The 56,919-nt window shown below is 39.6% G+C and overlaps 1 protein-coding gene across 2 annotated transcripts; it reads left to right on the top strand.

Annotated features, from left to right (window-relative positions):
• Positions 1-7,186: 7,186 nt before the first annotated feature.
• SCAMP1 (secretory carrier membrane protein 1) lies at positions 7,187-52,708 on the top strand. 2 transcript variants are annotated; one of them, XM_086480525.1, is made up of 9 exons: positions 7,187-7,264; positions 21,092-21,169; positions 34,141-34,239; positions 34,512-34,623; positions 37,983-38,111; positions 43,901-44,060; positions 45,741-45,842; positions 47,779-47,896; positions 49,708-52,708. In XM_086480525.1, exons 1-9 carry the CDS (start codon positions 7,208-7,210, stop codon positions 49,870-49,872), a joined length of 1,020 nt encoding a protein of 339 aa, XP_086336651.1. In that variant the 5' UTR covers positions 7,187-7,207; the 3' UTR covers positions 49,873-52,708. The 2 variants fall into 2 exon arrangements, with proteins under 2 accessions (XP_086336651.1, XP_086336652.1); XM_086480526.1 differs by lacking the exon at positions 21,092-21,169.
• The last annotated feature ends 4,211 nt before the right edge of the window (positions 52,709-56,919 follow it).

Genomic DNA, 56,919 nt, shown 5'->3' on the forward strand with positions numbered 1-56,919 from the left:
TGATTTTCTGGGGATTTTTTTTGTTCACAAAAGGAAGGTTTGCAGAGATTCCTGAATGCTGATGTTCCTGTGGATTATTTTACTAAGGGATGCCATAGAATAGAACATATACACTCTGCTTTAGGTCATGTGCCTACTACATGGGATAGACCACTGTTTCTAGTTCTGTCATTGGTCTAAAAAAATTCTTGGTAATAAAGTTTGAGCAGAGAAAAACAGGAAAAGTCCTGCATGCCACTAAAAAAAAAGATAGTCCTACTGAAACTGAAATATATAGAGACATGAATCCTTCTGTCAGGTTCACTACCTGCCTGCTATTGCAGCCTTCAGAATATCTCCAACACATCATATCTCCCCAGTGTGGTAATCTGCAAGACTAATTTCACCGCTGATCCTTAGATTTAATCTTGGAATCACCTTTTCCTATATCTGGGTCTTAGCTTCAGGCTGCAGGTGACTGCTTAAATTTCCCTTGTTGTCCAAAGCTGTCACTCCATCCTTGTAGTCGTGCATTGTCATATTAGCTTGAGGTACAGCTTTTAGTCATTTCAGACACAAGGGCACTTTTCCAGCACTGCTGTTCACTTAGCAAAAGCTAATGGTACAGGTTTTTGGATGGTGAGAAGCCTGACATGCTGACTGCTGCACGTGCAGCTGTTCACTTCTCCATTCTGTTTCCCTGTGAGGCTCCCTGTGGACTGGCCTCTTTGGAAGAGCTAGCCTTCTGTTTATAATACAAGACTTCCCCAACCTTGCTAGTAAGAAACAACTGTCCTTAAAGCACTGCTTTCACTGCCAGGACACCATTCAGTGCTGCAAAACCAATACATAATTTTTGCTTTCGACTGAGCAGTGACTGCAGCAGCAGATGCATGGATTCTTGCCTGATGACAGCTGTATGTGTCCTGATGTAGCTGTATTGAGATGCTCTGTGCCCAGCATGAGCCTTCTTGTCCACTAATGGTCACATAGAGGGAGAATAGGTACATGTACAGATGGAATGACCACAGGCCAGGCTTCCTCAAGCCTAAAAATTCTCATTATATTGTTGGGCTTTGTGTGAAGATTAGTAACTACTTGCACCTATGCATCAGAATCAGGAGAGTTAAAATTTGAAGGATGCTCTCGGAGGTATTTTATGCAAAATCCCACATCTGTTCTGCAAAACTGTGTGTTGAATTGAAACCAAGAAACCATCATTCCCCACACCTTTTGTTTTCAATGTTTTTTCCTCATTTTATTTGTTGCAGAACAGAAGTCCTGACAATTGAGGACCACAGTTTTGAATCACTCGCTTGTTACATATACACAGATTCCTCCTGAATTGTTTTCCAGATCTCAGAATTGCAGTTCAATCACTTTCTAATTGCAATCTAATTGCTTAATAATTACAACTTAATAATCACTCAATGAAGAAAATAAGAGTGATTAAAAAGCAATGCAAAACAAAATAATCAGAATGCTGACAACTATTTACATTCAACCATTCACATACAGTTTTAAATTAGAAAGGATGAGAGACACACTGGAAAGTTATTTGCCAGAATCATTCGGCTGGAAGGGATTATAGCACAAGTCCTGCTACTGTCTAGAAAACTCCCACTGGAGTCCACCAGTGTACCTCTTCTTGAGGGGCACGGTTACGAGAAGAGGTTGGGAAGGTGCCAAGAAAAAGGCTGCAGAAGCCAAGCATATGCAGTACAATACAGCAAGAGATAATACAGTGGGAGGAGCATACAGGTGAGACTGAGCTCTGCTCACTGCCTGAACTAGCTCATTTATCACCTGCCTTAGCTTTTGCTCTTTTATCCCACTCTTGAGTCAGTCCAGGAGCAGATGCAGGCAGCACAGACTGCTAGTGCCACTTGGCTTTGCTCCACAGCCGTCTGAAATACTCTCCCCACTCCCAAACAGTATGTGTTCGCTTTGCCCTATCTTCCCTCATGACTGCAGCTTGCTATTCACTGCACCCACACGCTGGCTTCCACATTAAGTTAGCCATCCTCTTAAAGACAGCATTTGTGGCAGTGTGTGGCTTTATCCACAGGTGTCATGACTCTTTAGACAAGAGGGGGAAAATTGCTACTGATCTGTCCCCAGCTAGATGGACACATAAGTCTTCTTCGAGCAGGAATAACTCTTCTTACATGATTATATCCCACTGTCTTCGCCAGTGTTAATGATTGCCAGGCTCTGTAAGCATGCTTATGCTTACCTTTGCTGCCTGTTGGGTGGGAAACAGTCTGGGAGAAAAATGAAAACACCTTGCTGGTGATAACTACGCTGTGCCTGTACGTTCCTAAAATACAGGCATCCCCTGCCATGGGGAAGGGCTCTACTCCTTGGACAAAGACCAGCAACTGGCCCACAGGGAAAAGAAGCAGAAGGAAGGATGGTTCGCGGATGATCTACTTGTAGAGTCCCACAACAGATGGAGCAGAATAGGACTAAGGAGAATATGAACAGCAGAGACTAATGGCTCTACCTGGGACAGCTTTTACTTTTTGAAGTAAAGTAAAAAACCCGAAGCCTTCATTTTGAATGACATGACATTGAGCAATGTCATTCTAGGTCAGCAGAAATTATTCTTTCCTCAAGCCAAGAATGACCCAATTTGTTATTACACAGCATGCCCATAGAGCACCTGGACGTTAGCAAAATCCACTACTCCAAGCAGCAAATATGAGATATTCATTCTCTGCTTTGAACTAAAGTTCAGTCCTGGTTCCCCTGAGGGGCACGAGGAACAGTGTCTGGATGCACACGTGCTTATGTCACTGTGGATCTAGGGTAGAGCATACAGGACACGGTCAGTCACAGTAAGAGAGTGGGGCAGAGCATGGGCGCGCATGGCACGAGAGCACTGGCAGTACTAGGGTGACTTTCGGCAAAATGACCACAACCTGGCTGTGCATCCGTTACCCGTTCCCTGCTGCAATTCAGCTATTGCCCTGGGAATCCTTCTCCTGCCTCTGAAGAGGTTAGCTGTCCACAGAGAAGAATTTCAAATATCCTGCTACAGTTCTGGGACACAATAGGAAAATCTCAGTGTGGGCCTTCAGAGAGTAGTCAGGGTTCTCATTAAAAGTGCAAGACACTCACCAGCCTGTGAATATTCACCGTTGCACTCGTTAGGACCCCAGAGGTTTGGCTTGGTCACGCGCCACCCCCTGTAAGCTGGCTAAACTGGTTCTACTCAGAAAAGGGTGCAAGTGTATCTTCTGACAGTAGAACTGGCAAAGCTGCCTCACTCCCAGAAAAAGACTAAAGCTACCTTTTCAGACTATGTAAAACAAGTTTATGCTAGCTCAACACTTTGCATGACGGAAATACAGATATTTGGATTCAATGATCAGCACGCCAGAACTGGTTTTATTATCCTGTGGAATCAGGGCTTCACCGATTTTAAGAGAGGTTAAATGGGAGTCTGCATGTAGCAGATTTTTGGAGTTCTGAATGCTGCTCAGATTCCTGCCCTTTCTCCTATCTTCTCCACACATTTTTCTTTTAAATTGTGGCAAAAGGTTTTGGGGGATATTGCAGCTCATGACCTTCAAGTATGATACTGAAATGCCTGTCTATCACACTTCCCTCTCTCCTAATTTAAAATCTTTCCAACACCTTGCAAGTCAATTTCTCTGCTGTAAAACCTAGAAAAACATTCTTGCAATTTCAAATTGTTCCAAGAGCTGCTATTGAATAACTCTTCAGTTAAAAGTTTTACCTAACAGACCAGGTGTCTTCCGCCTAAACTGTCAGCGAGACTTTAAAATTGGTACCTGCACATGATCTAATTCGAAGCTGTAACTTGTACTTGCACTACCATAGAGTTCTCTTGCTTGTTTCTGCTATATGAGTTTCTAGCAGTCATTCAGTCTTCCATGTCAGTCACTTTGCTCAACTTCTGTAGCAGAGCCTTAGCTATGAGTTCATGTGGCACGTTGACATTCTCCATCCATGCTTTCCTCTAAACAATCATGCTTGCATTTGGTGCTGCATAGACTGCTCCATTTTATGAAAGGAAACACTTATTTACAAGGTTTGCTAGGGCTTATTTGTTACAGCTTGGTTTTATTTTTCATCAAACTGTGATCTACTTTATTGGGACAGAGAGCTGATCAAGACAGATCACTTGGTTGTCTACTCAGCATTCAAACATTTTGGACTGAAAAAAAACAATGACGGATTTTCCTCTCAGCTGATCTGAGCACTCCTCACCACCATCTGAGGTTGGCATAAACATTGTAAATTCCACAAGTGATAGAAAATTGAGAGAACCAAGCCTTGAAGGAACAGTATCCAGCCAGTTCCTTACACAAGATTTCTTAAACACAGTATACAAGTACAGTACTCACACAAACAGTTCAAATCTACTGCTCATTGAAGTTTAAACCGTTTTGAGAAAACGGCCAATTCAGATTAAGATAATTTTGTTTGCTAAGAAGGCAACTATTTCAGATTTTTTGAAAAATACTGTATGAAACCACTTCCAGGAGGCTGGGAAATTTTTAGTTGAGAGATATTTTTATCTAAATAATGTCACCCATTCTCTACTAGAACTTATTTTTCAACGAATTTACTAGAATATTAAAAACCAGATTGAGGTATTTATGAGTTTGCACCAGAATTAGAAACAGTTAATTGCAAGTAGGTAATTCTTACCAAAAAATTAAATTCTACTATTTGGAAAGCACAGTGTAGAGAGGACTTGTTGAGGGGGGAAATACTGGGCTAATCATGTCTCTTTTCTAATTCTGAAACTCCTTTGGAAGATGAGGAAAATAATTGACAATATCAACCATCAGCAACAAAAGATGACCATTTATATTGCCCATGTTGTTTACATAAAAACTACTCAGTTAGTTGGAAGTACAAATTAATTCTCATTTTCTATTTGCTGGCAGTCAGTTGGTATCTCCCAAAGACAGCACTTTTAGCAGCAAGCCAAGATGCACTATCAAAGTTCTATTGTTTAATTGTAACATACTTATAATCCTTTCCAAAAATGTCCTAATGCAGTTTCATTGTTGCCTTGAAACTCACATGATTATTCCCCTTTAACCGTGCACAAATTATTATCAGAGAAATGTCGCAATATCCATTATTTGAAGCACAGGCAACCACAAAGGAAAAGACATTCTTTTCAACCAAACCTTCATTCATTCATGCACACATTCATTCATTTCTGTTCAGTTGAAAGATGAGGAAAAGTACACTTGCCAATGCACACAGCTTTTGAACTATCAACATATATTATTGAGCTATGATATATTGAGCCATGGGTGAATATTGGAAAACAACATGATTTAATTTGCCATCACCATAAGTGAGCTATATGAATGTGACTAATACTGTAACATACTTTTGTTGACTGTACAACAGCTGCGTTTGTGTTTTTTGAAGTATGAACTATTTTACACTTCATAGCAACTAAAAAGTTGAAAGTGTTTTGTTGTTTAGAAGCTATGCTTTTATGACTTGTTCCATTTGCATACCAGCTTATATCTGACAGTCCTTCACAAATAATTGAGACGCTTCTGCATAAATTAGAGCAAGCCTTGAAGCAATTACTGCTTTCTTTACTGATCCATGCAAAAATCAATTCTCGTATACACATAGGATTTTTCTTGACTTGTGACAGAACATCACCATTGTAATGACTGCCAGTGTCAGGATCAGAGTAATGATATATGTAGAACCACTAAAATACATAAAAGTGATAACATTCTGAGTCAGCCTTCGAAAAACCCTGGATAGTGTGCCCCACAGTTAGTCTATGATTATTATGTGGGGAAAAAAATCACATCTGAATACCAAAAAGTTAAAAGGCCAGTTTTACTCTCATAGCAATTTATTTTCACTTGACCTGCCTCAAACTTTTTTTTTTTTTTTTTAATTTAAATGACAGTTTAAACAATTTCTTTAGAAAGCATGTAAAGAAATTTGGGATTCAGTGGTTTTAAAAGTGTTGCATCAATGTAGACTAATATCAAGTATATGGGATTTCAGACTTCAACCATACCTCTGAACCGAAGGTTCTCAAGGTTCTTCAGACAGCAGTGTCAGTATTTCTAAGGAAGTATTTGAAAAGTCTTTCAAACCCTTCGAAATGGTTGAACACTTCCAAGAAGCCCTTTCAGTGTGTCCGCCCATGGCAGCGTGACTTCGTGACCGCGGTTCAGAGCCATACCCTACCTACGGCCCCTGCTGAATCTTTGTGCCAGGCATCCGAGAAGCCCGTACGCTCGGCAAGCTGCTCGCCACGCCAACAGGAGAAGGGAGCAAGAGAGTTAATTTGTGTTTTACCAAATCTGAAGGCTTGCATGTTACCTTCGCACGTTCATGTCACTTTCCACAGGAAACGGGCTGTCCTGACCCGCTCTGAGAGGGGGGAGCACGGACGGAGGACAGCAGAGACCTCTCCTCCTCCCTCTGGGTACCGTCCGCGCGGTACCGAGCCGCCCCGAGACACGGTTACTGAACGCGGGCGACCGTGGCCGAGCCGGCGTCTCGGAGCTTTCCGGCCGAGCGCCGCTCTCTGAGGGGAGGCACCTCGCTGCCGCCATGGCCCTTGGCAACGCCCGCACGCCCCTTCCAGCTGCAACGCCGGGCCTGACATGGGCGGGAAGCCCCGGGCCTCCTTCCCGCGCGGCTCCCGGCTGGTGCTGACAAGCGAAGGCGACGGGACAGAGCCCTCCATCAACCCCGGTGGAGCGGCGAGCGCGACAGCCACCCAGTAACCCTCATCAGAGCAGCTCCCCAACCCCCAACCGCCCCTGGAAGGGACTCTTCTAGCCACCGCCCCCCTCCCCCTCCCCCTCCCCCTCCCCCTCCCCTCCTCCCCTCCCCTCCCCTCCCCTCCCCTCCCCTCCCCTCCCCTCCCCTCCCGCCCCGCCCCGCCGCGCCCCGCCCCGCCCCGCCCCAGGAACGGGCTCTCCCAGGCCCTGCTCCCGCGCGGCCCCCTGCGCGCCCCGGGAATGGGCACTCCCCCTCCCTTCCAGGGCCGTCCCCCCCCGTAACCTCACTTCCGGGGCGGCCATTTTGGGGGGTCGGCGCTCCGTGGCTGGTCGGTGGCGGAGGGGGCGGGCTCGGGCCCGGGCCGCAGCGGCTGGTGACAGCGGTGGCGGGGGGGGTGGGGGGCGAGCGTCGGGGGCGCCGCAGGGGAAGAGCCGCCACCCGGTGATCGCAGCGCCCGCCTGCCCCCACCATGTCAGACTTCGACAGCAACCCCTTCGCCGACCCGGACCTCAACAACCCCTTCAAGGTGAGGCTGGGGGCGGGGGGGGGGGGGGGCGGCGGGCGGCAGTGAGCCTTCCTCGGGGTTGCGGCGGTGGGGCGGCGGGCAGCGCCGAGCCGCGGGCAACCCGGGCGAGGGAGGGGCGGGCAGGCGGGCGGGCCCCAGTCCCGGCGCTGGCTCTTCTCCCGCTGCGTGCGGGGGGGCCCGCTGCCCGCCGCGGGAGGCGGGGATGGCCGGCGCTGCGGGGTAGCGCTGGGCTCGGGGGGGCTGGCGGGCCGGGGAGCGCCGGGGGGGGGGGGGGTGTCTGCTCTCCGCGAGGCTTGGGGCACGGCAGCGCGGAGGGGGCTCGTAGGGTAAGCAGCGTTTTTGGAAGCCCTAGAAACCGGCGCAGCCGTTTCACAGGTTCAGATTTCCGTGTTTTCCTTCTGTTGTTAAAATAACACAAATCGCGTTTCAGGAGTGTGTTTTGAAGAAAATAAAAACCCACGTCTCTATATTTTGGCGGTAACTTTCTGTGTGTATAATACTACTACTGTCTTTTTTTCTTCTGTTTGACTGACCCAAATAGTTAAGCTTGGTGAATTTTCCCCCTTCCTCCTCTCTAGCCTCCTCCCAGCCCCCATCAAGCTTACTTGCTTTTGCTTCTTTACGTTATTTCAGAAGCATGCAGGGTATACTGATGGCTAAGTGTAAGTTCTACCCTGCATCTCAAAATGCTATATTGTAATGTATTCTAAAGCCTTTAGTTTTTACACTGTTGGTTTATTATACAGCTGAGAATTGTTTCTTCACCCACTGTTCTGGCCTCAGCTGTCAAAATGAGCTGACTTCCTTGGATGCTTCCCCTCCGTATGTTTTCCTTCTTTTTGAATTCAGTTCAACCAATTTCTTGAGCTGCTTACTTTAATGATCTTACCGAACTTTTTTTTTGCCACATTTTATTTCATGCTGACACTTTAAAGCACACACATAGTATATGACAGTGAATTTAGGATGTCAGCTAGAATAATTAAGCCTTTTAAAAATTGAGCTGTTACATTTCAAGCATACTTCGGTGCAGGTAGCTGCTGGAAGCATAGTGTTACTGGCATTTACTCACTGCAGTTCTGTCTGAATCATTAGTTTAGTTTTATGGTCATAAAATTTAGTCGATGATATTCGTTAGGCCAGTTACTGTGTTTTTGCTTGATGTTGTACACAGTGCAGTGACCTTCCAGGTGAACAGCAGCCCTGGCGCTGAAGTTACTGCCAACAGTAGTTTGGCCTAACACCAATGGCGGTGAGCACTGTTCTTCTAAATACCTTTTGGCACCAAGCACTGGAAAGGTGTCATTGTTCTAGAATGTGTCTTCAGCAACAAAAATACCTGACGCTTTTCCTCATTTTTGGTAATAGTTATGAAAATAACATCTAGCAGAATTTATTATGTGTGGTTACTCGGAGCAGTTAGGGGTGTTGGAAGCAGTATATGAGCATTTGCTGCATTGCTTATCAGCCCAGGTAACCTGTCTTGTGTAGTGTTTCTGAGACCTAAGCTAGGGACTTACCTCAACCATACTTCCACTTTGAAGATATTGCTTAAATTGCAATAGTTTATTCTAGTTTTTCTTCAGGGAAAGGCTTCTGTGGTAGCTGTCAGGCAGAATCCACGCTCTACTTCTCGTCTGCAATGCATCGCGATAAAAGGACTCTATAACAACTTCTCTGTAACTTGATGCTCACTGTTAAACTGCGTTTCTTTTGTTTGCAGAAGTTGGTATAGGAAAGCTGTATGCCTTTCCTTTTTTAGAGGCTTTTTTCACTTCCTTCAGTCTTTGCTAACTTCTGTCACATTCCGCTGCCCACAAAAGGTAATCTTGCATACCTTTACTCATCCACATATTAAACTTGAAGGGGCAGAAGGCCTCATATATAAGCCAAACCTTGATGGCCATCTCGTTGGCGTAACAGCTTTGAAATTAATGGGTATACAGGCATGTCTGCATTGTAAGTTTTGTCTGACTATGTGTTTTAAAATACTTTACACATAGAACCAGCATTTCCGGATGGACCCTGACAACCTAAGTCATGTTGTCTGAACACCTTATTCAAATGTACTCGTATTTTTATTTGCCTTTGCTTGATAATTTTATGTATGATGTCATTAGTGGTTTTGCTTACTTTTGAAGCCACTTCCTGTGCCAGTGTAAAATCACAAAGTAGTATGGCAGAAAAAGGGAGGGGGCATCACATGGAAGAGTTTTTCCAAGGTCTAAAGGTAGATCCTTCTTTTTCTTAAATATTTTGGGTTTACTAATTGTAATTGATCCGTTTGTGAGGTTTCCTGTGACTATTCTTATTCCTTTCAATAAAAAGCTTTCAGCAGAGATTCTTGCTTGATAAGTATGTTCTCTGGGAAGATAAAGGTAAAGCAGAAACATCTAGTTTGCTCAGTATTTTGAGTAGTTAATTCTTTTGGAAACCTAAAATTAATTATGTTTCTGTTTTGGTATCTACTGGAAATAATGAAATTTTTAGTTTGTGGAATAATTTTGTGTTTCACTATAAGCTTACTTGGATTGATCATAAAATGTTGTTGATTTTGAGACAGTGGCTACTTAATCTCTGCTTTTTTTTTTATTCTTTAAAAAAACCCAACAAACCATCAACTTCAACTGAACCCAAAGGCTGCTATGCTTTTGAAGTCATAGTATTCCTCTGTAAATAGCTGTCCTCTTGATGCTGTACCAACAAAACCAAGAGTTGTTTTGGTTTGAAAGACAAGAGGTAATGAAACAAGCAGACAAGTAACATTCTAATATTAAAAAACTTTCAGTCACATTAAAGTTGTGCAGAAGAAAATACATCCATGTACCATACAAGTGAAGGCTATAATTTCATGTAGCATCATTGTGAAGAAATACACATTTGGTGTGACCTCAAGTATAAATGAAAACAGACTAATAATGAAAGCTGTTTCATTTCTTTCACTGAGAAGCACTTTTCATAGCTTATGAGTATGAATTCGCACAAGTTCTCACTGACAAAACGATGCAGTCCCACAGTACCCAAACAGGGTGAGCAGAGCATATTGAGTGATGGTAAATGTATTCAGCCAAGAGTCTAGAGTCCTACACAAGTCCGTAGAGAGGAGACAGATCTGAGCCCAAGTTAGAAAGTCAAGTCAGAGTTGGGATCAGGTCCAGTGGAAGTAATCAGTGTCAGCCAACAGCCTCACGATGACCAGGCAGGTCCTTAGTGATGTGGGTCTGATCATCTAGGAGGGGTGTGGGCATCCTCAAGGTCCTGACAGTTTATTCTTGAATAGACTAAGCCAGCATGAAATAAATTTTCTATGACAAAACAAAGGCAAATTTCTAATTTAGCTGTCTCCTTGTGGTGGTTGTTTTTTTTTTTTAAATGCCATAAGATAGGGGATAGTTGTAGTAGTCTGTCTTGGGAGGTGATAGAGATAACAGGTTCTGAAGCAGCAGTCTTCTGAAATCCAATGTAAGTTTCATTTACTCTGAAACAATTCAGCAATTTGTCTACAATAAAAAATTATGATTCTGTGTTGGTGTTTTGTTTTTTGGTTTTTTTTTTTTTTTACCCTCTAAGTGAATGATACCACTACTAAGAGAAGAAATTTTTTTTAAATCGAGCTATGAATTTCACAGGCCTTTGTGGCTTGGCTGACAGACTGTAAAAGGTTTGAGGGCTGGCTCTTACAGTTATAGAAACATATGAAACGGTTACTTATGAGTGACTGGAATCAGGACATTAAAAACTGAGTTCTGTGATTAATTCTTTTGGATCAGTTCATCTGATGTGTTTAGAGCTCTGAGCAGGTGCGGGTATTTGATACTACAGAGTTCATGGTAGGACTGAAAACTAAGATATATTTCTCTTTAAATGTAAGTGGTGACTTTCAGGTTAAAGCCAAACTACTGTGTGATATGGATGAAGATTTAAATGGAATGGCCTATGTCTTGTTCAATTTTAGTGTGGAAGGACACAATCAAGGAAACTCTCAAATGTATGTAAAGTTAATTACGTGAGTAGTTTCTTTGGGTGGGATTAGGAATCCAAACTGTGGTTAGCTTTCAGTTGTTGCTCCAAAAAGACACAGGTCTTTCATAGTTCTGTCAGGACTGCCATTCTTGTGTGGATGGCTGAGATATCTAAAAATGGCATTAGGCACCTGAGTTGCTCCCACTGAAGTCACAGGATTACTTGAGTCACTAGAGCTAAGTATATGTTAGAGCTTAAATTTACTACAGAGGTAATTCCAGTTATAAGTTGGATATGACAATCTGACTCACACGAGCACAAATTAATCTTCTGTCTGGTTTGGCAGGAAATACAAGATGGAGGTTTGATGCTGAAGCTAATAGTGCAGATGACTGCTACCTTGTGTGGCAGCAGAATCTATACACATGACACCTTGATTGCTCAGGTGAAGCTGAAGTGATAGAAACTTACAGGAAGAAAGAGAAGTCTTAATTATTTTAGAAGGATTCAGGATTATAATTACTGTAAGTGTTTCTGCAGTATTTGTGCTTTAGAATTCAAAAGTTTTGTTGTGTGCCTATATGCATAACTGAGTTTTAATTCTTCTATGTGACTATAAAATACGCCCAATTAAGTTGACTGTTTTTAAATTAGTAAAGGACATAAAATCCGAATATTTTTCTGACTTTATTACCTGGTTTCCCTTCATGACTTCAAAATTTATAAATTCCCCTAAATCTTGCATAATTTAATGCTGAGTATCATGGTGTTGGAAGTGTCCTTTAGCTGTCCTACATGGTAGTTAGTTTTCAAGAGTACACTTCATCAGTGCTGTAACTGCACTGGAATCTATTAAAATCATGGAGTGTTTTAATAGATACTCAGTATCAGTTATAGCTGAATTTTTTTCTCATATTTTCAGTAAAGTGTTAGCATATGTTGCATTAGTATTATTATTGCACTACATACCGAGAATTAACATTACAAAGAGGAACATAACACACATTTCAGAGCTGAGGAAGGAGAAAGATTTGAGAATAGCTATGACAGGTAGATGATGCTTTGTTAGGCACCCAGTACTCCTTTGCAAGATGGGGCTGGTGCAAGTTTTAGGGCAAACGTGGCCTTGTGAGCCTCTAAAGTGCTTTTTGGTTTCGAAGGTGGTGAATTTGCCTTGCTCAGTAGCTCAGAACTGTTCATAGCTCTGCTTCCATGAGATAATGTGTTGTATAATGGGCACTGCTTGAGAGCCAAGAAACCCCAGTTGGCTACTTTCGCATTGTCCTATTTAATAATTATGTTCTGGCAGTGCTAGAGTGCAAACCTTTTGAATATCATTTTGTGAGGGGGGTGGGAAATGAGGTGTTAAAATTGGAATTGTGAAAGAACTGTTGTGGTTACTCAGATTTTTTTGTTAAATTATTATTAGAAGTAGAGAAATAGTTTTTATTTTGCCTTTATGTCATTAATTCCTCCGGATGTTACATGTGTAACCTTTGAGGACAATTCATTCTTGTAGTGAGTGGTTTTTAATCATAGGTTAAAGTACGTTATTGTAGGTGCAATACCTTAAGGCTTTCTTTATACTGTTAAGTTGTAAACTGTTTATACTGTTAATGTACTATTAGGATAGTGAAACATGACTTCTCAATTTAGTTGCTGTTTGTGAAGCTTCTGTACCATTATTCATTCTTGAGTCTGGGATGATGAAGAAATAAAGCATGAAGAAGCAGTAATGTTTGACCCTGCACCATAACATGAGTAGCTTCTTGAAACTTAACTTTTCTATGTGCAGCTTGTTGTAGCACAAACAGGGAGGAAGTCTTTGGGGGAAGTTTAGCTGTTTGATTTATTACCAAATGTTTTCTGAACGTGTGCAAATTGCAGTTTCAGAGGCTTAATCTGGCTGAATGTAGTCATGATAACAAGTGGAGAGCTTATCTTTAAATGAAAAGAGCTTGTGTTTTTCATGTAGTAAAGCAAAGCCTTTCAGTAGGAGTGGTAGGAAGAAGAAATCCTAGTTGGTCAAGATTGACTTGGCTAGATTTGTGGATCTAATCTCATGATTTCCCCAGCGTGGATTCACCAGTCTGGATTCAGTCCTGGTAGACCTCTGGCATCTCCTTCTATTCTGTATACAGTCACAGGTTTTTGAAGGAATGACACCTTTGCTGAGCATGTTGAGTGGTTTGGAGGGTAAGATTGGGGTTATGCCTCTTTTGCTTCCTGGGAACTTCCAAGCACAAAAAGCAACAGTGCAAATGTATAGCTAGGTAAATGTTGTTATGGAACAGTAAATGCCAAAGAAGTTGGCTAGGTAAAGGCAGGTTGGTGTCAGGGACTAGTAAAGCAGTTAGGTTGGTTAAACTTATTTGTGAGGATCTTGAAGTAAAAGAAAAATTGTGTGGTGGCAGAGCTGAAGGGTAGCCGGTAGCTGACACGGGAGGTGATAGGACTGATAGAGTGAATTATTGGTGACATAAACAAACTTCATCATTTAAGAGTTTTTGTGATGAGGACTGTTTTCTCTGCTCGGATTGCAACTGCTCCAGTCATTAAGTGATCATTCTTAGCTCTTGAATTTAACGTAGAACTAAGGTCAAAAATGAAGATTTCTACAGTCGTCTTCAGTAGCCTATTCTTCCCTTGGCAATACCGAAGGAGCTATATAACTGATAAGGTGTTTTCCATGATTCTTTTTCTGGTTTCATTCGCTAAAAATAATTAATCCTCTGCTTTTAAACCCCATTTTTGTGCTGGTAGTATATTGCTTTTCTATAGGTTTCTTTTTTCCCTAGGACTAAACAGATGTACTTCTGTCATTTTACTCAGATATTTGGTGCTATCCTATGGATTCCATGTAAATTTAAAAAATAAAAGAAGGTGGGGGGGTGGGAATTCTATCACTTCTAAGTGCAGCGTTTCAGTTTTTTGCTTTTTCCAAACAATGTGATTATTGTATTCTTTTGATGTACAATACTCCTGGTATCCAAGTCTTGGAAGATACTTAATTGTCGTGCTTACTTGCCCTTGTTGGTCAGTGTTAGAAATTTACCTTATTACCCATTTCCTTAGTAGTTATCTTTATTCCCCCTGTTCTTTTCTTTGTAAAATTATCTTATGCGTTTTTTTCGTGTTCCACTTTCCCACAATTTTTTGTTCTACTTATGTGATTTTTATTTGAAATTCTTTTCAATTGCTGATGTGTTGTAAAACCATTGTAATCTCTGTCGAAATCAGTGTTTAGAATGTGTGTTTATAAACTGTGTTTCTTGACCTCTGCAATAAGATGTTGCTTTTACTTCCCTGCTAGTCCTTACGAGCAAACCGATAAATGCTGAAGTAAATTAAATGTTCTGTGCAGAGCACTTATGTCACTTACTTAGTTCCACTTAGGGAAAAACAAATGACACAAGCACATATTATCGTTGTTGTATTTTTAGCCTGTTTTTTCCCTCTTTCATTCCATGTTTAATTAATTGTGCATAAGATTGGCCTTTTTGGTGGAAGAATGGGTGTACCTTAAAAATGAGAACTTTTTTTAACAACCTTAAGGACAATTTGGAGGGGACAATTCCTAGTTCACTACTTTATCTTCACTGAAAGAAATCAAAATCACAATGTAAACAATGTAAACTTAGCAGGTGGAGTTTTTCAGAATATTGTTGGTTTATGTATGCTATCAAAGCATCTTACCGTTGGTGGAACAGTGTGGGACCCATTCTCCGTGAACAGTAATACAAAGAACCATTATGATGTATCTACTTCTTCGGTCTTTACTGTGCTGATCTCTTCTGTATTAGTGAAACCTGGGAACTGATGACTAGTTTTGGTCTCCTAGACAACAGAGGTCTCTTTAATTTGTTTTTTAAAAAGCCACAAAAACTTGCATGGTATAGATTATTCTGATCCATTTTAAATATTCTCACTTAATTATATTGGTTTTGTACACTATCTGTGATAACGGGGTATTCAGTTAATTTTATCTATATCTGGATGGTGTGAGCATAATTTGTTCAGGAGACGTTTTTAATAGTTCTGTAGGTGCTTTGGCCAATGAGCTGAGTTTTCTGTTTTTTGTTTTGTTTGTGTGTGTTTGGTTTTGTTTTTTTTTCTGACTGACTTCCATTCTTAATGTAAATGCTGGGGTGCTTCTTGTACCTGGCTCCTGGTGGTTCAAAGAGCATAGTGCTAATCTTTGCTTTTGAGATTGATATTATAGGAGGGAGACTGCAAGTGGCAGATAAAAGGTTAGATGGAAAACAGTTAATGAAGTTGTGCTGGTTTCTTAAAACTCCAGTCTCCTGAACCAATTTAGATTTTGAAAAGGCCATCTGAAATGAGTGTGTATGACTTAAATGCACCAATAGCTACAGTAGCTGGGTATGAAAAATAGCATGTTCTTAAATTCTGTCCTGTGATTAGTATCACTAGTAGTTAAATAAAAAGATCAGAAACTTGGGGAGCTGAACTGTCAGGAGTTTGGGTGAGATAAGCCTGGAGAGGGAAGTGTGAATTGGAAGGAGTGAACAAGGAGTTGGACAAGATGAGAATTACAGGGGTCAGCACTCAAAAGAACAGAGACTGGGACTGGCTGTGTGGCTGAGGAAAATCAGGTTGTGGCAAGGAGTTAATGCAAGGGGAGGTCCAGTTCAGGCAGAAGCACTGGTCCACCAGGACATAGCTTTCTCAGTCTGAGATTGGACCAGGCATTTTACAGTTGCTGCATTTCATGGCTGACATCAGATATTTCAAGTCTGTCCCAGAAATTAGCAATCTTCTGTGTTTGCAGAGGGTAGCCCAATTTTTAATCACTTAAATCATGCAGAAAGTTGAGGTCTCTGGATATTTGGTGGTTCCTGCCATGCTGCTCCTTTGTGTTGGTGTCTGTATAATTATCACCTATTGAACTTGTCTTTGTGGCTTTTTTCTGCTTCTTAATATTGAAACCCCAAAATAACTAAAAATTAATGCATTTTAACTATTATCTGGGTAGAATATCAAATATGGAAAAATAAGTTATGCCAGCCTATATTTACTTATTCCTGTAGAATATTGAAGTTTTCATTGTTTTTAACCACTAGAATATGTGTGTCATGCAACATAGAAAATCGATAACATTCGTTTAAATGCCACGTTTTCTTTGAGTATATGATCCTGAACAGCATTTATTGTTCGTGTTCATTATTCAAGCACCAATTAACTTCTGAATTTAATGTTTTATTATTCTGCAGCAGTGAGTATGAGTACTTAACAGTTTTTCTCTGTCGTCTAGAGTTGGCATTTGCTCCATTTTCAAAATGAGATGCAATGAAAGTAAGGTAAATGGTTCAAAGTAATTCTTTGTGTTACTTGTGATGTCAGTTCTAATCTCTTCAGAAGTGCTGTAAATAGTGTTTTGAAATAAGAAGTACAGCTCCTCTTGTCATCAGTTGTTCAATGCACTGTAGGTATTCAGAACAATTTGAAGTCTAGCAGCTACACCTGGGCACTCAGACTATGAAGTGCTTGTTTCTTTCCATGCTGGGGATAGTTCTAGCATTAGAGAAGATCACAGTGAACAGTGTAGGAGAGATAGCGGTCTCCAGGCTAGTACTTGCCTGCTTCAACCGTGAGGTTACTCGTTTTTTCCTGTGATCTCTGGTTTACTTCTCCTTGAGTCTTTCTGCTTGTGGAAGAGAGCAGGGTATGAACTTCTGTTGAAGTCCAGACTGTGTAGCTGGGGTTTTCTGAGAGCAGAATTTGAATGCTGCTTGTCGTGCTGCAGTTCAATTTGTATATTTCAATACAATTATATATTTTTTTTGACTAGGTAATGAAACTTTTATTAAATAGAGCTGACATTGAACATCCTCAAGTCATTCAGGTTTTGTCAGAGCTGCTGCTGCTTTTGCAAACAGTAGCAATATTTGGCAGACGTATAGCAATTGTTAATTCAAGACAAGAATGGACTTCTGATGGAGGGCTTCTTGCTCTGCTCACCCTGTGTATTTAAGTGTACAACTTATTTCTAGTACTAAGACTTCTGATGTATTAAGCTTGTTTGGCTCAGCATACGTTTCCTGTCGTTTGTCAGTGTTAGAATGTCACAATAGCTGTGTGAAGAGATCTGAGAAATGTTTTTGCCTCTGTCTTCTCTAAAACACTTGGGGAAAAAAGGCTTTCTTTCATCAGATATTTATTATTGTCTGCATATTGTATTTCTAAATATAGATTGCTCTTCTGAATTAGTCTTCACTACTCTTTCCAGCTTTTTGGAAATCTGCTATTCAGTGGCTGTCTCATGAGTCTGATATTCTAGTTACTCAAGTAATTGCATTTATTGTCCTCAGGCACAGTTGGGCTGAGTTACTTGGTTAGTAGTGTACTCTTCAAACACAGATAGTTGAAAATGGACTTCTAAAGCAGCTGATTTAACTTGGAAGTACTAACTGCTATTTGAGTTTTAATAATGTAGACATACTCTTTCACTATGTGGCTGTGACTCACTAGTTTCACATGTGTCTATGCTTGAACATTTTTATGTGTGGAAGAGGGAATGACATGAGAGCATTTGTGGAAAGGGGACCATACTGAACGAGTAGAGTATTTTATGCTCAGCTAATTCACACCAACATGTGAAGGCTAGAATAAGTGTGCTGGGTCTGACTAGGATGCAATCATAGCAATCACTATGGTGCTGTGTTTCACATTTGTGACCAAAAAAGTGCTTTATCACTGGGGCACCAATGTTTCAACTGTTACTGGCCTTCTCTGTTTCACACTTTGCTTCCCCCTGGGAGTAGGCTGGGGTTGGGCAGGAGGTTGGAAGAGGACACAGGCAGGAGAGCTGACCCCAGCTGACCAAAGAGATATTCCACACCGTATAGCATCGTGCTTGGTGATAATGTTGGTGGTGCTGGTGGTGGGTTGGGGATGTTCCAAGGTAGCCATTGCTCAGAGGCTGGCTGGGCATCTGTCAGCTGGTGGGAGGTGGTGAGTGATTGTCTTTGCATCGCTTATGGGTTTTTGTTGCCTTTTTTCTTTTCTCTTCTACCTCTCCTCCCCCCTTATTAAACTGTCTTTTTCTTGACACCTGCAAGTCTTAGTTGCTTTTGCCCTTCTGATTGTCTTCCGCCATCCCTGGGGGAAGCAGTGTACCTGGGGAGAGCAGTGAGGAAGTGACTAGGTGGGGGCTTAGCTGCTGGCTAGGGTGGACCCACAACAGTAAGTTAAAAGTTCTCAACTGTATACAACTTTCTGCCATCCTGTATATTGGATTATGAAATTGTCTTATTTGTATTAACTTGAAGTTCATCTTTTCTGATCTTGTGCTGACAAGTCTACTAACTAATGCCTAATTCAAATGTCAGATTTAATTCTTCCTTTATTTTTTATGATCTTTTTATTCAATTTTTCAAATTATTTGTAGTTGAATTTTGACAACATTCTCTCTATACACAACTTTTCCTTGATTTTGTTGTTCACCTGCATGATATTTTGTCAGTCATTTAATGAAAGAAAATGTTACAGTGAATTAGTCCATCAATTTATGCAAGACTTGGTGAGATTTTACTTGGAACAGTGCATTCAGGTCTAGGATGGTAACTAAAAATATGGTAGACTTCTGAGGGAGACAGTCACCAGGGTGTCTTTATTGAAGTCACTAAGTAAGGTATAAGTCAAGTGTAGGGAAGCTGATTTTGAATTGCATGTAACATTGTTTTGTATACATTTATAGAAAGGACAATTCTTGTTCAGTCACCATTAAAATACTGCTTTGCAGCTATGTGTATACTTTAGCCAAAAGTGGAGGCATTTTATGTGACAAGAAGAGTAGTTTTTATGTATGCTTATGCACATGAATTTGATTAAAATATGCAACATAAATTTTTTTAATTTTTGAAGCAATTATTTTCCTGTCTTAAACTTTTTTAATGGTAATTTTTTTTAATTGCCTCTTATTTATATTTATAAAAATTTAATTTTTAATGTTAATAAATTTGTGACTATAGTTAATGGAAGATTTGTGACTATAGCTAATGGAAAATTTGTGACTATAGCTAATGGAAAAAATGGACGTTCTCATTTTCTGTATCCCTCAGATTTTAGGATTGATAAGATATTCTGCCCTGTTTTTTTGTTGTAGCTGTAAATAAGTTGACTACAGTCATTAACTGTTCCTCCATCTGTAGATTAAGTTACTGCTGTCAAGACTAAGCTAATACTGTAATAGATGCTGATTCTAAGAGTCTAGATTTTATTTTTCAGTAGCCTAAGAGTTTGTATATTTGCTTAAATGCAGATTAAGTCACTGTATTTTTTTTTAAAAATGGGCAAATATTTCATGTAGAAGTTTTAAATGTAGCTGTCTTTAAAGCAAATATGAAAGTAAATATGTATCAATATAAATACTTATCTTCTTCCCAGTCTTTACCAACTCCGGTTTGTTTACTAATATTGAACTAGACTGTTGAAATTAAAAAAATATTTATATCTATAGATAACAGTTATAAAGAACTAAATAGTATATTTCCAGCTATTTTGTGTATTTGATGTACGTATAAAATATTGTATTCTTGTTTTGTGCATTTATGTAAATGTAAATCACAGAATCACAGAATGGCAGGGGTTGGAAGACCATCTAGTCCTACACCGCTGCTAAAACAGGTTAGCCTAGAGAAGGTTGCACAGGACCGTGTCCAGACGGGTTTTGAATATCTCCAGAGGAGACTCCACAGCCTCCCTGGGCAGCCTGTTCCAGTGCTCTGTCACCCTCAGAGTAAAGAGGTTCCTCCTCATGTTCAGGCGGAGCTTCCTGTGCTCCAGTTTGTGCCCGTTGCTCCTTGTCCTGTCGCTGGGCACTGCTGAGAAGAGCCTGGCCCCATCCTCTGGATACCCGCCCTTTAGACATTTGTAAGTGTTGATAAGGGCCCCTCTCAGTCTTCTCTTCTTCAGGCTAAAGACTCCCAGGTCTCTCAGCCTTTCCTCGTAGGAGAGATGCTTCAGTCCCCTAATCATCTTCATAGCCCTCCACTGGACTCTCTCCAGTAGCTCCCTGTCTCTCTTGCACTGTATGTAACTAAACCTACTGAGTAAGTGGATTTATTAATTTTCAAGAAAACATTCCTTTCATTCTTATGTTCTGAAGTTGCAAAAACCTTAAATTAAGGCATGGAAACAATATACGACCAGGCATCACATGGAATAAGTACAATTTTTTGCCATACGAAGTTAGCATGATCTATGGTAGTGGTCACTTCTGCTCTTCTGCAGAACCAAGCCTGCCTGTCTCTAGCACAGTTTCATTCCTGAAATCACGTTCTCAAGCTAAACTTCAAGCAGCCTTTCTTCCCACATAGTTCATTGGAGGAAAAAAATAACGTTTTTCTAAATTTTACCAGTTCAGGTAGAAGCTGAACCACAGGTGCTTTTGGCATTACAGGACACTGTTTCCTCAGCTTCCTGTTTTCTGAAATGCTTTTCATGTTCTGAAGGAGTTGGCAGTACTTCTGGGTAAGGAAACCCAAGAGTTACAGAAAGCTCTTTTCTTCTGTTGTGCTTTTTGGGTGTATAGTTGTGGAGTCCAGTGGTCAGCATAGCAGGATACAGTTTTCTTCCCCTCTCTAAGAGCTTTTTTTTCCTTACAAATCAAACATGTCACAGGTGGAGTTTCTTTTAGGCTGTTAGTCTAGGTTTAGAAGCAGCCCGGAATGGAATGATGTGATTTTGGAGACAGAGAAAGGGGTGGATGTTTACAGGCTTTTTTTAGTGAAAACAACCTTTTTTAGATTGAAACAAAAGCTGAGTTTTATGTGATATATAAATGTTGACTTGTTGCTTATATACATGTACATACATTTACAGAACTGTTTTCTCTTCTAGGATCCTTCTGTTACACAAGTGACAAGAAATGTTCCTCCAGGGCTAGATGAGTACAATCCTTTCTCCGATTCAAGAACAGTAAGCACATTTATTCTTAACGTTGTTAGTTAACATGTTTTTAATCTTTTTAGGAAAGATTTGTGAGGCATTGTTTTCAGAGTTTGGGACTGATATTGTAGAACATGTGACGGGCTAACTAGAGGTAATAGAAGATGTGTAAGGATAGATAGTCTCATAAAGTATTTGGAGGGTTCAGTGGGTAGGTTGACTTAAGTGAGCTTTGACTTGTTAAAGAAGAGTGGCTCTCTGAAAGGGGGCCAAAACAGAACTGAGTTTTTCCCTTGCTCGCTAAGACTTCTGGTAGTCTGTCTTTATGCTTTTCTAAATTTTACTTGCTTTAAAGCTTGTGATTGTGGCACATTTCCCCAGTGTCTTGCTTTTGATTTCAATTTTGCTGAATGAAAGTGCCACTCAGAATAAGAAAAACGTTGCATTTAAGTAACAGTCCATAGGCTACTGGTAGTTGTGCTGTAGTAAAAGGAATAATTTATGTCCGAGAAGGACAGTTGGGTTTTGCCTGTAATTTGTATAGCTTTAATTCACCTTTTGCTTATTTTCACCCATGGCGGGGAAGTACAAGGAATGGTGTAGTAAGTTCATACTGTAACACCATTCTTCAGTGGTTACTTTTGATAGTGAAGATCTTGTGCAAGATTAGCAAAATGTATGGATGATTACTGTCTGTCAATATAATTTATAAACATGCAAATACTGAATTTTTCAAATGTAGGCTTATTTCCTATGGCAAATGTGGTATTGCTTGTAGGGAATGTTCATATTTGAGTCTTTGCAATGCAACAGTAAGGTTTCATACGTTGTTAAAATGCTAGACTGGAGGAAGCTTGTTTTTGATTATGCCTTCTGTCAGCTGTTTAAGGCAGAATATTTACAACTAGCAACAATATTATATAAGTCTTGAAAATTTTTTACTCCTAACTTGCAATATCATGAATTATGTTTGATTTATCTTTCTGAAGCTTGAGGAGTTCAAAATTGCCTTGTACTGATCATAAATCGTAAAGACAGTAGGTCGTTTTTTAAAAAAAAAAAATTAGAGGTACTCACTTTTTTTATTACTTATGTACTTATTTTAACATGCAGCTCTGTGGGAGAAGGAAGACTGAAGTACATGGCTAAGGTTATCTGGCTTTGAACAGTCAGCTGTGCACATATAAAAAAAATCTTAGTTGCTCATTACAGATGTTACTCATATAGAAAAATAGGGAGGATGGAGGAAATCTTTAAGTCAGTGTTCAGATCTACTGAATATGTGCTATATTCATGCACTATGATTCAATTAATTATCTGTAGTATGTTACCAAATTAATAAAAACTGTATTGAATGAGCACTTCTCTTTCTGTAGAGGAAAAGGACTTTCACAGGTTTTCTTGCAGAAAGCAAGACTGAAAGAATAAAATATATATTCAGCTAAAAGTGCAGTAATAATTAACCTGTAGATGATACTCCCCTTCCTCTATCTTGTGGATGCTGAATAATATGTAAGTATTTATTCTGTAATTATATGCTTTTGCAGGAATGTGTTTAGGTACCTGAGGATATGCTCACAATTCCATGTGCTCACCTTGCTTTTCCTACCAGCTTTGTATGCAAGATAACGGCATACCATGTGTGTACAAATAAATGTATGTGATGGGAGTAAGGGAAGAGGCAGTAGAAGTGAATGCCTTTAAGGCTGGACGAACAGAGGTGGAAGCAGGGTCTGTGAATTTTAGACTCGGAGGATTACAGTGTCCGTCAGGGCAGGGAATAGAAATTACTTTGCAATTTGTGTGCTGCTCAGAGCAAAAACGTGCAACTAGTTTCTAGGGGCTCTGATTTGATGCTGTTCCTTATTCTACCTTTTCTGGAAAGTGGAGACATCTTGAACAGTTTCGTGCAGGCGAACCCACTTCTAACATTTGAAAACCATAATGGTGCTAGTGAGCAGAAGGGATGCAAGCTGGTGGTAGCAAAATGTCTTGGAGATTTCTGTGCTCTTTAGTTTGAGGCTCGCTGGTCTGGAAGACTTAAAATTATGTTTGTTTCACTATCCATAATGATGTGTGGTTGTAGTTTTTAAGGAAGCTGATAATGGTATGCTTCAATTAGAAATCCAAATTTCTAGTGGTAGTGGTAAGATATCTTGCAGCCTATAGCATTAACACAGCAGTAACCTTCTTTCCCCCTTCCCTCCAAATTCAAGTTAATAAAGCATGCTGGACTGCAAAAATATTTCTCCATTGCAAATCCAGACAGGGATGTTTCTTCTGTGAGAAAGTGACTTCAAACTCTGAATACTGACATTCATTATCTTAGCTCAGTTGTGTTCTCCATTTGCCAAGGGAGATGTTTCCTATCAGTTCGTTCTTGGTCATCAGGATAGGACAGGAAAAAAAAAAAAGTAAATTCTACTTTCTCAGTGTTCCTTATTATTTGTATTATATTTTTTTTTATATTTCAGTACAGTCACCTTTTCTAAGTAAACTTATATCCTTCACATCTGCAGTGGGAAATTTGGTAGAAAAAACATAATGAGAAAAGTGAATGGGCATAGGAGGTTTTGGTCTCAGGTGTCACCACCTTGATATAACATGAGAAATCAGGAGTCTTTTTTTTTTTTTTCAAAGCCTGTCTTACTTTTGATTGTTAAACCAAACAAGTTTTTAGTGGATGGTATAAATGTCAGATTAAATATCATTGCCTGCATCTTCAGTGGTTTTGTCTCCACCTCTAACAGTTACCATGGAGATGACTTTGTGTCTTTTGTCATGTTTCTGAAATCAACAAGGAACAGATGAGATTAGACAATTAGTATTTCTGCTTCATTATTTAATGAAACTTTTAAAGAAGGCCTTTAATCTTTTCCTGCTTCTACAACGTTAGCTAATGCCTGTTGATCTCTGAGCACTCTAGGTATATATGTATAACGTGTATAGACGCAATAATGCATATAGCAATCACTTTCAAATTGCTGCATTAAAAATTTGGAAAAAAATCATTAGTGGAGTTGGGGGTTTTTTTTGTTTGTTTCGACACATATTTCCTTTGACTTTTTAAAGTAAATTCTTGGGCAGCTCTCTTCCTTCTGTCATGCATCCAAACACAGTGAAATGTTTATAGGAAACCAGATTGATCAACCGCACCTCACTTCTTTTGGAAGTCTTTCCCCCGCCCCTGATAAATAAACTCCTTCACCTACATTGGGAACTTTATTCAAGAGAGAACTTATTTCGACCATTTATCTCCAAACAACCTCTTCCCTTCAAGAGATGTCATAATAGTTTGCTTCTTCCCCCAGTGCAGCTGCAAGAGCAAGTCATGAAATCTATCCCAGAAGTACAATTTGGGGTAGGAACAAAAAGGGGTGTTGTAGAGTGAGCTTAGTTGAATTTTGAGATTTGATTACCTTATCATAATGTATCAGTGATGGTCAAAGACCATGGATCTGTGAAGTAGAGTAAAAACAGTCAACTTTGTTCCCCTGTCCAAATGTTGGTGGTATATCATGAAATGATGTGATATTATCCATCCGTGGCTGGAGGTTAGTGCAGTCATCACAGTACAAGTCTGAGTAGTGTTAGAGTTACACCCTTAAAAACACAGAATTGGTGACCATCTGCCTTGCTGTGAATGTCTCGTCAGTCCTATGCAGGCTGTAAGTCAGTCGAGTATCTCTTCCATACCCAGATCCCTAAGCCACCGATAGCACTCAGGCAACCAACAGCACATCGACAGACAGGTATGACAAAATAAGGGCCAAGTTGCAAGGGACCTCTGGAAGTCGTCTTTTTCAATCCTCGATATTTAAAGTTGGTCACTAAGTCGCATTGCTCAGCATCTTGTCGTGGGGAGTTTTCAATATGTATGAGGATTGTTGTAGAAGAGTTTGGGGAGACCCTCCACCGAGTCATGAGGTTCAGACTGGACTCCCTTGCTTTCTCAGAGAGGAGTCTAGGTGTGGCTGGATCCAGTCTTAGCCCCTAACTATAAAGAAGAGGTCGGACCCTAGGTTCTGCCATAGAGTCGGTTTAGTTCAGCTCAGGCTGGGACCCTCTGAGAGACACCCTGAACAAAAATGCCTGGGTAATTATACCCTTACAGTCTAAGTTCTCCTCCCTTCACACGACGGTTCAGTCCAATAACAGTATTTGGGTCTGGGGTCCTTTTGTTCTTCATTGGATGTTTTTTCCATCTCCATCTCTTATTATCTTGAGGATGCAGCTTCTGTTGGGAGTATGAGCATCTTACTTTCCACAGGATGTAGTTTCCACTGAGAATGAGTCTACCTTATTTTTCCCACTTATGGTCTATGGCTTCAGTAAATCTAGCTACTCATGCTAAGCAAGTTATGCTAATATTATAGCAGATAGCACAAAGCAATTCATTCATGTAAAGCTTACTTGGACCAAATGACTAGTATTCCTTAACGTGCTAATCAAAGTAAAACAACTTTCAATTCAGCCTAAATTTAAGTGATTACACAATTAATTCTGCAAGTAAACTATTTTAATCCCCAACAGGATGAAGATCCTGTGACGTCACTGGGCAACCTGTTCCAGTGTTTGGCAGTTCTTATGGTGATTTTTTTTTTTCCCCTGTGATATCTCGTTAGTTTGCTGTGTTCCAACAAGTAGCATGCTGTGTAATAAAAGTAGTATCATCTTTTCCCAGCAACCCCATGTATATGTTGATCCATAAGGGATTCAAAATATATGTTTCATTTCTTATAGTTAGTAAATTACATATTAATTACGGCAGAATTCTATAGCTTTATCCTGATATGTGAGTAAGCCAGACTTTGGTCCAGTAAGTATGAAATTAGGAAATGAAAGAATTTTTACAGGATGACTGTGACATTCTGCTCAGGTAGGAAACATGGATCATGTCTTGTTTTCAAATTTTTGTTATGCCTGACATGGGGCCAAGTCTTACAGGTTCCAGAAGGATGAATTGGACTCTTAAATTTGAGAGGGGAAGGAAGAGTCTTTTACTGCCCTGAAGCCACCTGAGAAGTTTATGTCTACTCATCTACTTCTGAGACAAAAGAAGGCACGGTAGCTTTTGGGATGATCTGGTATGAACTGCGTCAGAGGTTCATCAAGCTTAAAGGAGTTACCTGGCAAGTGCCAGATTCACTGGTTTCCTTCAAAGATGCCTCAGCAATTTCTATTCCTGGAAATCCTATTGTTGTGGTTTAAGCCCACCCAGCTGGCAACAAAGCACCACCCTGCTCGCTTACCCCTACTCCGTCCCCTGAGGGATGGGTGGAGAAAATACAACCAAAAAACTGGGAAGGCTCACTCATAAGTTATGGTCATGGGCCAAAGACAGATTCAACTTGAGGAAAATAACATCAATTTAATAAACAACCACCACCATCAAGATAATGATAAATACAACCAAGTCTTAAAAACACCTTCCCCCCACCCCTCCAGTCTTCCCGGGCTCAGCTCTGCTCCCTCTTCCCCGCAGCAGCGCAGGGGCAGGGAATGGGGGTCACAGCCCGGCCGGCACAAGGTGTCCCCGCGGCTCCTTCCCCCTCAGGCAGAGGGGCCCTCGCAGCCCTCCCCGGCCCCACCGCGGGGTCCCTCTCCCGGCAGACAGCCCTCCACCCACCGCCCCAACGGGCGTCCTTCCCGCGGGGCCGCAGCTCCCCAGAACCCCCCGGGGCGGGTCCCTCCCGGGGCTGCCGCCCTCCCACCGACGGGCGGCTCCAGCGCGGGCTGCCTCGGAGCCGCGGCTGCTCCGGGCCCGGGCCCTGCCCCTCCGGCCCGGGGCCCTCCGCGGGCTGCAGGGCGACCTCTGGGCCACCGCGGGGCTCCAGGGGCTGCAGGGGCTCAGCCGCCACCCCCCCGCGGGCCGCAGGGGAGCCTCTGCTCCGGCACAGCTCCCCCTCTCCTGCCTCGCTGACCCGGGGGTCCGCCCGCGGGGCTCACATACCCCTCTGTTCCTCCACTCACCAACGAAGACTGACAAACAAAACTTGCCCAACAAGTTTTTCCACTCTTAAATAGTTATTCGAAGAGGTGCTGATTGGCTTGGCCTTGGCCAGAGGCGGGTCTGAATTTGAGGTGGGGAGCTTCTTGAAGCCTCTTACAGGAGCCACCTCTGTAGCCCTCTCCCCCACTATCAAAACCCTGCCAGACGCCAAACCACCACACCTATGTCAATAAAAATAACATAGACAAATGTACAGTAACCGATGAGAATTCCTGTTACGCTTTCTTAATAGTTATGGATCTCAGCGTCTTTATGAAATGTCCATTAATTCTCAAAACTAGTTCCTGCAGTTGCCTAGTTTGACATCTTGAGGATTTTGATAGTTATTGACCAAGTGTCTCTCTTGCACTTGCATCTTTTGTGCTGATAAAACATTTCAGCTGACCTTAGGGAGTGGATGTTTGCTTTTGGTTCTAAATAGCAAATCAGTTGCTCCTGTAACTAGCTCTAAACTGACCGATTGGTGATAGTATTTCCCTCAATAAGATTTACATTACTATTTACATTTTTTGTCTGTATTTAATGCAGGTCCCTCGCCAACCTTTTAAAGACCTAAATCTGAGCTATTGTTTTCCAATCACTTTTCCAATTTCAGACTTAATGGGTGTTGTACAGTAGCACTTAGGCCATTTCAGACAATTTTTCAACACAACTTGCAAATACATCTCCATTTCAGAATATAAGGAACTTACTGTATGCTAGCTAACATTCCAATAAATATTTCTACTGGTATTGTTCTGTAGCTTCTTTAATGAACTTAGCTTAATTCTTAATTGAACTACCTTCAGAGATGGCAATTAGAGCAAACTTGTGCTTACTCTATATTTGGAAATTAAAGTGAGACATTAACTTCTAGAATTATGCTTTATATTACCTTTTTAATAACTGTACAAAGAACTGTTTGCCTTAGTGCTTTGTCTACCAAGCCTATAAGTTATTATTTCCTTTACTTTTATTGAATATGTTTTAATTGCTTGTATGAAGCAACATTGGGCATCTGTTTCAGTACCATGAGATGAATCCCGTCAGGTCCCATAGCCTTATGCGCATCCAGCTGGAGCAGCAAGTCTTGAACAACCTGTGCCTGTTGTGCATTGAATTGTGGTCTTTGAATAATAACCTGGAAAAATAAACACATTAAAGCAGTATTGAACTTCCACCATTTAAGGCAGATTTGAGCACTGACACTTTGTTCTTCTGGGCACACATTATGAAGCTAAGGTAATTATACAGTAGTATACAAAAACATGCATGACTTTTTCTGTATTTAATGAAGAAATGCTACTATATTTCAGCAACTGGCTGCATCATGTGAGTACAATGGCTGGAATGCAACTTTTGCTGGGATTATATTCTTAATACATGTATTAACCTAGTAGAAATTCTGGATTGATACCCAGGAAAAATTAACAGCGCATGTTGAAGCAGATACTTCTACTGATATTTTCTTACCTTTCCTTACTACTCCAGCTCTCTTACAAGCTCTGTACTTTTTCTAACACCATGCACTAATTCCATCAAGTGATATTAAATAACTCATTTAAACACACAATAATGTTAATGAATAGCATAGACATACTTACTGCAGCTCAAAAACTGCTTTAGATGCACTGTAAGAGGAGACTAACCGTGCTGGCTTATTGCTGCTTTGTCAAATGTGCTACTGGGGTAAAACAGCCTTTAGAAAGTGGAAGTGATTGTCAGAGAAAAGAGGTTAAACTCTGCCAAGCTAGGTCTGAAGCTGTAAGGCAAGCTCTAAGCTCTGAGCAAAAACTTAAAGAACAATTTGGGAAAGTTTCTTGCCTGCAAGCAGGAAGCTTTTGCTATTTTTAAGGTTGTAAGAGTACTAATGGAAGCTAATGATGGAGGAAAAAGCTAGATAATTTTTTTTCCTTACAGGGGAAGTGTTTCTGAACTTGAATTCTCAGTAGAGTAGGCTTTAGAGAAGCGATAGCTTGCCGGAAATAGGTAGTCAGCTGAGTGTTAAGAAAACTAAGATGGACAGTAGCGTGAACGGGAATGTACCTCAGCAGGCTTCACACCAGAGGAAGGAAAAGTGACAGCTGTCACACTCACTGTAGGAAAAGCCGTTAAAAGGATTCAAGAAATTAAGAGGCTAGAAGGTAGAAGTTTTTTACTGGGCAAGTGGTGGTGGGGGTGTCATGGAAAAGTCTACTAATCATAATTTTTTTCTGTTGGTTGTTTGGATTTTTTTGTTTGTTTAGGGTTTATTTTGTTGCTTTTTTAGCAGACCCCTACATAGTCAGGGGCTTTAACCTTTGAACAGACATGGAAGTTGCCTTGACTGCTGCGTCATTCCTGCGTTAAGTAATGGACTGTAGCACACAGTTATAACAACATGAGAATCAGGGCAGCTCTTTGCTTGCACTGCAGTGCTTGAAATAATAAGGCTGGAGTGTTCTTTTTCGTGTTACTACAGTGATACGGCTGTATGGTTTTTGAGGGGCCAAGTTCTGAAGAAAGATCATAATCCCAGTCATATTATTACAGAGTAGCCAAAGGTATACGTGGTTCTTAATCATGTACCGTCCATGTAAAAGTCATGGTAGTGTTCCAGTTGCAAACCTCCATGATGGTCCGAATACTCAGGTCAGTCATACTGGTTTCTGTAAGGATCTGTAGAATGTGAAAGCATCTGTTTCGTTAACATTATAGACTTTTTTTTTTCAGTTTAAATGGAGTAATAAGTAAAAGGGAAAGCAATAAACAAAGGCAGAAACACAAACCTGATAGATAAGTGGTAACAGAGACAAAACCAAGACCAAAAACTCTTCAGCCACTAAGCTATGGGCTTTGAGGAGTGTCAGCCTGGACTTTTGAACTGGTAAGATGGAAGAAACAATGTAAGCGTGAATGCTGTGGATAGTTGAGGGGAGCCTGTGAGGCTATGCAATATTTATTGAGGAGTATTTAGGGGAATAGTTGAAGATGTGGAACAATTGGAGACTGGTAAGGAGCAAGGAGAAGACTAAAGAAGAGGATGGATTAAAAGGGGCTAATTGCGTCTAAGTTGGTGCCAGTCAGTGCACTTGTCTGACAGCCATGTGCCTACTGATTGCAGTTATTGTTAAATCCTTCTTAATTATCTTTCTGTGACATTTCACTCTCAACTCTATCTGTGAGTGCTGCAAAGTCTAGGTGCCAGCAACTGGAGAGACTAGAATGAGAGACTTGGGTGCCAGCAACATAGTCAGACCCTGAGTAGTAGTGGGCCATATGTCTGTGGTGTTGGCCGCTGGAGGGACCATGGGTTACAGGGCCCATGTGTTTGAGGGGCCAGCAGCTGAAGGGACCAGAGTGTTTTCCTGTGTGTGTGTGTATGTGTAATTCACTAGCAAACTTCAAGCTTGATTAGCTGGCAAATAGGAGGAAGACCTCTCTCTGTGAAGACTCAAAGTCTGAGCCACAAGTGAGTGAGGGAGTCTGGGGTCTGGGCCTGGATATATGGCAAGCTGAGAGCCCATGCTGGTGTTTGAGGGAGCTGCATGTGTGGAGATTGCTTGTGACATGAGTGTACAAGTGCATGAATCTTCTAGCGAACATCAGGCTGGGCTAACTGGCAAGCAGCAGGAAACTTGTATACCAGGTAAGAGAGCTCCAGATCTAGGCAGGTGTATCGGACAGCCTAGGGGCCCACTGCTTATATATGAGGGATCTGCAGCTGCTGGTGTGCTTGTAACTCTAGAGTGAGGCATGTGCTTTCAATAGTGAACTTCAGTGTTGATCACCTGAAGAGGAGGAAAGGGGTATGACTCTATGTACCTATGTTCTGAGTAGTTCTGATTGTGTTGTGTGGGGGTGTTGTTAAAGGCAGTGCCCTGCCTATGGCAGCTTGTGTAGCTGGCCATCCTTGTGTCCTTGATGTGTGCAGGTGCGTGTGTATTTGTGCGCATCCCTGGGGTACGCACTCAGCTTGCTACTAGCTGAACCTGGAAACAGGAAGGCAAGTGGACTGAAATGGAGAGCCCTCAGAAGATCTCAGGGTGCGCTAGACTGGGCTCCGGCAGTCGGAAGGGAGGAGTCCAGGTCTGAGAGTCTGCTGGAAGTGGTAGCCTTTGTGACATCCTTTAACAGCTTTTGTCCCCCAGCCCCTCTTTGACTGTCTGAGGATTCCAGGATGCATGGTACCTGCTACAGATCACTGGTGTAATCTTATTTCTTCCAGGGAGCACAGGCCTTTGCTTAAGCACTGGGTCTTTTACACATGGCTACATGCACAGTAGACAGCAAGTCTTAACACCGTATAGATGGCCACCTAGCATATAGTGGAACCTAAACAATGTAGAAATATTAATTGGAAGAATCTTGTACATAATTTGTACCTTATATTAGTGTCATCTATCATACATGCTGTTGGCTAACATCTTTGATTATATAGCTCCAGTGAGCTTTTTGATTGGTTCCTGTATTGTAAGCATATATGCATGTTCCATTCATTAGCGCCGCTGCAGGGTATTTGGACAAAGTGTCTTTCAAGGATAAATATTTTGAACTCATTGTTCAAATATTTTCTAGCCTGACAATGCACCTTTTTACACTATTACAAAAATATTACTATTACTTTTTACAGTATTATGTCCAGGCTGCTGGAGTCCATGCTGGAGATTGTGAGCAGTCATGCTTATCAGTTATGCTCTCAAAGATATTGTTGCTTTAGCCACAGAGCTACAATAATGGGACTCTTTTCTTTTTGGCTTTTGTAGCAATGCTCTGGCCTACAGTGCATAATGCGTAAGAGTTTCTGTTCAGTAGCATTTTGTTACTGTGGTGCAGGTTTTGTGTCTTATGTTTGAAGCAGAAGATGGTAAGACTTTCAATGATTGTCTAGTTTTTGTAGGAGTTCTCATACAGGCCTTTTTCCTTATCACAGAATGCTCCAACATAAGAATTAGCAGTATTAACCGTCTTTAACCAGCTTCATAGAAGCATAGAATCATTTATGTTGAAAACACCCTTAAAATCATCAAGTCTAACTGTTTACCTAGCACTGCCAAGCCCACCACTAAACCATGTCCCTAAGTACCACCACATCTGCACCAGGGATCATGACTCAACCAGTTCCTTGGGCAGCCTCTCCAGTGCTTGATAACCCTGTCAGTGAAGAAGTTTCTCCTGATGTCCAATCTAAACCTCCCCTGGCACAGCTTGGGGCCATTTCCTCTTGTCCTGTGACTTGTTACTTGGGAGAAGAGACCAACACCCACCCCACTACAGCCTCCTTTCAGGCAGTTGTAGAGGTCTCCCCTCAGCCTCCTCTTCTCCAGGCTGAACAGCCCCAGTTCCCTCAGCCGCTCCTCATCAGACCTGTTCTCCAGACTCATCACCCGCTTCATTGCCCTTCTCTGGACACGCTCCAGCACCTCAATGTCCTTCTTGCAGTGAGGGGCCCAAAACCGCACACAGTATTCGAGGTGCGGCCTCACCAGTGCCCAGCACAGGGGCACGATCACCTCCCTGCTCCTGCTGGCCACACTATTGCTGATACAGGCCAGGGTGCTATTGGCCTTCTTGGCCACCTGGGCACACTGCTGGCTCCTGTTCAGCCGGCTGTCGACCAGCACCCCCAGGTCCTTTCCCGCCAGGCAGCTTTCCAGCCACTCCTCCCCAAGCCTGTAGCGCTGCCTGGGGTTGTTGTGACCCAAGTGCAGGACCAGGCGCTTGGCCTTCTATTGTCTTCATCCTACAGTACTGACTAATCTTTGGAAAGCTTAAATCACCAAGCATTTCTGAGACATGAGACCTCTCTGGTATCTCAGTATGGTGTTAAGAGCTGATGTATAAGGTGGAAAGATAATTTTGAAATGTTGGGATCAGGTGATGTTGCTGAGATGTAGTGCAGTATCACACACAGGGGGAGAGTGTACTCAGGCATGATGTTTCCTCCTCAGTGTATTACATTTCTGCATTTCAAAAGATGGTTAGAAAAGATGCAGATAATCTGGGCCAAGTCATAATTTGCCAGGTTGGTTGTATTGCCTTGGTTCCTGCTTTGTTTAAAGGTGCTTTCATGTTGAAAACATCACAGTTCTCACAGTAATTTTGTTCTTGATTTCAGTCTTACTGGGAAGAAGTGGTTCTCTGTCTTACAAGATCACAGACCAAGGAAGTCTTTTATGTTGCAGGCTCTACATAGAGAAAGAATTGCAGTTTCCCCCAAGCAAGTTTAAGAATAAAATAACATCATAGTAATGCTATACTGATCTGCTTGGGTAAAGTTCAGTTGATAACTTCAATCTAGGCCCTGGTTTTTTCCTTAGTTATCATTAGCTACTGGTTAACATTGTGTATGATAGGGAGATTTGGAGAAAGTCAGAGAAGAGGACAAATGGGAATAAGGAGGAGAGGATTTAAAACAAAAAAAAAAAGGAAAGAAGAAAGAAAAAAACCTGAGGTACAACAAACTTCTTGTCACCTATATTCTTATAGCTAGTGACCAAGTGAACGAATTGCCAGTGGTACTTGAAACTAGATACTATGGTACATACTGGTGGAGTAGTGAAGCAGTAGATTATGGGTCTTGAATTGGAGAATTTAATATGGTACATTGCTTCTCTAGTTAGCTGGGTGATAAAAACCTTTGTTAAGCAGAAGGCTCCGGAAGACATTACTAATAAATGGCACTGTGTTTCAGAATATGAATAGATCACTGTCAAATCCTGCAATTCTTTTAAACAGTAACTGTCCTTACTTGTATTTGTGCCTGAACAAAATTAAAGTTCTATTTGCTTTCTACTGATCCCTAAAATTCCCTGTGTTTATGGCAAGCAGTGCAGTGTAAAACCAAATAAGCAGAACACCGCATCACAGAATATTCTTTTTCCTAAAGGTTTTAAATATTGCAGGCAGCGTACCAGATTTTCAGTTTATCAATTCCTTTAAAACACTACATTGGTTCTTAGAGCGTTAATGAAAAGATGTTTATTAGAATAGGAAACTGTTTCCCTATGATTATCTCTTGTTTTCTTAGCCTCCTCCAGGAAATGTGAAAATGCCTAATGTACCCAGTACCCAGCCAGCAATAATGAAGCCAACAGAAGAACCACCTGCTTACACACAAATTGCAAAGGTTTGTCTGTAACTTTCATGCACTAGGTTCCTTTTAATTGTAGTTATTTAGACGCATTCCTGAAATAATGTCTTTGATAAATAAGCATTGTTTTCCTAATGATTTATGAAAATTTGTACTGCCTTTAAGTAATCAGTTAGTGTGTGAAGTCATGCGATATTAGGTCAGTCTTCATCCATAACTGGTGATGCTTAATTATAGAAAACAGACTTTGAATATTTGTTTTGTGTTCATATTTTTTATCAGTATCTAACAGTGCTTGTTTTGTTCAGGAGCATGCCTTGGCCCAGGCAGAACTGCTAAAGCGTCAAGAAGAACTGGAAAGGAAAGCAGCTGAACTAGATCGCAGAGAAAGGGAAATGCAGAGTCTCAATCAGCAGGGGGGTATGCATGAAAAAATACTTCTTTAAATAGCAGAAAATTCATTTTTTCTTAGAAACTGTTTTAGTTTTATAGTGACATTGTGAAACCGATCAAAGGGGGAGTGTTATAATTTCTTCAGAAAAAGAAAGTTTATCTCCCTTGAGACAATGTATGCAGTGAATAAAAACTGGCCTGACGTGTAGATTTTCACTGTAAAAACTTTAAATGTGACCTCTGTTACATGTTGCACTCTGCTATCAGCTATTTTTATTCTAGGTTAATTCCTTGGTGATAGTGTTGAATAGGAAAGAAGCATTTTGAAAAGAAGTAAAACTAACTTCATAACTAACATTCTCTTCCGTCAGTATCTATAGCTGTAGGAGAACTTTACTGTTTTGAAACATTTTCTTTTTTGATACGTTACGGGCATAATATTCTACACAAATAGCAGGAAGATCTATTCTGTTGTTAATCTTTTATTAATTTTTCATATGACACTTTGGAACGTATAGTCAAGATCAGTATCTCATCTTGCCACAAGCTCTGTGTTGTGCAAGACCATCAGATTTTTATGGCAGTTTCACAAATGAGAAGACTTGCATCCTCTTAACTGAAGATACTTTGCTAGAAGTAGATCTGTGGGATATGCTTTTTCAAAAGGAATAACTTCAGACTGAAGATAGGAAAAAGTCCCAAAACAAAACACTGTGTGCAAGGATGACTTTGTGTGGTCTTTTCACTTGTATCTAGAATTCTGACTGTTTTATTTTTCTATGTGCTGGGTTTTTTTGAATATGCAGTGGTAAAATTACAGATTGCATAAAGGCTTAGTAATTCAGATTCTCAGGGAAATTTTATAGAACAGAATAGAATATTTTCAGTTGGAGGGGACCTACCATGATCATCTAGTCCAACTGCCTGACCACTTCAGGCTGACCAAAAGTTAAAGCACGGTATTAAGGGCATTGTCCAAATGCCTCTTAAACCCTGACGGGCTCAGGGCATTGACCACCTCTCTAGGAAGACTGTTCCAACCTTTGACCACCCTCTCGGTAAAGAAACTTTTCCTAATGTAAAGCCCGAACCTCCTCTGGCACATTCCCACGCACCCTATTACTGGGTCCCAGGGAGAAGAGATCAGCACCTCCCTCTCCACTTCCCCCTCAGGGAGCTGCAGAGAGCAGTCATGTGGCAGTCATTTGCTGGGATCTGGGAATGGGGAATTTCTGGTTTTATTCTAAGAAAAAGAATCATGGTGATATTGTCCCTTCATTAAACCATTTTTATTTTCTCCGTGTTTGTTCTTTTCAATCTGTATTAAATCTCTGTACTTCTTGTCCCAGGTAATGGTGGGGGTTTTTGGTTGTTTTTTCATTTCCTCCTCCATGTATTGCACTTCATTTAATTTTAGTAACTTAACGTTGATGGTCTGGATTGATTACTTTTCCAGGCTCTAGGGACAGTTTTGTTCATCTGTATCTTAGGGAACCTAACTCTGATACCCCATGCATGTCTCAGGATATTTCTAAAATGTGTATTTGTTATTAGATTGCAGTTGTTTACATCAAAGCGCTTGAAGAATCCTTGAAGTATCTAAAGGATTCTCCTGTGCAGCATTGCATTTGAGCTAATTAAGGTTTGCTGCTTCCTATTTCAGCTAGTTCATTTGGGCATGCCTGAAAATCCATTTCTGGGCTTGCATGAAGCTAGTTTGGGAGTGTCTGCCTTGTAGCTTAGGCATGCCGTTGAAGTTATGTTAATAAGCCTTGAGGTGGTAACTTGTGTTGAATGAAGTAACTCTGAGCTAGCGCTTTGCTTATCAAGATACTACCTTGGAATATGAGTATCCAAAGTGTATTTAGAAAAGACTACTTGTTTTTTGATCTCGAACCATCTCACCAAGCTGTCTTTCGGTCTTAGTTGAAAATTTTGAAACCTGTACCACAGCAGCAGAAAAGCGCATGAAATACAATTCTTAAATAGTAACTTGAATTATTATGAGATACCTGTATGTGTCCATAACTCTGTCTTGAAACTATCAATCCTGAGAGAAATAACCATATACTGTGGAATGAAGATCTGAATTATTATCAGTTATTTTTCACATAAGAAATCCCGAAGTATTTTTTAATATTACTTCATCACCTTCTGTATGCTTCCTCTGCCAGTGCCCTGCTCTGAAAGGCTTGGTAAAAATTTCAGTAAAAGAGGCAGAAAACTTAATGGATGCTCAGTGCTTTCGATCTGTTTGGAGAGAACTGACATCCCGGTGTGACCTACTCTAGGTGGTCCTGCTCTTGCAGGGGGGTTGGACTAGATGATCTTTCGAGGTCCCTTCCAAACCCTAACATTCTGTGGTTCTGTGTGATTCTGTGACAGCTTCATCTTTTCTGAGTGGGGAAACAAATAAGAAATAATGCAAGTATGTAAGCTTTTCAAGTTTTCTGTTCTTGTCAGATGAACTGCTAGTAAAGATGTGGTTGAAGATAGAAATTGCAAGCAAAACCTTGTCAGAATTGGAAATAAAGGTGCCTTTAGGCGAGTTTCTAGTTCAGCTCCTCTTTTGGAAAGTGGTTATCGATGCATCTTTTGCATCCAGAATTTGAAATGCTGTGGTAAAGGTTTGCTGCAGTTATTATCTCAGTTGCATCTCTGAGTCTGTGCTTGGTATGACTTGTGTTTGGCAGAGTGTATACTCTAGCCTGTATGCAGATCAGCATACAGGAAATCCAGGTGCTGATACTGTGTCCTTTGTGGCGTCTTCAGTCTGTCACACAACTGTATCAAAATACCATGATGCTTTTTGTAACAAAAAAGTAGTTTTGACCATTTCAGTAGCTGTCTTTCTTGAGGCTTTTGGGCTTTCAGGTAAAGCTTTGACTGCAAATTGTATTGGGAGCTAGTTTGAAGTGTTAAAGATAGCCTGGTGTTAAAGTAACAGGATTCTGAGAAGGAAGAATGCTTTTCAGTCCCCAGTCTTTGTGTTCAACAAAGTGTGTGAGTATGGTGGGACTTTAGGGAAATTTAGAAGTCAGGGTACTCTGAGAAATTGTTTTTCTGCCCATATCTGCTTATTTTGTGAAGAATTCTCTTGTCTCATTACTTGATAGGAACTGTCAAATGCCTGCCTAGTCTTTTACATAGATAAAATATTGTATTTTCTTTGATCTGTCTGCACTTCATTGTATTTTATTTCTGAAGTTTGTTTTCAGTATTGTGTGAGGATTGCTGATAAAACTCTTGGGTTTTGGTAGCCCCAGTTATCCCTATGCTTTTGAAACTCATGCGTAAAACAATTTGGACAAGTCCAAATGCATATCTCTTCTTACTATACAGAGATTAAAGCTGTATTATAAAGCTGTATTTTTTCTGTTTTACAGGTAGAAAAAATAACTGGCCACCTCTTCCTGAGAATTTTCCAGTAGGTCCTTGTTTCTACCAGGACTTTTCTGTAGACATTCCTGTAGAATTCCAGAAGACAGTAAAGATTATGTACTATTTGTGGATGTGTAAGTATTTTTCTTTTTTATAGAAAAAACAAAGTGACTGTTAAGACCTGATGACACATAACCTGCTACTTTGGCTTTAGCAACATCTGTAATGAGAAGTTGTTTTAAATCTGGAAGTCAAATGTTGAAGTGAAATCTTTTTGTAACCTTCAATTTTTAAAGTATTGAATTATTTCACAGAAACTTCCACAGAAAAAAAGGATGATTGTCCTAAGGCACTTTGGTTCTGGTATATTGCAGTTTTCTGGTTTAAGTATCTCTGTTATTGTAAAATAGGCTTTGACCATTTATTAACTTAGAAATAATTTTACTGGTTTTAAAATCAGCTTATATATTAAGAAATATAATTCACAATCAGTGTTAATAGACTTGTGAGTTTAAGAAGTATAATAGCCATTTGCTTTAATATGTATAGTTTTTTATAGTTTAATATTTTTAGTGTATAGTGAAGACAATATCATTTTAGTCTAATTAAAAAACCAGTGTAATGTAAATTAGGTGAACAATCAGTCCATGTTAAAATTATCCTTTGTTCACCAAAAATGCTCTACACCATCTTTGTGGGGTTAATTTTGCCCTCATTCAGGTGCTGTGTTTTGATTGGAGAAATGCAGCGTGAACCAAATGTACAAATGCCACAACATTTGTTTCTTCTGCCTCATCCAGTGTGATGAAAGCCTAATAATTACACTGAGACTGAGGAAATAAAAAAAATTTAGGTGCTTTGATGCCTTTAATGTGTTCTTAGCATACTAAAGGAATGTCAGTTTCAGAACTTCTTTGGGGTTTTTTTTCAGGGCTTCAGATTTAGTTAGCAAATCTCCATAATTTTACCTGTTAATCTGGTAATCTTATTTACTGTGATTAAACCACATAGCTGAAACACATAAAATGGGCAGTCAGCATTGAATCAAGTGAATTCCACTTCATCATAATCCACAGCTTTCTATATTCATTGCTGGGTCATTAGTCTTCAAATAAGCAACTAAATCCACTGTAGAATGTGTGAGTAGTCACTCTTATAAACCTGATAGATATTTAAGATTTATATGAAATCTGAGATCAAATACTGCAAAATTTTAGGATAGTTACTAATTCTGGCCATTTGGAGGACTGAGTTCTGAGAGTGCCATATGTTTCGAACACAAGGTGAAGTTGGGCAATGAGAATTGGAGTATGAAAACTGTTTTTCCTTCTTATGGCAATAAATAAAGGAAGCAGCAATGTTAGAGTATTTCAAAATATATAGGAGTTGTGGTTTTATACTAACATGACAGAATTTCTTCTAGATAGACTGTGATTTCAACTGAGTCCTCTTGCTCTTTTCCTTCTTCAGCTCTGGTACTCACTGAGTTAGGGATTATTCAGGAAGAAAGGAAGAGGGCATAATAAGGGAAAAAAAAGACAAAGTTATTTCAGCATTAAAAAAAAAAAAAAAAGATTGAGTACAGAACTCCATGCCTTAGGGCTGGGTTGAACCAATCCATGACTCTTCTTTCCCAGCATCATATTTACATGGTCTGGCTCATTTTTCATTAGAGTGGCTATGCTTCCTCAGTGGAGGCACTTACTACCATAGCTAACCAGCCTGCTTCTGCTTGCTGCCCTACCCTACATTTTACTTCCTCTTGCAGAACTTCCTGGGTCTTGTAAGGCCTAGGGGTCTGTGAGCATAATCACATTTGGATAAATCTAGTACTGTGTGCTCAGCACTTTGTAAAGTAGGTTAATTTTCCTCTTCCTTTTTAGCAGCCAGAGGAGCAAACCTTTCTGTTTCAGTTTTCTGTATGTGTCCGTGGTTGGTAGCAATTTTTTAGTCTTTATGTATCAGATATATATGCTCTTTATCTCATGAGAAAACAAGTCTGTCTGTATCCCCGTTTCATGAATTCATCCATCTTTTCTCTCTTTGTGTCAGAAGTACATTCCTTGATGTGGTTTTATCTTTACACATATTTGGTTGGTTGTTTTTTCCCCTGGGGAGAGCCTTTTTTTTTTTTTTTTTTTTTAACTGACTGAGTGCTCCTGTGTTTTTGTCAACTACAGTAATCAATTGGCAATGACTTTTGTCAGCTGTCAGTGGAGTTTTTCTATTCTATCTTGGTTTTGTGACCATTGCTGTTTTAGTGGCTTGCTGGTAGAATGACAGTTTTCCTGACAGTTTTTTAGCACTGAGCACTACTGTTTAGATCTTTCTGTGCTGTTACTTGTGAAATGTCCCATGTCTCTTGACCCGTATCTAATATAAAAAATTTTTTGGCTCAAAAGCCTATGTTTTCCAGCTACTTTCCTCACAGGCTGTTAGCATGTACAAAATGAGCAGTACTGATTTTCAAAGAGTATTTCTTATTTGAAGTTATAACCTGAAGAGCTGCGTAATTTCATGGAAGGCTTTTGTGGTATATGAGTTTGTTACTTTATATAGGTTGTGAATGTTTCCATTTTCTATGAACAAAACTTTTAAAGGTTTCCAAAGACCAATGACTTAAACTGTACACTCTGGTAGAAAAATAATACCCTAAAGTGCCAAAAATTATGCTATTTTTTTTTGTTCTGTCTGGGGATACAATCAGTAATACATATTCCAGTCTATGTTGATGTTTGTTCTGCCTGTTCCTGAGAACCTCCAAGGGTGGACACTTCATAAGCTCCTTCCAAGCCTGTTCTAGTGTTTTGCTGTCTTTTATCACAAGATGTTTCTCAGTATATAATTTAATTCTGCTTTCCTGTGTTTGATCCTCCCTATTCTGTCCACTGTTGTCATGGAGAACACACTTATCCTCATTAGTCATCTCCTTTTGGCTAAATTAGCATGGTTTACTCAGGCTTTCTTTGGACCTCTTTCTAGAGGTCTGATTGTTTGGTTGCTGCTTGGTCCACTCCAAATTATTATGGTTTTTTAGTGTGTGGCATCAAGAATTTTACAGTGTGGACTGTGTCCAATATTTTAGCTGAAGACCTAACGTACTATGTAGAGAAAAAAAAATCTTCACATTTTTTATAGCATGTGCTTATTTTATGTGTTCATCTTTCAGTTTTCCTATGGAAAATACTTCTGTTATTTGTAAGGCATGTTTGCACATGTCTTTCACACCCCCTCTCCAAAATGAGCAGAACAGACAAGGAACAAAAGCCACTACATTTGAAGCCACTCTGCTCCAAGGTTGTGTGTGATCGAACTTCACCATCTTTGTCTTCACTTGTGAGTTACCTTGTGGCTTCAAAACCCTCTGTTTTGAGGAGTTTCCTTGAGGCAGTCCATTACAGGGTGACAGTCCAGCTGATTCCTGGGAAGAAACACAGTCTTTTGTCATGTATGCTGGTGAGAACTTTGGTTTCCTGAGAATACCATCAATAAAACATCACTGAAGTTAAACTTACAACAAAAATCTTATTTTCATACAGTCCCAGATAGGACTGCAAAATAATCCTCTCAATAATGTGGATGCCAAATAGCATCAGTGCAACTTGACATCTATATCTACAATTCACTTTCAAACATTAAAGGATAATAAAGTCTGGTTAAGACAGGGAATGTATATCTAAGTAGGATTCTTCTGTACAAGGCAATTTACACTAATAAAAATGCAGCTGAGTCCAGATATTTATTAAACTAATGTAATTTCCCATTGTTCACTCTTACTCTGGCATGAATTATTTTTTTTAACCTCCACTGCTTCCACAGCTAAACTAGGAGAAGGCTTTCTTAGGTCACTTCATACTGAGTACTGTATTGGCATAGCACTGTATTTGTTACAGCTGTGAAGCTATTGTCATATAGACATTGCTCATTGGAGACTTCTGCCAAAGCTTTAGGTCATTTCAGCCCCCAGGTGGTCATTACTTTCTAATAACATGTATCATGGTTTAATTTGAAGAGGCAAGTAAGTTGGAGGTACTTAAAATGGTTATCCTGAATGTAAAAACACCTGTCTGTTCATAGAGCAGCAAGGCTTATGTGGGTCACTTAGTGAAGGTGTTGGCCCAAAGAACAAATGCCCTTCTGTACCTTGCAGCACACAGAGAGAAGGGCGAGTGGAGTAAAGGGGGAAAGAATTGTCAGTGAAGTCCCTTGTCTTCGTCTGTAGCTTGCTAATACTCTGTTTTTACAGCTGAGATTCTCCAGGGCAGTAGCGAAGTAGACCCCTATGTTGCTGGTTTTATTATGCTAATAAGTCTAAGTAGTGGGTCTGATGTTTCAGCACTCTCCTGCACTGATGATACTCTTTAAACATTTCTTCTGTTATCGTAATTGCAATTACAAAATAAGTAGTAATTTCGGAAAGTTCATCAGCAGCATGTGGAGGTTTCTGGTAATTAGGGGTTCTCTCTGTTTTCTAGCATTGACTAGAAAAAGAAAGAATACCCTTAGTAAGCTTTCTTGTATTTAACAAAGGAAGGCAGGAGTTTGGATTTGTATCCTTTGTTGTGCTTTATGAGGCATACACTCAAAATTCTGAAATGAGGTGCTTTGCAGACCTCTTGGAACAGTGCTAAGAGATGTAGATGCATTAAATGCTTTTTATTTCTCTGTTTCTGGTCACTCTTAGAGGAAAATATGATTTGTCTGAGGGAAGTGTTTTGAGTTTCATCAACCTTTCATGCAATGATGTGGGCATTTTGCTTAAAGATTTTTTCCCTTTAAGTTGATTTAGGGCTTATTTAGGTACTAGTTAAGAGGACAGCAAAGAGTTTGAGGATTCTTTTTTTCAGAATCTTTCTTATCCTGCCACTTCTTCTATTAACCTTCCAGTAGAATGACTCAAATGTTTCTCTGAACTTAAATAGAAAACCATTGCTGCAAGGAGCAGCTTGTGCACTCTCAGTTATAAATACTCTACCTTGTCCTGGTCCACAAGGACAGAAGCTGTTCTCTGAGATAGCAAAATCACTCCTGAATCACTGGTTATTGCTGAACAAAGACAGAAATTCATGTTCATCTTTTAAGTCTGGCAGAACTAACTTCTCTGCCAGATAGCATGAAGGAAATAGTTGTAATGTTTCTTAATACTGCTTTATCTTTTTCTGTTCCAAGAACTAAATATATTTGAAATAAACTGTGAAGTTGTAATGCCAATGTGTTTTCTTTAGGAGAAGTTCAATAGTTAACCTGTAAAAAGGTCTGCCAAAACACTAGTATTGAGCTAAGAAGGGAGCACCAAAAAGGCAGATGTTTTAGACGAATGTTATAAGAAGTCTTTGAATATGAAATATGTATTAATGTGTCTGGAACAGCTTCTTGCAGATCTTGTGTTACTGAGAAAAGTTTTTACTAAGTGGGGTTTTCTTGCTCTGTTACATGAAAGACAAAGTGCTTTTGGCTGAAAGATTTTTTTTTTTTTAAATTCTTATTTTCAAACTAGAATGTGTGCAGTGCTAAATTTATGATGCATTTTGTATCATTTATAAGCTTTCTCTAAAAATTAAGTAGTCTGTTAAATATCTGTATCCAGTTATTACTGTGGAAAATGTATCAATTATTGCAGCTGTAGAAACCACTTTTTTTGTCACTGTGAAAATCTTTTATTTTTATGACAGGGTGTTTTCCTTCACCATATAGCTGATAGTACTTGAATTTTCATGTTCGGTACTTTCACTTGTGAGTACAGGGTTTACCTGAAAGTTGGAAAACTATAAAAATCAGCTTTTTGCTGATCAGGGTATTGATTTATTGTCAACATGCTGATGTTTTGTAATAAAATGCTCAGTCTGGGTAGTACTTTAATAGTTGTAATAATCTGTTGTATAAATATAACTTAATTAAGACTGTTTTGCTTTTGCTTCTACAGTCCATACAGTGACACTGTTTCTTAATATCTTTGGATGTTTGGCCTGGTTTTACGTTGATGCTACACGAGGGGTTGATTTTGGATTGAGTATTCTCTGGTTCTTGCTTTTTACCCCTTGTTCTTTTGTCTGCTGGTACAGACCACTTTATGGAGCTTTCAGGTAACAACTTCAGCTTGACTTAGGATATTTAAAAACTTGTTGAAATGCATTAACATTCCAGAATTTGCTTGATTATCATTATGATACTCCTTTAATATGCTTTCATTAGAAACAAGTAGTATGTTTGCCATTAATTCAGTTGTTGAATTTGAAACATAGATGGCAATAGTTAGGAATATTATGGAATATCCTTTAGAGTATTTATAGCTTCTACCATTGATGAAATACTTGTAGGAAATACTTAACTTTGTGTTGGGCTGGTAACAATTTTAAGGAAGATTCTCATTAAATCTCTGTCCCTTCATACCAAGAATTTGAGTAGGTTAATAGTTGAAGAGTGTCTTAAGTTTTTGGCTTCCTGAACAAACTTCATAAAACTCTGCACTTTAAAAGTCTTATATTGTTAAGTGACGTACAGTGTCTGTAATTGAAGCAGACTGAGGTTCTTAAGAATGAGTTGAGCAGATATATCATAATGAAACTCTCTAATTTCCTAGCTTTTAGCAGTCTTTGCAGACTTCAGAAGCATGAGGTGTGGTAGGTTTGTGTTTCAGAATGGAATGGTTGGTTTGCATGCAAAATTCAACTTTTTTGGGGGGGTGAAAATCAGCATGTAGAGATTCTAAATCCTATACTCTTACAGGCCTTCGTGGGAATACTTTTTTACATTGAAGTGATTCAGGATATTCTTGGTTAAAATGCACTGATTCTTGCAGAAGATTGGTGGCCAGAAAGCGTAACCTTTAGACTAAATGAGATGTTTGTTTTTGCTAACCAAGGAGGTACTGCTGTAGCCACACATAATTTTGAGGAATCATATAGTTTAACTTGCATTTGCTGTCTAGTAAATCCGTAGCTTTTCTTACTGAATATTGATTGTTTGGAAAAGGAAAACGAGCTTAAATTTTTGGTCAGTTGCGCAGCTGGAAGTGAAAGAGTTCTTCAGCTGAACTGGTTGAATACATAGAAATGAACAAACTCCTTTCTGCAGGAAGAGCTATTAATGGCAAAATCTGATTCTGTGACTTAACTAAATGATCTCTACTTTCTTTAGAACTCTGGTACCAAGCTTATCATACTATCATTAGTTTTGATAATAAGTTGGGGTCTTTGTTGAGATTTTGCCCCCTCCCCCCCCCTTTTTTTTTTTAAAAACAATACTTTCAGTATTTGTCAGGCTGGCACTTTCATGATTTAAACAGCAAACCTATTTTATATATTTTGCTTTCAAGCAACAGCTGCCTCAGTATTCTGGTCTGCACTGTGTTTCACTAATTCCATAGTAGATTTTATTTCCTTTTACAAGTAAAATATTTTCTTCCCATCCTGCCAGCACTGTGAACTTAGTCTGAAAGTGGAGCAGAATTCTGTTCTTCCTGCATTGTAGCAAAACTTCTGTTTTTAGTTTAAAAGACCCTTCTGTGTACTGAACAGAACACTTAAGAAATAGTATCTTGCTGCTGTTCTTACTGCTGTTAGAGGTGAAGGTGGCAAAAATACTGTATTAAAGAAAAAGCTCACTCTACAAACCCACAGAATTACTGATACTTCAAGTCACTGTGAATAAATGAAAACACTTTTCCTCTAGTTAATGCAGAAAAAAAAATAAATTGGTACTACAGTGTTTACAAAAATTATTAATTTCCTGGCTGCTTTAATCTTTTTCCCCCCCTCTTTCAGGAGTGACAGTTCATTCAGGTTCTTTGTATTCTTCTTTGTATATATCTGTCAGTTTGCTGTACATGTACTCCAAGCTGCAGGATTTCAAAGATGGGGAAACTGGTGAGTATTCTGTTTGCTATAGCGTTGTACTGTCTGTAGGACAAACACTCATATTTGATACAGCAACTGCAATACAGTCTGTGGTCAGTGGAATTGTTGCATTCAACGCTCAAAAAAAGTATTTTGTGAGTGCTCTTACCTAGGAAAAGTGGATGAAATATATCTCAAGAGTGTGAGGTACTTCTGTTATATTAGGCTGGTCGAAATTTTATCCTTCAGTGTAAACCACTTTGAACTGTTCTTTTATACACTAACTCCTCTGTTTTGGTGGAGTGTGGAGAACTTACTTGCTCGATATTTAAGATAAAGACATAACCAAAATTTAGAGAAAATGAAAATAATTTAGACAGTAATAATATACTGTTTGCATATTATTTTCTATCATTGGTTGATTCTAATTATCTTAATGGACTTACTACTTTTTAAGGAAATATATAGCTAAAATTTGAAGAATGAGTCAACAATGTATTCAGGTGAAGATGGTGGGATATCTTTGATGTCTTTTTGAAAAGCTCATTTGTCCAAGACAGCTCCTTATTCTGTAATAGTTGATTTTTCTTTTTGAAGCTTGTAAGTATATAAGCTTTTACAAGAAGCTTTTATTGAACCTTTGAGGTCTAATATTTAGATTTTATAAGAAAAAGCTATTTGGAATCAGTTACTGTCCTTGGGGAAAAAACCCCAGCACACTTGTGTTAACTAAAAGCATGGTTGTAGTAGCCAGCTGGTAGCTGGAGTCTGCTGTTTTTCATAGTCACATTGATTGACACTAACCAAATAAAAAAGTATTTTAGAGGGCCAGCTCTCCAAGTATGTGGAGTGTGCTATTATGGATGCTTGGGGAAGGGGTATGAAAAGTAACCAGATTGTCAGAAAATGCTAATTACAGTTGGGATTTTGGAGTTTTGTGGTAGAGTGCAGTTGGACATTAGGGATATATCAAAGCGATTTGAAACAGGTAGAGAAAAGTTACAAGATTGTTTGGGTTTATAGAAATTTTTTGCTTTTTTTTCTGTGGAAGAATCTTTTTCATCTTAATGTTTTATTTTTCTTAAGGCAACTTGTTTTTGTGGTTTCAAGTTTGATATTGTATTTTTCTGTTGGTGTTCCAATTTTAAAGAATGAGAAGATATTTGAAGTGGATACTGATATAGCAGTCCTTTCTGTTAGCTAATCTGATGTTATCTACTTCAAAAAATTACCATATTAACCTCAATTGAGAAAGCATCTCTGTGTGGATACAGTTAAATGAGTCTTCCCACATGGAAGCTGCGTGTGATGGGTTTTTTTATATTTAAAGAAGTTAGAAGCTGTCTTTTTAGGAACATTTTCTCTTCCACGAAATCATAGAACCATAGAATGTTTTGGGTTGGAAGGGACCTTAAACATCATCTCGTTCCAACCCCCCTGCCACGGGCAGGGACACCTTCCACTAGACCAGGCTGCTGAAAGCCCCATCCAGCCTGGCCTTGAACACTGCCAGGGAGGGGGCAGCCACAGCTTCTCTGGGCAACCTCTGCCAGTGCCTCACCACCCTCACAGTGAAGAATTTCTTCTTAATATCTAATCTGAATCTCCCCTCTTTCAGTTTGAAACTGTGTAGTCTTAAATCAGTCTGAAATGACAGTATGACCAAAAAAAAAAAAAGTTGATGAGCAGCTCTCTAATTTCTTCACAATTCTGCTCAAGGATAATCATCTTTATTAGCTTTTTTCATATAGTTTCACTGCATGCAAGGGGAAGAATGGGAACTAAGCGCTAAAAGCTTGTTATAGAACCAACGTATGCTTATGTAAAATTCACATGACTTTTTCTTGCAAAAATGTTTGAAGTCAATCAGAACCAGGAGGTTATAAAGCTTCCCTTGATATGGCTACCTCTGGTTGAGTGGTTCATGTGCTGTGCTAGTAAAGTTTGTCCTTTCTTTTTCCTTCAGTGGGTGGATTTCATCTCTTACTGGACTTAACAAGAGTATTCCTGTTGGCATTATGATGATAATCATAGCTGCACTTTTCACAGCATCTGCTGTTATCTCATTAGTTATGTTCAAAAAGGTAAGTTACATATTATTCCCTTCTTCTGTTTCCTATGTTTGATCTGGATTTTGCTTTCCTGCTTGAGAGAGGTACTCTCTCACAAAGTAATGGGGATTAAATTATATTATTGGGAGTGTGTTTTACCTATTAACAACTACTTTTTTGCTTATACTGTTGTCGAGCTACTAAATGGTGTTTGTACAATGCACGTATTTTCTGCAAACTAAAATGGGGAAGGATAGCTCTGAATCAGAGAAACTGGGAGGTGAGCCCACAATGAAAGGGTCGGTAATGCCCTGGTTATTATGATTGTACTTATAGATGCCAGGTTGTGATTTTCAAATTTGTGGTGATTCATCAGGCTGAGTGAAGTGTGATTGAAATGATTGCTAAATTTCAGCTCTTACCAAAGTCATTCCCGTTAAAATCAATAGAAGAGGGAGATGCCTGGAACCTCAGAAAAGGGTTTTTATTTCTCTGTTTGTATTATTGTAACATTTTGTTGCCACTTAGTGATTGTGTATCACGAAAGCTCAAAGAAAGATGCTTTTTAACCTTGGTTCCTTTTTGTACATTTCCATCTAGAAGACCTAAGATTAGATACTAATGTACTAGTAGGTTTTTGGTGTTTAGATAAAATGTAACTGAGATTTCTGCTGCTGATGTGTTGGCAATTCTAATAATTCAACCTCAGTTACAGTAAACCCTTAAAGATTTTCGCATACTCAAACTCTTCTGGCCTATTGACAGTAAGCTAGAAATTTTAAGCGTTGCCTAGAGGTGTCCCTTCTCCTTATTTGTTTTCTGCATAAATACTTACGTACAGGAGAAAGAAACAAGCAAGAAAAATGCATGGTGGAGCACTTTTTTTACACCCTTCCTACCATATGCATCTGGATTATTTTCAAAAACCTGCATACTCAGATGCGACCTGGTGTATCTTTATGGATGAGTGAGATCGCATTTGTAACAAAGAAAAGTTACAAGTAATGGTTCCTGCTGCGCTTGAATGAAAAATGTCTTTGCAATATTATTGGACAACTTTATTGTGACTTGTTTGAATAGGAGTCAGAAATAGCATTTTGATTTTAATATTCAGGTAATTGGAAGTTACTCAGGATTTAGTTTCTTTTCTTGTACCAGAGATCATAGACCATATTGTTTAGAGTGTTTGTAAGTCATGCTCTTTAATCCCTCTGCTTATTATGCAGAGCTATTGGTCATCACACTAGTTTAGCAGATACATATCTGCATTATTAGGATATTTTATAGCTTTTAATATTCAGTCATAGCTTAGCTCGTTCTTGTAACCATATCAATCAGAGTAATTAAAATATTTCTAAAAACTGGAGTAGAAAAAAGTTCACCAAAATGTTATTGATGCAGTGGATTCAAAACTACTCTTTTTGTTTTGTTTCCTGCTGTTTTTTCAATATGGACACTTACTAGCTCTTTTAATGAGTTCAAAAAGTTGTATACAAATGAGACAGAAGACATTTTTGCAAGATACAAGCCCCGTGTTATGCTAAGGATGCATCCAGTTGTGTACTTTAATGCATTATTTCAGACAGTAGATACTGCATACGTTTCAGTGAAGACTTATGAGACCCCTCTGAACTTGCAAAAAGTTACAGGTATTCCTGCAGTCAAACTGTGCCTGCAGCAGGGTGATCAAAAGTCCGTTTACTCATTTCCGGATCCTCGCAAACACGTGAGCAAACGGGATTTCCCCACTACACAGCGCTGCTTCATGTTTGAGACTTTGCTGAGAGTCTGCCAAGAAATGGAAGGCTCAGTACTGTATTTTCACTGCTTTCCCACCTCCCTAGGTGCACGGTCTCTACCGCACGACTGGTGCTAGTTTTGAGAAAGCGCAGCAGGAGTTTGCCACGGGAGTGATGTCCAACAAGACTGTACAAACCGCTGCAGCCAATGCCGCATCAACAGCAGCAACCAGTGCAGCTCAAAATGCATTCAAGGGTAACCGAATGTAGGGAAACCTGAAAAGTCATCATGGTTCTCTTCGATTGTGCTTTATTTTCCAGTCACTTATTATATTACCTACAAGCCTAGATCAAAATTTACACAGCATGTTTGTCTCTTCTGCAGCTGTGCGTGGGTAAAATGGGAAATGTTTGGTTTATTTTATTATAAATTTATTTATTTTAAAAATATAACCATTCTTTGCCCTTCTTTAAGATGTTGCATTCTAGAATATAAAGCCTTCCGTATTTTATGGAGGATGAATAATTTCAACAGTTGGTCTGAGAATGAATTGTGGTATATAATGATCAAATAAATATATTCAGAATTAGGAAGGTTTTTCTAGTGGCTCACTCTGGTATTTTTTTTAACTTCAGGAAAGCACTTTGGATCAATTATTTTCCTTTGTAAGAACTGTTTTCTCTACCGTAAGAAATGGGGTAGACTGAGAGATGTAGACAGTTATGTTTGGCTACTGCTTTTGCAATTTCAGCAGCTATTGGAGAACAAATACAAGTAGGGTAGATACCGTAAATTCTTTTCTCGTTTTTTGTTTTTTTTTGTTTTTTTTTTTTAGGATAAGTCTTTTGATATAAACCTGTAAGTTTGCATGAGTACTGTTGAGTTATTTGATCTTGTTTAAGTAGTGTTTTGGTCCAGAATTTACTTGCGCCACTTTATAATAATAGCGTTTGTTTGTATCTATTTTCATGGAGTATTCTTTACCTGTGAGAAATGACTATGGCGCATAAACATTCTCTGTAGTAGAATCCGTAATGCAGTGTACAGTTTAAGGAAGTTAACTGGTGGTTTCAATCCCAGAGCTAAATGATTATATATTTGCTATTTTTAATTTCAGCATTCATGTCTTGAGGTCATAATTTTGCTGGAAAAGAAACCAATATTGACTGTTAGAACACTAGTTTGTTGCCCCTCCTTCCCTCTTCTACGTGCAGTGCTATTTTTGTTGAATTTGGGATTCTTTTGGGTTTGTCCTTTTTTTTTAAGTGTAGATTTGTGTTTAACAGTGGTACTAGATCTCTAGTCTAGTCAATCACTCTGTTTACTGCTTGTCCCAAAACCTAAATATACAGTATTTTAATTTTGTAACAGGAATACTGTCTAAACCCAAGGTTTTTGAGCAATGGCGTTTAGCAGATACTTGAATGCATTTTAACATTAACTCAGCCATCTCTGTGATGTGATTTAAGCTGGGGAAAAAAGCTTTTAAACTATTTTGAGTTGGAAAAGTGAGAAATCTTCATCTTTAATTTTTAACTCATTGAACTGGAGGCCTAAGAGGTTAAATTGGTGCTGTAGAACTGAACAATCCATAATGGTACATACTATCACAATATTCTAGAACATGATTTGGTCTAAATATGATGTCACATTTCTCTCCTTTGAAAACTATTTACATTCTTGGATTGCCTCATGAGTCTTATGCACAATACTTGGGCTGTTTTTTCAAACTCTGTTTTAGAAAATTCAAACGGGAAGGACCACATCGCACAGCCTGTATAACTATACACTGTGGCTGAAATGAATTCAGCTCTTAAGGTGCATCCCCTTTAGTAAGACAGTATAAAATTCTGAGGCGCCTCTGTGTTCTGAATGTGGACCCACTTTCATAGATTCTTTTTTGCTATGCTGTATTCGTAATAACAGAAGACCATTACAGAAAATAAAACCCGTAACTTAATCCCTGGATCGGTATTGCACTGTTAGCATGAAGTCCCTATTAGTCTCGTTTGTTTTACTAATTTCTTTAAATTCAACTTCAATTTGGATAAATGTCATAGTTTCACCTATGCTGAAGTTCATATTAATGAATATACTTGCTTCTAAATGTTCTCTGCATCATGAAGTTAAAAGCGATTTAAATATTCTGTGTAATAGGGGCTCTAAAATGTCATGCTAGTGGACCTGCTAGCATTGAACTTATATTTGTGTGGAATGTTACTAAAAGCTTTCCAGATAAAAGCCACCATTTTCTGTTGAGATCAGTCATCGTCCTTCTAGCAGCTGTATATCAAGATTGTTCTTTTCTTTTAACTTAATTTGAAGGTGGTATCTAGGAGCTCTACTATGAATTACTTTTAAATCTAAATTTAAGCAGTTCTCTTGGTATATCTCCTGGACGGAAATCCCAGGGACATCATCCTTGCAATTTAACCTAAGTTGAAGATTGCATAGTAACATACATTACCAGAATACTTTATGGAAAAAAACATTAGGAATAAAACCTGAATTTGGCAGGTAGATTTTTTTTCCCAAATGTTTAAAGGCCCTTTGAGAACACATGTTTAATCCTCTATGTATAGGGAGCATTGATTTGTAATGTCATGGGTCGAATGTCTGGATTTAAACCTTGTAAGTGAAATTCAGGGCTCAGTTACACGTGAACTGTTTAAACCAGAAATCTCTGGTACTTGGTCGCCCAAAAGGGAGGGAGAAGTTTGAGTTTAGCTTTGACAACGGAAGGCTGATATTTGTTAAAACATTTTGTACCTAACAAAACCTAGTCAGTTTTTACAGTCTCTTATTAATTAGAGTATGGCGCCCACTTATGTTGTCATTTTGTAGTATTGTGGGAAATGAGTACAACGTATGAAGTTTAAACACTGGAGTGTCAGTAGTCATTGATCTGTAATTTAGGAGTTGGTTTTATTTATCTGAGGGATGTTTGTATATTTTGTAAATTACTAACAATGCTCTGCCGTCCTAGTGAATGTTATGGTTCTGTACAAATGCACTTCTGTCCCTCTGTTGCATGTCCGAGTAGTTCAGAAGTTTTGTATATTTATTGTATTAACACAGTGTCATAGAATAAAAAAAAGACTTTTTTCCTGGGTGTTTTGCTCTGTATAGTTTTGACCAACATAGGGATTTCTCTTCTAACAGTCAGGGTGACGTGCAAGGTGGATGATCTATGTAAAAGTCTCACTTGATTTTTATAGTTCTGTATATAAATGCTGTCATTCTTCTGAAATGGGGAAGCAAAATGTCCACTATCAAAATAATACATTAGGGTATTGAGAATTAGTCTGTCAGCTGTTACTAGAAAACTCAACACTTGCAGCCCACTTTGTTGTGCTGTAAACTCAGGAGGGTTAAAATTGAAACAAGTTCTGTCATTACTGAAACAAACTCTGCGGGTATTAAGTGAATCCCAAAACACTGTTGAAAGTAAAACGAAGTTGCTGAGGACGGCGATGATTTGTTAGTGTTTATTTTCCCAATTTCTGCCTATGAATTGACATTTCTATATCACTGCTGTGTCTTGCTTTTTCTTTTTTTTTTAGGCACTATCACAGTCTTTTTCATATAATATCAACTGTAACACCTGCCCTCGAGTACTGAATTTATTTCTGGGTTTACTTTGCAAGGCAAAGCAAAGTCATTGAGACCACTGTGACATGGTCATGTTAGCAGATGCACAATGCAGAGTACAGTGTGCTGAGGTACAGTCGGGATTATTTTGGGAGATTGCAGATGTGAGCTTTTGGAGGCAGTTGCACACGCATGCATCATTTAGTAGTGAGTTCTTTGTCAACTTGATCTGTTTCTTTGTAGTTTACAGATTGAGGATGGCAGTGGCAGTGGACTAAAGGAACAGTTTTTGTACTTGCTTGTAAATGGTAAGCACAGTGGTGCAGCGTGATCCAGTCATGTTTTATGGTTAGAATTATTACACATGCTGAGTGCTGTTGAGGGGAGATAATTCCTCTGGCTTGCTGCGGCTAGTTCTCCTCAAGAAGTTGTAAGCACAAAGTTGGGGAGGCATGCACACACAGAGGAAACAGCACAGGGAAGAGAACAGCAGTTAAAGATGCTAAAGTGATACTTCTGGAAAGGTATTTCTGTCAAGGAAAAGGCATTAGTTTGTGCCTTTTTTTCCCCCTACAAATTAATTTTATGTCTGCAAGTAGCTTTTATTCTTATCAGCAGAAAGATCAGGAGGACTTAAAGAAGAAGTGGTGCAGGTTTTTTACCTCAGCAGCAGAATACTAGTTTAACTTTATGCTAGGATTAAACTAGATACCATGTCACACACTACTGAGGATTAAAAAATGTGCTGTTGGGAAGTATGAACTGTGGATCATGCTGCCATACATTTTGTTCTGGGAAAATAAGAAATTAATTGTCCAGCTGTTTAATGGAATCATATATGGGTCATCCAAAGTGTGCTTTTTGTTGAATGAATGGATAGTGATTACACCAAACAACAGTGCTTTTAATTCGTTTGTTTTACCATCTGTCAAAACACTCACTGCACACCTCAATCCAGAGGAGCTGCCGTACCAAGTGCTGAGAAGACCGGGTTTTACTTGTTTGCACCCACAATTCAAGAAGGGAAACTTTAGAGACTGGTTTTTGGTGGTGAAGGTGGAGGTTTATTAGGAAGTGGCAGGGTGCTTGGAAGCGGCCTGCTGCAGGCCTGAAAACACAGCCTGCTTTAGCGTCCAGCGGCTCATTCGCTCAGCTTTGCTGCCAACGGGTGCAGCCAGAGCCGGGCCGGTCATGCTGGCTGAGCCCTGGCCATTTTAGAACCCAGCTGCCTCTGACCACGAACGCCTCTGCGGCACCGTCTGCTCTGCCACCATTTCCAGTGACAGCGCCGCAGGTAGGTTTTACAGTGTTTACAGCCTAATTAAACAGTCATGTGTTGTCTGGGCCAAAGCACGCATTGCCATTTTGCAGTGCAGGGCTGTTGTCTTTGCTGTGCAAAGATGTTTTAGAGAAAAAAGTGAATATGCTGGATTGGGCCGTGGGTGATACTTCCTGTCCAAGGTAAGAGAGCAATGGCAAGTGATCAGAATAGTTTGATTAGGTTTGGAATTATTTTTTTTCTTTATCAGATAGACCAAATTACTGATCCTGCTGCATTTGTGTGATATCTAAAGCTGGTTAGGGACTCCAGTTCCTCTGCTCTCAGAATTTCACTGTTAAGAATATACCACAAACCAAATAAAAGGCATCTATTTGAAAACAAGCTTTCAGTGAATCACAGGAGCAAGACAACATCGTTGTATTTGTTCCTCTGGTATTAATAATGTACATTCACATTCTCATTGCATCACCGGTCTAAACCTAGCTGGAGCTTGGGGAGGAAGTTACTAGAACACAGAAGTCTGTAATAATTCACACAACTGGGGACTCGAACTCTGCGTTCCCTACTGCCAGCTCCACTAACCTTGCTGAAAAAGGGAGGTAGTATTTTTAGCTATACAAACCAGTACTTTGTAATTTCTTTCGGCAGTGTTTTGTATTTGTAGAATAACTGCTGTATCTGTACCTGCTTTGAGATCCACAAAGATGGCTAACGTGGTAGTGCATTGAGTGGCAGCTATCCCCTAACTTCTTCTGGGCTGTACGTTTCTAAATGCTCCAAGTTTTAACCAAGAGCTGCTACTTGGAAGTTTAGAAACTGCTAGAAGTGTTATTGAAACTAAATGCAATTAGTTATATGTAAGTTTCATAGAAATGGACTCATAGCAACTATGAGACAAAAGTGACATCCTGATTTGACTTTAAAATACTGGAAGCCTTACTCCCAGTTCTGCCTCTAAACGTGCTTGGAGAACCATACACAACCTCTCTAGTGTGTGTCAAGTCGCAGGTGAAATGGTGTCAAACACCATTTTAAAAGTCTGTGTGATTAAGCAGTATTTGTTTTACATCCTTCGCTGCCCCTTTTCATGAGAAAGGAGCTGCAGTGCTTCAGCTGCAAAATGAAAAACCATTTGTCAGACATATATTCAACCAGAAAGTCTCTTTAATGGAACCATACTATATAACACATAGCTACAATTTCAGATCACATACTTTTTGATCAGGAAGTGGTAATAATTAAAGTCAGATGGAAATCTGAAACACTAACAACATCAGTGGGCTGGGATCTTAAATGCTATTGAAGCTACAATTAAAGCTACCCTGTTGTGGCTCAACTTGTCCAATATGTTTGAATTAAGGTAGTCAGACTCCTGTTAAAGTTTGAAAACTCACATTTTAATTGAAATTTAGATTAAAAATAACACGTTAGGTACATCATTCATGCTAACAAATGTACATAGTGGTGACTCAAGAACAGAAAAACAGTACCACAAATAAACCATGGCTCAAGATCTACTCTCGCGGGATTGCCCCGGCCGCTCTTCCTACGCAAAGCGGCTGTGGCGTGTACGCTGCTGCCGTGCTCCGCTTTGGTTGGGCTCTGTCCTTCCCTTGAGGTCGGCACCAGCACCCACAGCTTTCACGAGAGGCTTGAGCTCCTCTCAGTTTACCACTGGGACGTGAGATACTCTGATGTGGGATAACAACGCAGAATGTAAATGATTTGGCTGAAAAAAATCTCAGAATCCAGAGAACTTTATTGTGTTAAATAGAGGCAAAGGTGATACAGACAACCCAGAAATAGCTCAGTAGCGATGTTTTTTTGCAGTGCCGCATTATAAATAAAGCACATCAAGAAACCTTGCTGAGCCTTTTCATCTTTTAGATTGTGTGTTGCCAGAGATGGACACAGCTTCACATTTGAATTCTCTGTATTACACAGATCTGAGTATTTCAAATCAATCTAGAAGAGATTTTTGTTAAATCTTTAAGCTGCTGTTACTACTGTTGTATTAATCTTCAAAATCAGTCATTCCATTGCATTACTCTCTGCTTTTGTTTGTCCACACCACCACAATGCCAGCCACTTCTTCCCTGGGAAGTCCCTTTTCAAAGATCTTGTTTAAAAGCAAAAACTAAGGAAAAAAAAAAAAAACAAAAACAAACAAACCCACAACAAAACCCATTCCTGGTATTGCACATCTTACACAAGTTTGTGTGTGTGTGTGTGTGTGTGTGTATATATATATATATTTATTTTTACATATGCTACAATTAAAAAAAAAAAGGTCTATGGCACTTTACAGAATACAAGTTTACGAAGTTGAATAAACCACAGATGTTTGACAAATTCTTCAATACCACAAAAACAAGTTAAACTGAACTAATTGGCACACAGGTTTTAAAGAATCCACAGCAAATTCTTCTAGATCCTATGCAGT

Source organism: Leptosomus discolor, chromosome Z (genome assembly GCF_034619465.1).
Source record: "Leptosomus discolor isolate bLepDis1 chromosome Z, bLepDis1.hap2, whole genome shotgun sequence".
Taxonomy (NCBI): domain Eukaryota; kingdom Metazoa; phylum Chordata; class Aves; order Leptosomiformes; family Leptosomidae; genus Leptosomus; species Leptosomus discolor.

Bases quoted from the DNA above. Each gene is read 5' to 3' on its own strand.
- SCAMP1 (XM_086480525.1), top strand. From the start codon at position 7,208: ATGTCAGACTTCGACAGCAACCCCTTCGCCGACCCGGACCTCAACAAC. The intron at 7,265-21,091 runs GTGAGGCTGGGG...TTTCTCTTCTAG, and splicing joins ACCTCAACAACCCCTTCAAG to GATCCTTCTGTTACACAAGT. The intron at 21,170-34,140 runs GTAAGCACATTT...TTGTTTTCTTAG, and splicing joins CTTTCTCCGATTCAAGAACA to CCTCCTCCAGGAAATGTGAA.